The following is a 67,586-nucleotide window of genomic DNA, read 5'->3' on the forward strand; positions in this document are numbered from 1 at the left end:
GCGCCTGGGTGGCTCAGTCGATTAGGCTTTCAACTTCAGCTCAGGTCATGATCTCACGGTTCATGGGTTCGAGCCCCGCATCGGGCTCTGTGCTAACAGCTCAGAGCCTGGAGCCTGCTTCGGATTCTGTCTCTCTCTCTCTCTCTGAACCTTCCCTGCTCGCGCTGTGTCTCTCTCAGAAATAAATAAAAAACATTTTTAAAAATTTCAAAAGCATATTTGAAGTATCTGAAGGGGTGCCTGGGTACCTCAGTCTGTTAAGCTGGTTAATAAATAAACATTAGAAAAATAATAAGACCTTATAAAGTATCTAAAATAGATATAAAACACAAAATATAAATACATTTTGATAATGAGCATATGTGACTCTTTTAATGTTTTTTATTTACTTCTGAGAGACAGACAGCATGCGAGCAGGGGAGAGGCAGAGAGGGAGAGAGAGAGAATCCCAAGCAGGCTCCCTGCTAACAGCACAGAGCCCAACTTGGGGCTTGAACTCACAAACCATGAGATCATGACCTGACCCAAAATCCAGAGTGGGATACTTGCCCGACTGAGCCCCCCGGCGCCCCAAGCACATATGACTTTTAGGTATACGGACAACACGATGTGTAAGGAGCCTAGTTGACCAGCCTCTTGAAGGAGTTCATCCCCTGCCCCCCCCACGCACAAGGGGGTCCCCTCGTGGGGCCGTCCCCAGCCCACCGTGCCCCTCAGTCTCGCCTCCCCTTCCTGGCACTTGGCCACCCCAGCGTCAGGGCCAGAGGCATTTCTAGATGCTCGCACTCCGGAAACTGTGAGATCGGAGGAATTTTGGCCTGTGGTTCCAGAGGGCGTCATGTCCAGGGGCCGGGGCCTCCCGCCCAGTGTTGCCAATGACCAAGGGAAGGGGCTCCGGGGCCGCGTCCAGCACGTCGGAGGAGGTTTCCTGCCATTGGGCGCAGGTGGAAGGCAGGAGACCCCAGATGAACCCAGGCCAGGCCCCCGCCGTCTGAAGTCAAGCATGACGTACCCGTGACCGCTGCAAGGCCGGCCCCTCGGGGGTCGAGGCGAAGGAGGCGCCCATCGCTGTGCCCCGGGGTGAACGCCGCAGCGCCCACCCCCGAGCACCTCTATCCACAACCAGGGAAACGGGGTGTAGCAGGCGGTGGGAACTGTGTTCTTTCACGTCATCTCACCGGCTCCGCAGTCAGTGGGTCTGCTGCTCTGGTCCAGGAGGAAACAGGGAAGCAGGTGTCTTCCCAGGAGGGGGCTTCCGGGCTCCTGCCCCCCACCCGCATGTGGGCGATTTCCTAAGTGAAACCACGAGTTCTCCCGGCTCAGGCAGACGCAGTGGGAAGGTGAGGACCACTTGGCATTTGCTGGATCATCTCTTCCCAAAGGAGGGGCAGCTGGGAGGTGGCGGCCTTGCTCACCACTGCCCCCCAAAGACACACAGGGCTGCTGAGAAGGCCCAGGCACCCCCCGCCCCTTCCTCCGCCCGACATCAGCGGCCAGTCTGGGCAGAAAGGCCCACGCGCTCTACGAAGCTGACCCCAGAGAGGCCGGCAGGGGAGGAACAGTGACCTAGAAATGTACCCATCGTGACCCACAAGAAGCTCCAAATCCGTCTGAGCCAGAGAGAGCTCACGCGCTCTGACTCCAGTGCAAAAAAGAGTAGAGATGGCAAACGCCGATCTGACCGGCCGTCCTGCTGTTAGCAGGAAAACGCCGTGTGCGCCTTCGTTCCCTACGCGAAGACCGCGATTCGGGGGCTCAAAACCACAGGAAAGTGTTCTGCCCCAGTTCTGGGGCCTGAGGTCTGAAAGTAAGCTGTTGGCGGGGTTGGGTCTTTCTGGGGACCCTGAGGGAGACCCTTCTTTGCCTCTTTCAGCCTCTGGTGGCTTTCCCGCAGCTCCTGGCTGGCAGCCCTTGACCTGGAGACACAGGCCAGCTTCTGTCTCGATCCGAACGGCCCTTCTCCCGGGTTCTGGGTCCAGCCTTTCTCAGGGGCGCCTGGGGGCTCAGTCGGTTAAGCGTCCAACTTTGGCTCAGGTCGTGATCTTACGGTTCATGGGTTCGAGCCCCGCGTCAGGCTCTGTGTTGACAGCTTCGGATTCTGGGTCTCCCTCTCTCTCTGCCCCTCCCCCCTCTCACTCTCTGTCTCTATCAAAATAAAATAAAGACATAAAAAATTTTTTAAATAAACCTTTCTCAGATAAGGACAGGGGTCCTTGGGTTTAGGGCGGCCCTAAGTCTGGGGCACCTCCACCTCGAGATCCTCGCCATCGTTACACCTGCGAAGACCCTTTCTCCAAATAAGATTGAATTCATCCGTCCCAAGGGTTAGGACTTGGAAACGTGGGGCGCCCAAATGGGAAGGAAAGTCAGGCCAGAACCAGTCCCAGACATGGCCACCTCTACTATTCGCGCTGCCCTTGCACACCCAGCCCAGGCCTTCTGCAGGAGGCGAGGTCACCCCTGTGCTCCCCGCAGGGAGTGGGCACCTCACCGCCATCGCCGGGCAGGGACCACGCGGCCATTTCCTGGGCAGAAGACCCCTTCCCTGGGGTGGGGAGAGAGAGAAGCAGCCTCCTTATCGGCCTGTGAGCCTCTGGCAGCCGCTCTGTTGGGGTGCACGGCCTGCGCCCCGTATCTGTGGCCTCTCCTCTGGCTCCACCCTGCTCTCCATCCTGCTCGCATTCACCACACGCTGCTCTGTGACTCAAGCTACCTTTGGAGCAGGCACGTGATGACAATGACGTCTAATGCCTGCCGGTCCCGGGTCGGGAGCAGCACCGCAGCAAGCAGCACCCTCCCTCCTGGGGCCGGCCATCTGGAGGCCGGAGCTGGGAAGGCCCCTAAATCCCAAATGGCAGACAGGAGCTAGAGAGAGAAAGCAGGCGCACGCAGGAGTCCCACGGTCATCGGACACGGGTAATGTTTTTCAAGAGGTGGCAAAAATCTGATTTTTAGAAACATCCCATCTTTTGGGGGGTTTTTTTGCATTTTTTAAAAAACGCCTTATTTCTGAGAGAGAGAGAGAGAGAGAGGGAGAGAGAGCATGAGCAGGGGAGGGTCAGAGAGAGAGGGAGACACAGAATCTGAAGCAGCTCCAGGCTCCAAGCTGTCAGCACAGAGCCCAACGCAGGGCCCGAACCCACGAACCATGAGATCATGGCCTGAGCCGAAGCCGGACGCTTAACTGACTGAGCCACCCAGGCACCCAAATAGCCCACCTTTTAAACTTCAGCCCTGGTTAAAAAGAACATGGGGGGCACCTGGGTGGCTCAGTCAGGTGAGCATCTGATTCTTGATTTGGGCTCAGGTCATGATCTCGTGGTTTGTGAGTTCAGGCCCCACATTGGGCCCACAACTGTCAGACTGTCAGTGCACAGCCCGCTTTGGATCCTCTGTCCCCCTCCCTGTGCCGCTCACCTGCTCATGCTCTCCTAAAAATAAGTATTTTTTTAATCAAGAAATAAACATTTTATGGGAGCCTGAGTGATGTAGTCGGTTAAGCATCCTACTCTTGACTTCAGCTCAGGTCATGATCTTGCGGTTCGTGGGTTTGCGCCCCATGTCGGGCTCTGTGCTGACAGCTCAGAGCCTGAAGCTGCTTCAGATTCTGTGTCTCCCTCTCTCTCTGACCTTCCCCTGCTCATGCTCTGTCTCTCTGTCTCAAAAATAAATAAACTATTAAAAAAAAATTTTAATGAAAAAATAAACAGTTCTATCAATTTTGGTAAATGTATACTCAACCACCACTATGATTAAGTTTTAGGACATAGACAACGAGGAGGCAACCAGACTGCAGGGTCCCCAGTCTCTTCATATGCTTCCATTACATAGGCAATGCACCTTCATTGAGCGAGAGACTATTTTTTAAAAATAAGCAAAAATTAGACAAATATATTTCCAGACTTTTGTCTGGAAATGGTTAACAAATATGGAATCATTTCATGTATATGGTTGTTTTTCTTTAATGTGTATTTATTTTTTAGAGACAGAGAGAGACTGAGCACAAGCAGGGGAGGGTCAGAGAGAGGGAGACACAGAATCTGAAACAGGCTCCAGGCTCTGAACTAGCTGTCAACACAGAGCCCGACGCGGGGCTCGAACCCATGAATAGTGAGATCATGACCTGAGCTGAAGTCGGACGCTCAACCACTGAGCCCCCCAAGTGCCCCTAGTTTTCTTCTTTAAGTAGGCTTCACCCGGGGCGCCTGGAGGGCTCAGTCGGTTAAGCATCTGACTTCGGCTCAGGTCATGATCTTATAGTCCGTAGGTTCGAGCCCCGCATCAGGCTCTGGGCTGACAGCTCAGAGCCTGAAGCCTGTTTCAGATTCTGTGTCTCCCTCTCTCTCTCTCTCTCTCTCTCTGACCCTCCCCTGCTCCTTCTGTCTCTCTCTCTCTCTCTCTCAGAAATAAAAACATTACAAAAAATTAAAAAAAAAAAAAAGTAGGCTTCACCGGAGCGTAGAATGCAACACAAGGCTTGCACTCCTGACCCTGAGATCGAGACCTGTCCGAGCCACCCAAGCGCCCCTCGGTGACAATTTTTTTGGGGGGAGGCACTAAGAGATTCTATTCCAAGGCTGTCCAACGAGAGAGGCGAAAGAAGCCCCCGGGGCCGGGGAAGCAGGACACCAGTCAGGAGTCCATCCCCAGTCCAGATTGGGGAGCGTCGGGCCGAAAAGCCCCCTTGCCCCCCCCCCCCAGCTCAGGCCACCACGGATCTGCTCCCTGTGGCTGCAGGTTGTGCCTGTTCTAGATTCCGTAGGAATGTCAGCACACCGGAGGCACCCCCGTGCCTGGCCTCTCGCACTGAGCACAGCACTTTGAGGCCCATCTACCTCTTTGCTTCCAATGTCACCTCTTCCGTCGCGCTGCCGAGCCGCCGTCCCACCACCGCTGCGCCGAAACTTCATCATCCAGGTGCGGGCCAGGCTGCGGGCGGTTCCCGCTTCTTGGCTGCGGGCAGCCGCTCCGTGCATTCAAGTACAAGGTGTGTGTGGACGCGTGTTTTCAGCTCTCTCGGACGGATACTTGCGGGTCCTACGGTAAATGTGTGTGTAGCTTTCAAGCAACTGCCGCCCTGATTCCCAAAGGGGCTGAACCATTTTGTAACTACCACCAGCACCGGCCCGCAGCGCACGCGGGTCCCAGGTTCGCCACATCCTCGCTCAACAGCCCCCACCTCCCCACCCCTGGCCACTCTCATGGACCTGCTGTTTTCACTCAGTCGCCTGAGGAGCAGTGACCTGGCACACCTTTTGCGGGGTCACCATAAGACATAACAGTTTTCTTACTTATTCATTTTGAGACAGAGAGCGAGAATCTGAGCTGGGGGAGGGGCGGAGAGAGGCAGGAGAGAGAATCCTGAGCTGGCCCCTAACCGTCAGCGCCGAGCCTGATTCTGGGCTCAAACTCACGAGCCATGAGCCGAAATCAAGAGCCCGAAGCCTAACGGACTGAGCCACTCAGGCGCCCACGACAGAACATTCTGATGTCTGCTTTTGTGATGTGAGGTCTGTTTAGATTCTCTCTCTCGGCACCTCGCCTGCTTTTTTTTTTTTAATTAGTCTCCTGTTTTATTACGTCGTGATCAGAGGAGGAGGCCGTGTGGCTTCCACTTTGGGAATTTGGTGTCTCTGGCCTAGAACGCCAGCGAGCTGTACCAATGTTTGACGGCGGCGCGCAGAGACTCAACCCGCACCAGCTGAGCCACCAGGGGGCATCCCAACCAGGAAGGCCCCCAGTGTACCCCTCCACCTCCCCCCCCCACTCCGGGTCTGTCCCAGGTCTCTCCATGTCTCTGTTTCTCTGGTGCTATCGCAGAGCACAGAGTAGGCGCACTGACCCTGGGGCGGGGAAGGCATGGTGGACATCCCGCCCATTTAGCGGCCTCAGAGGAAGCACCATCCCCGGGCAAATGCCCCCTGGAGGGCTGTCACCCACCCAGCTTAAGTCACGGGGGTCCCCGGGCCGGGAGCCACGTAAACTTCCAGGAGGACACTCACCCTCCCCCCCCAACACACACACACACACACACACACACACAAACCAGAGAGGGTGAGAGACGCACCCCAGGGGAGGTGGGTGCTTTGCCCAGAACGGGGGAGACGCAGCCACACATGCAAGCACCTCCTGTGTCGGGAAACAAGACACACAGCGAAATATCAAGAGTGTGAGGCCCTGGACCTCGGAGACCTGATTCCTCCGTTCCCTCCAGGTCTGTGGCTTCTCAGGAAGGTGTGCTCACGTCTCCAAAACTCATGAGCAGGAAAACCAGGTGCGTTGTACCTTTTATTGAGATGAACTAGCTCCTTTATCCTGTTTCATGATTAAAAAAAAAAAAAACTAATGTTTATATATTTTTGAGAGAGAGACAGAGTGATAGCAGGGGAGGGGCAGAAAGGGAGGGAGACACGGGGAGAAGCCCGTTTGAGGCTCTGAGCCATCAGAGACCCTCCTGTTTCATGATTTTTGTTGAGAATGCGTTTTAATTAAACCATCACCTCTTCACCTTTCTTCCTTCTTATTGTCCCTGCTTCTCGGAGTCAAAAATCTGTTGGTCACAAACCTGCTCAAAAACACTGACTGTGGGGGCGCCTGGGTGGCTTAGTCGGTTAAGCGTCCGACTTTCGCTTAGGTCATGATCTCGTGGTTCGTGGGTTCGAGCCCCGCGTCGGGCTCTGTGCTGACTGCCAGCTCGGAGCCTGGAGCCTATTTCAGAGTCTGTGTCTCCCTCTCTCTCTGACCCTCCCCTGCTCACGCTGTCTCTCTCTCTCTCTCTCCTAGAAATAAATAAAAATATTTAAAAAAAAAACACTGACTATGGGGGCACCTGGGGGGCTCAGTTTGTTAAGCGTCAGACTTTGGCTCAGGTCATGATCTCGTGTTCATGAGTTCCAGCCCCGCGTGCTGACAGCTCAGAGCCTGGAGCCTGCTTCCGATTCTGTGTCTCCCTCTCTCTCTGTTCCTCCTCAGCTCACGCTCTCTCTTAAAAATAAATAAAAATTTTAAAAATTTAAGAGAAAAATATCATTTTTATCATCGTTTTTATTCTTTCTTTCCACTCTCTCGTCGATCCACGCACATATACATACATGGGTGTTTTCCCCAAACTGAGACCGCACTGCGGATTTATCTAGTCCACTTTTTCATGGAACATTGTACATGGTTGCCACGTAGTCATTGCAAGGAGCTTCCAAAACTTGAATTTTAAGGAGTGGAGCAGAGTGAAATTCCTTGCATGAATACACCACAGTCTAGTAAAGTCAACTGCCCACGGGTGGACACTGAGCTATTTCCGATATATTTATAAGCTCTGCTGTGGTGAACAAGTTGGTACACAAATAAATTTTTCTGTGCATTCCTGACTACTTTTTATTTCCTTCGGATATTCCTTAGGTGTGGAATTACCTAATAAAAGGGCATGAGTGGTTTTAAGGATCCACAACTGCACTGGCAAATTGCTTTCCAGAAACATCGGAGCTGTTTATATTCCCACCCACAGTGCCTGACTGCCAAGTCCTTCACATGCTCACCCAACTTTTACCAGTGCCTTTTAAACTGATTTTTAATTTAATTGAGGACTTGAGGGTTTAAAATCACAAATATGCCCTGTCCGGGGACGAATGTGCCCTATGCCTATCTTCAAACTGCTTGTTTTCATGGGTACGGCTGGGGGCCCAGTTATGTGCCAGCTCTGTGGTGAGCACTGCATTCCCGCTGTCGGGGATTTATACCCTGATGGGGATGGATTTAAACCAAGACACAGTTAAAGAACAACACGCAAATTAAATAAGCCAAGAAACCCACATTTCCTTGCAGGAGGTCATGAAGCGGAAAAGGCCTGATGAGCCTGCTGAGGAGGGGAGGGGAGCTGTGTGCGCCTGGGGGGGAGCTGTGTGTACCTGGGGGGGAGCTGTGTGAGCCTGGGGGGAAGCTGTGTGTACATGGGGGGGAGCTGTGTGGGCCTGGGGGGGAGCTGTGTGCGCCTGGGGGGGAGCTGTGTGTACCTGGGGAGGAGCTGTGTGCACCTGGGGAGGGAGCTGTGTGGGCCTTGGGGGGAGCTGTGTGGGCCTGGGGGGGAGCTGTGTGGGCCTGGGGGGGAAGCTATATGCTCCTGGAGGGAGGAAGCTGTGGGGGGGGAGGGGTAAGCTGTATGCTTCTGGAAGCAGGAAGCTGTGGGTCGGGGAGCTGTATGCACCTGGGGGAGGGAAGCTGTGTGCACCTGGGGGAGGGGAGCTGAGTGTGCCTGGCGGGGGGAGCTGCGTGTGCCTGAGGGGCTGTAGGACTGAGCAATTCGTTCCACGGGGCATTTTGTCCTGTCAGAGCCATAAACATGTTTGAATGTTTTAATGAGATTTTCAACCAAAAAGAGTGATAAACTTTGATCAGAAGAAATCATGCTGATGAAGCTACAAGAGAGGCATGCAAGCTGGTGCCTACTGTCCCCTGGTGTGACTGTCCCTTGCTGTGAACTGTCCCCTGGTATGTCCTGACCCCTGATGTGTCCTGTCCTTTGGTTTTTAAGTCCCCTCTAGTGTCCTGTCCCCCAGTGCATACTGCCCTCTGGTGCCTACTCTCCCCGACTGCATTCTGTCCCCTATTGTATACGGTCTTCTGGTCTACACTGTCCCCTGATGTGACTGTCCCCTACGGCCTACTGTCCCCTGATGTGACTGTCCCCTGGTACGTCCTGTGCCCTCTGTGTACTATCCCCTGGAGCATACTGTCCCTGCTGCATACTGGCCCCTGGTGTATACTGGTACTGGCCCCTGGTGCACACTGGCCCCTGGTGCACACCGTCCCCAGTGCACACCAGCCCCTGGTGCACACCGGCCCCTGGTGCACACTGTCCCCGGTGCACACCGGCCCCTGGTGCACACTGTCCCTGGTCATACTGCCCCTGTCATCCTTATGCAGGACCAGTGGCAGCACAGAGCGCCCTGCACCACTGGTTCCGCGGTGCAGCCCGGGACCGGGCACTCATCTCCTCCACGTGAGGCTGGCGCCTGCCCCTGTGCATTGGAAACTTCCGAGGTCACCAGCCATCTGCCGCCGCCTCTCCTCCAGGTGGGGAAGCTGGGCTCAGTCCCAACACAAACCCAATGGCTTCCAAGTCTCCCCTGTCTCAGCCCCGCCATAACCCAGTCCTCCCTGGCTGTCTTCACATTTGAGCGATAGGAAGAACCTTCTGCATTCATTCAACAAGGTCCCCTGCGCCCGAGCCCTGTCTGCAGCGGCGCCGCAGCTACACCGCACTCCCTGGCCTCTCGGACTCGGACTCAACAAGACCGAACCACACTCCCCCGGCTACCGACTGATGGTAAGTCTCGGTCAGGGAGTGAGTTCTCCGACCCCGTCCTATTTTGAGAATGTACTGATGACCAATTCCTTGGTGTTTCCCCACAAATTTTAAAATTAGCTTATCAATTCCTTTGGTTTGTTTTTAAATAATTTTTTTTTTGTTTTTAAATTTATTTTGAGAGATAGAGACCAGGCAGGGGAGGGGCATTGTAAGTATGCGGAGATTTTTAATGGGATTGTGTTAAATCATTAGATCTATTTGAAGGGAATCAGCTTCTTTAAAACAGCAAATCTTCCAATCCATAAACAGTCTTCTTTATTTAAATCTTTAATTTCTCTCAGCAATAAAGAAATCAGAGGGGCACCCAGGTGGCTCAGTCAGTTATGTGTCTGACTCTCCATTTCGGCGCAGGACATGATCTCACAGCTCGGGAGATCAAGCCCCGCGTGGGGCTCTGCACTGACAGCGTGGAGCCTGCTTAGGATTCTCTCTCCCCACCTTCTCTCTGCCCCTTCCCTGCTCACAGGTGCACTCTCTCTCTTCCTCTCAAAATAAATAAATAAACTTTAAAAAATCAGAATATACTGAGGGGAGACCAGGACCTGAATATTTTTTACAGAAAATTCTTATAAAATTTCAGTTTTAAAACCTAGATTAAACTTGTTTTAATGTTTTTGTTTTTGTTTCTGTTTTGAAGGAGAGAGAGACAGAACCTGAGGGGGGAAGGGCCAGGGAGAGAGAGAGGGAGACACAGATTCTGAAGCAGACTCCAGGCTCTGAGCTGTCAGCACAGAGCCCAATGCAGGGCTCAAACTCCCGAACCATGAGATCATGACCTGAGCCAAAGTCAGACTCTTAACCGACTGAGCCCCCCAGGTGCCCCAAAAGCTAGATTGAACTTTAACAAAGTTCAAAGTAATTCATGAGCTTAAACGCTAGGTAACTGAGGAAACGGTACCTTCTATAAGCGAATACGGGCACGAGGTAAAACATTACAGATCGTTCACAGGGCCGCAAATTGACCATTTAACCGCTCTTTACTGCCGGCAAAAGATAGGCCTGCTATCCATCAGCGTCTTGGGGTCCTCGCAGAAAGTGTGTGCACATCTCCTAACACAGATTCTTTCTGGTCGTACAGCAGAAGTAATGGCACATATTATTTGCGGAGGGTTGAATGGTGACCCCTAAAAAGAGGCATCCAAGCTCTAGCCACAGGGACCTGTGGCTGTGACCTTATTTGGAAATAGGGTCCTCGCAGACGTGATTGAGTTAAGGATCTCAAGATGATGTCATCCTGGAATTAGAGTGGGCCCTCACCCTAGCGACTGGTGTCTTTACGAGGGTGAGGGGAGGGAGGTCTGAGACACCAGGACAGAGAGGAGGGGACCCAGGGAAGGAGGGGACCCGGGGAAGGGGGTGCTGTGAGGATGGAGGCAGAGATGGGAAGGTCCCTGTGTCAAAGGATGTCAGGAATCAGAGGCACCTCCTGCAGAAGCCGGAAGAGACTGGATGGATTCTCTCCTTGAGCTTTTGGAAGGAGTGTGGCTCTAAGGACACCTCAATTTCAAACCTGTGGCCCCCAGCACAGTAAGAAAAATAATTTCTGTTGTTTTACGTCACCAAGTCTGTGATAATTTGTGATTCTGGCCCTAGGAAATGCAAACAATATCATTCCACAGTTAGGTTGTTTTTTTTTCCCCAGATAAAAACACACTACTTTGGAGGGGCTTCCTAGTGGCTCAGATGGTTAAGCGTCCGACTTCGGCTCAGGTCATGATCTCATGGTTCGTGGGTTCGAGCCCCACATCAGGCTCTGTGCTGACAGGTAGCTCAGAGCCTGGAGCCTGTTTCGGATTCTGTGTCTCCCTCTCCCTCTGACTCTCCCCTGCTCACGCTGCCTCTCTCATTCTCAAAAACAAATAAACACTTTAAAAACTTAAAAATAAATAAATAAATAGCACACTGCGTTGGAGATCTATGTGTCTACTTGACTAGACAATTGTCCCTAGTTGCTCAAACAGGAAGTGAGGGGTTTCTGTGAAGGTATTTTTGTAGATGTGACTAAGCCACAGTCAGTTGACTTGAGGTCAAGGAGACTGGCCCTGGAAAATCAGGGTGGGTCTGACCCAATCAGCTGAAAGACCGAGGTTTTGGAGGAAGAGGATATTCTGCCCGTGGACAGAGCCTTCACCGCTGGAGCCGCAGCCCGCCCTTCCCGACAGCCTGCCCTGTGACCTCCAAGCTGCCCAGGCAGCCCCCACGCAGCGCCAGCCGACAGCTTGCAAGAAATCTCTTTAAAGGGGCGCCTGGGGGGCTCAGTCGGTTCAGGGTCTGACTCTTGATTTCTGCTCAGGGTCATGATCCCAGGGTCGTGGAATTGAGCCCCGCGTCAGGCTCTGCACTGAGCATGGAGCCTGATTAAAATTCTCTCTGCCTCTCTCTCTCTGCCCCTCTCCCCTGCTCACGCTCTCTCTTCCTAAAATAAAATTTAAAACGATTGTTAATGTTAAAAAAAAAAGAATCACTTTATGAATTGTCGTTTCTGGTGCTGGCTCTGTTCCCCGGGGGGTGCGCCCCGTCCTTAGACGCAGCTGAGGGCCCTCGTCTGTGCCCCCACATCTCCCTTGATGGCTCGGGTCACTGCTGGCCCTGCTCCTGGCTCCTACCCGGTGGCCATCGCTCTGTCCTCCTGTGGCAGCCTCCTCGGCACTGGCCTGGCAAAGGGCAGTCACTCGATAAATATTTGCTGTGTGAGTCATTTCAACGCAAAAGTCACCTTGCAAATTCCCATCGGGTGGCATCTCGCTGCGTGGTACGTCCCAACCCACCTGCTGAGGTCGTGGGGACACTGCGTGCCACTCCGGGGCGCGCAGCCTCCGGTCGGCAGCAGTCACACCAGCCCGGAGCCTCGGAAGGGCAGGGACCCCAGGACGCAGCGCGTGCTAAACCCAAACAGACGTGAACGGGTGACGCGGACAGCATCCCTGTCACGTCTGTAGCCACAACGTGTGAAACTCGGGTGTCAGCCCCAAAGAGGAAAACCCCATCGAAACACCTCGGAAAGACAGCGAGCACCGCTGTGGGCGCGGGGGGTCATTCCTGGGTGCTCACGGGACCCAGCCGGGACGTGCAGGGCCGGAGGAGCCGGGGCTGGGGCCCACCTGTGCTGTGGGGGCTCGATGAACAGCATCTCAGCAGGCATTTGCGCGCCTCCTGGCCCCTGCGCAGCGGGCCTGCACCTCTCAAGTCCACTACGCAGGGGAACTGGGTTTTCTGAGTGCTGCTCACTGCCCCAAGGGCTAAACATCAGGACAACTCCCCACATAGCCGTCGGGGGCTCGTTAAGCCACGACACATCCAGGTATGGAACATTCTGGAGAAATCCAAAGGAACAAGGCAGGTCCACCCACCTGATGGGCACAGCCTTCAGGCCACGTGGCTAAGAGGAAAAAGCAGCAAACAGAACACGTGCGCTGCACGGCCGTGCGTGTGATCGAGAGGTAACCGTGGGCGGGCACACTCAGAGCGTCCTTGCCAGCGGGGACCAAATGTCCCCAGAAGGAAGCCTAGGAAGCGGGCATGTGTGATGCTTCCAGGATGGGGCACCAGGCTGCTGGGCAGCGGAGAGGGGAGGCTTCCCAGCGCGCATCTGCTGAACCCTCTGCACTTGGCACCCCCGGGCCTATGTCCCACTCTTCCCACTGGGTTGACAGCCGCGAAGGCCGGTGGCGGAGAAGCAGAGCTCAGAGGTGGCGGTGTGGCCGAGTGGCTGGCAAGATGCTGCCCCACACAGGCAGGAGCCCAGGCTCAGGCACAGTGAGCCCTGGGCCCTCCTTTGGTCCCCGAGGCCACCCTGTGCTCACCTGCAAAGTGCCATTTCCACAGTCCCTTCTGGTTTTTGTTTTTCTCTTTTGAGGCGGAGGGGAGGGGGGTGGCGAGAAAATCTCAAGCAGGCTCCACGCTCAGCACGAGGCCCGACGGGGAGCTCGATCCCACAGCCCTGGGGTCGTGACCTGAGTTAGACGTTCAACCGACTGAGCCACCCAGGTGCCTCCCCCCCACCCTCTGGCTCAACCTCCTCTGACTCCAAATGCAATTCCTCCGGTTATCACTGAGATTTCTGCCAAAAGGAAGAAAGAAAAGGGCTTTAAAAAAAAGTGTCCTTTGGACTTAATTTCAAATTCTCTCATCAACACGCAGCAGGATTTAAAAAGGACAATGCAAATTTTCGTGTGACCGAAATGACATTTCTTTGTTTGGGTTCTTGTAGACAAAAAGTAATCCCGCTGATGACGGGGGTAGAAGCGTACGTGCCCTTGACTCTGAGGAGCATTTGTAAGCAGGGTCTCAGATCCACCATTCCCGAAGCCCGTGGGTCCATCGGTGGTACTCAAAGGAGTTATGGAGGACGCCCGAGATCACCTCCAGCAGCCAGAAAGAACAATGAGCAAACTCATAAATGCGCATTCCTTTACCGCTTTGAATCCCCAAACTAATTATTGGGTTTTAAGTAAGGGCTTCATCCTAGATTTCAGAGCTTTGTTAAATGGACGTTATTTTTAAATTTGTGAAAATACTGCATTTCACACTGGCAAAGTGCGCTCACGAAATCGTTTTACACTTGAACAATCCTGCACCAGGCAAAGGTCTTGAACCAAAGCAGACGCGGGGCGTGTAACAGGCGTGATTGATTTGTGTTAGAACACCAGCGACACCAGCGACGTGTCAGGCACATCCAGAGACGCGCTGGACAGACTTATGACTCCCAGGGCCGCCGAGAACGCGGGGGCAGAGTCAGCCCCGTCTGTTTGGGGCAGGCATGTAAATCAGCGCGGACCCTCGGAGACAGCCTGGCATCTCGAACAAAAACAGGATAACCACGTGCCCTTTAATAAAAAAAAAAAATCGAGGCACACGTTTCCAGATGTGCGAGCACCTTGCAGGTGCAAAGATGAAGAGGCCCGTCGCTGCATCGTTTCCCACTGGAATGGGGGGCTGATGTGATTGCAAAATTAAGAACAAAAGCATAAAATATGCAATGGAAGGTCTCCCGCAAGGGGCTGTGGGCTGGTCTCCAAAACATCACAACGGGGTAGGTTAACTGCCCATCGCTCACCACCTGTAATGGTGCTCCTTACCCTTCCGGCCCCGAGAATTCAAGGCCGCCACAGTCCCCGTCAATCCTGGAGGGCCTCCTGTGTGCAGGCCGCTGAACCCCTCCCACCCCGGGCCCGCCCACCCCCACCAGGCACCTCTGCAGCGAGGCCTGAAGCAACTGAGGATTCCTTTTCTGCGTCTGTAAAAAATTGAGGGCTGGGACACGCCGCCCTTTGTGGGAAGTGTTCTAAACAATGAGGCTGCAGGTAGCATGGAAGTTCCCCGGGTCAGGATCTCTGGGGTGGGGCCCAGGGAATTCTTAGGCAACAGAAAGGTTGAGAGCTTCTGCAAGCACCTATCTGTGCTTGTTCTTACGTGAGCTCTGGTACCGAACCACCGTGCGTCAGGTATGCGTGGTAAGTACCCATCACGTATACAGAACCTGCATCACATAACAAGGCTAGCCTGTAAGTCCCATCTCAGCCTTACAAATGTGAGGGCAATCATCACGTTAAATATTAAAGATTGTTCAGGGGCGCCGGGGCGGCTCAGTGGGTTAAGCATCCAACTTCGGCTCAGGTCATGATCTCCCGGTTTGTGGGTTCGAACCCCGCGTCGGGCTCTGTGCTGACAGCTCGGAGCCTGGAGCTGCTTCAGATTCCGTGTCTCCCTCTCTCTCTGCTCCTCCCCTGCTCATGCTCTGTCTCTCAAAAATAAAAATAAACATTAAAAACTTTTTTTAATATAAAAGATTGTGCAGTGCATTATTCCATATCCTGATCTCACCCTGGGATCAGGGATCGTGTCTGGTGTGCGTGGTGGTAGGTCGTCTTTTCAGAGCCAACCCTGATTATAGTTATGAGATGGTATTTGCAGGAAAACTAAGCGCTGTCCTGAAGCGGCTCTGTAGGACATAAGTAATGTTACTTGGTTTTAGCTGCCAGAGGTGGCCCAGCAAACGGTGCTGGCTTAATGTCAGTCCCTGACTTCTATTCACTGGAAAGTGACACCATCATCCCTTGCCTGGTGTCTCAGCTTTTCAAGTCACAGGAGCAGCATGAAAACGTTTATCCTTTCTCAGTGATACCTTAGACCTCGATGAGTTAACATTTGTCACACGCATTGTACTTGCATGGAAAGAACGTGGGATTAAATGAAGTATTTAGTCTGAATGTTCTCCTGTGTGCCTGTGTTTTAAACATCTTTCTGTATGTGTTACAAACATTCTCGAATGTAAGAATAGGGGTACTAGTAAATCATGCACGTTCCAGGATTAATTCAACGAAGTGCGTGACTCTTGCTTGAAATGTGTTTAGAGTCTATCCCTATGGACCTGTGTTGTCCAGGTACATGACCGCTAGCTACATGTGGCTATTTAAATTTCAGTTACCTAAACTTAACTAAAATAAAAAAATTCCAGTCCTCGGTAGCACTGGCCACATTTCAGGTGCCCACTAGCTATCGACAGCTAATGGCAAAAGTACCGAAGAGTGTAGGTACAAGGAGCTTGCAGATACAAGAACATTTCTGAAAGTTCCTGAAACGACAGCACTTGGGGCCTCTGGAGGGCTCAGTCGGTTGAGCATCTGACTTCGGCTCAGGTCATGATCTCGCGGTTTGTGAGTTCGAGCCCCGCTTCGGGCTCTGTGCTGACAGCTCAGTCTGGAGCCTGCTTTAGATTCTGTGTCTCCCTCTTTCTCTGCCCACCCCTTGCTTGCTCGCTCTCTCTCTCTCTCTCTCAAAAATAAATAAACATTAAAAAAAAAAAAAAGACTTCAGAGACAGCACTGCTCTGCACTCTCCATGCTGTATCTGGTCTGGCCGGGATGATAGCAAATGCTGAGTGACTCTTGGTGTAATGAGCAAGAAAATAATCACATCTGACTTGTCTTAATAATTCTTAAACGTGACAGTCTGTGACAGTCAAGGCGGAAGACAGAATCTGCTTTAGCCCAAATCCATATTTTGACAGAATTGGATTAGCTGGAATTATTCCTTGCTTCTGCCTGCTTCTAGTTTTGTTTTTATGAACACTTCACAAATTTTGGATCAACCCTCACCCTATTTCTCTGCTAATTTAATTCTAGTCAAATCTGTCATATCTGTTTCTCCAAATAAATTATCTAAGCATTATTTTACCCAAACTGGGGGCTCTCAGTGGAATCGACGATATACACGTTAAACCTTTCAGGAAATTGATTTTTTTCTTAACAGGTTGGGATCAAATTCTAGACGAACTTATTACTTAGGGCAAGAAAGAATTATCCTCTTTAAGCTTCCTTTGCTTAAAAAAAAAAAAAAAATTTAAGCAAGTATCCCGGGGAACCATATATCACCAAGAGGAAACTGGAGACTTCCAGGGCAAAAACCTCACACCCAAGACAAATTCCGCAAGGAAACCTGAGTTGAAACTGATCCAGCTATTTTTAGGACCACAATAAATACACCTTTGGCTTCAGCCCCACAATTTACTGCCGATTTCCACAAGCTGGGGACACAGACACTGCTGCACTTTGTGAGGGGCTCTCTGCACCCCAGGAGGGTAGGTTTCAGTCCAAAGCAGGGTTTCTGGGCTGCAGCCCCTCCCGAACGAGCCATCATTTCCACCCAAACCCAAGCGCGCCCTCCTCCTTCCCGCCCTCTTTGCAAGCCATATCTAAGTTTGCAAATGTTATCCAAGATCTCTCCAGGATATCAAATGAATATAACATTACTTAACCAAATACACTGGAAAACATGCCAGAAATTGAATGATGGGGCCCCTACGGTTCCCAATTTTTACAGCAGGCGTTTCCGTTAAAACAACAACAAAAAATACATTTCTCCTGCAGAATTTAAACATGGCTTTAATGATCAAAAATTACTTTTAGACATTCTCCTGCGACAAGAAACGACTTTCTGATCTGCTCAGCAGAGAGAGCACTTTGCAGCTGCGTTCAAGGGAGAAGCAAAACCAGAAAATGGATTTTCATTGAGTTGAACTGTATTGATGTGGAGAAAGTTAAGGCTGATGCACGTCGCCTTTACTCCGCGTTTGACTTTGATTCGAGATCTAAATGGTTTAATGGAGAGTTGCTCACGGGAATACGGATCTCAGCAGAAGAAACTAAAGGGGCAGGCTGTCCACGGTGACCCCAGAGAGGCCTCCAGGCCACCAGCCCACCCCCCCCCCGCCCCCGCACGCGCGCGTCTGCCCGGTCTCCTTTCGGTCACGTGCAATTGATGCAAAGGACACATCCCAAATATCCCAAATCCCAAATCCCGGCGGGCCCATTAGAGACCTAGTCCTAGGTTGGAACCATCTCCTCAACATCGTTCCCACCCCCACGTCCATTTCTTCAGAACCGTGAACCAAAGTAAGAAAAGGTGCAGCTGCGTTCCTCCCAGCGCGTGCCCTAAATCCTGGGGGCTGGGTCCCCCTCTTCACGGCTAGAAGAAAGGACACGGGGCAGTACGCGACTTCGTTTGGTGCATTTTCCCCTCTCGCCTTTGGGGGGGAAAGAATAGGCGGCTCCGCTGCCCCAGGACTTCGCGTCCCGTCCCTTCCCCGTTCGGCCCCGTTAGGCTGGCGCGCAAAACGGGAGACTTCTGCCCCGAGCCGAAGGGGCCCCAGGGCGGAAGGGCAGAGGGTGGGTGGGGCCCCGCAGCAGCGCCCCTCGGAGGCCGGGGCAGGAAGCGGCCGACTTCCCCCCGTTCGGGCCCGAACAATGGCTTTTTGCCCGGAAAGCGAAGTTCGGAGGAGGCCAGGCGCGCCCCGGGGCGCAAGCGGGGCACGGCGGGCGGCTCCCGGGCCCCAAGCCTCGAGGTGCCCCTTCCTCCCCGCGAGGGGACCCGGCCGCTCCCCCGCCGACCCCCCGGCCCGGCCCCGCCCCCCCGCGCGCGCGCGGGACCCCGGCCCAGGGCGCGAGGCCGAGCCCGCCGCGAACAATGCGCGCCCCGCCCCGCGCCCGCCCCCGCGCGCCCATTGGCCGGCGCCGGACGGGGGCGGCCCGCGGAGGCGGGCGCGGGCCGGGCGCGGCGCGGGGAAGGGACGGCGGTGCGCGTGCGCGGGGCGGGCCCTGCGCGGGGCGGGGGCGGTGCTTTGTGTGCGGCCGGCGGCGGCGGCGGCGGCGGCGCGGGGAGCGGGGAGCGGGCGGCGGCGGGCGCCGCGGTCGGGGCGGGCGCGCGCGGCAGCATGGAGGAGCTGAGCAGCGTGGGCGAGCAGGTCTTCGCCGCCGAGTGCATCCTGAGCAAGCGGCTCCGCAAGGTGCGTGCGGCCCGGCCCGCGCCCGCCCCGCGCCCTCCGCCCCGGCTCACGCGCCTCTTCTCTCCCTGCAGGGCAAGCTCGAGTACCTGGTCAAGTGGCGCGGCTGGTCCTCCAAGTGAGTCCCCGACACGGCGGCTCCCGCCTTCCCGCCCGCGCCACCTCGGCCCCGGGGGGCGGGGGCGTCCGCGCGCTGGGCGGGAAGTTCGCGGGGTCCCCGCGGGCTCGGCGGGAAGGGGGCGCGCAGCCTGAGCGGGGCCGCCCTTTGTTTACGGGCCCGCGGGGCGCGGGGCCGGGCGGCCTCCCCCGGAAGCCCCTCCGGCCGCGGCCCAGACCCCGCGCCCCCGGGCCGCTTCCCTCCCGCGCCCATTTGTTGCCTGCGCCCCCGGCCCGCCTCGGCCCTGCGCGCGGGACGCGAGCCCCCCTCCTCCCGTCCACATTTTCCCCGCTGTAACCTGAGCTTTCTATTGATGGACGTAGGGTTCCTTTTTTTTTTTTTTTCTTCTTTACCTCTTTTAAAGTAAGGAAGGGTATTTGGCATCCCCGGAAGGAGCTCTGTTTACAACCCCTTGGGCGCACCCGTTTCTTCCCGGACCCCACTTTGCTTTGCTTTCCCCTCCCAGTGCCCCGGCCCGCGCTCGCGTGGGCGCCAGCACATTGTTCTTAATCTTTGGGCCGCACTGCTGTGCCCCTCGGCCTTCCCCTCCCTGCATCCCGGAGCGGCCTTCCCTTCCCTTCCCCTCCTGGATCCGGGCCAGGGTTTGGGGGCTTCCCTCCCTGCTACTTCCCATTTTACTGGGATTCGGTTTCCTCCCGGGGAGGGGGAGACCGGGGAGTTTCCCTGATGTGAATTGGGGTTGAGGTGGTGGCCTCCCTTTAAGTTTGAGCCTAAGGTGTTGGCTTCAAGACTCACCGTCTCCAGTCATTCATCCTGGACGTGGGTGGGATTTGGGGGGCTCCGCAGGGATTGGAGGGCGATAGGCAGTTTTCTGAAGTAGCTGGTTAGTCACTGCCTGTTGTTTCTTGATACCTTGTTTTTTCCTTTTCCAGACACAACAGCTGGGAGCCAGAGGAGAATATCCTGGACCCGAGGCTGCTCCTGGCCTTCCAGAAGAAGTGAGAAAGTTAACAGCTCGCGTGGGCAGGGGGACAGGTTGGGGGGACAGGCTGGGGGGACAGTGGCCTGTCACGGGCCGTGCTGGCCTTCCAGGGGGCCTGGGCCGCGCTGAGTCCCAGTAGCAGTGGTCACCAGGGCCCCGTGTTTCGTGGCTGTCCGCGAAGACGGGAGCAAGCTTCGAGGTCCCAGATGAGAGCTTCCGCAGCCGGCCAGCAGCGCAGCGTGACTTAGCGCTGCCTTTGGCCTTCCTGACAGCCACACGTGCAAAAGCGAACCTTGTCGGTTCCTCCGCTTGGCCTTTTTTGTTGAGTAATTTGCTAACAGCGCTAATAAAAACCAGGGTGACAGGTTTGCCGTTAGATTAGTGACCTGGCCGCCCTGGGTGGCCTGAGGGGGCCATTGAGCAAGAAGAGAAGGCTCAGAGAGGGAGCTGAGATGGCACAGCCAGAAGTCCGGCCAGCTGGGGTGTTCTGTGCCGGAAACAGCACCTCTAAGCAGTAAAACAGGCGGTACCGAGTGAGCACCCCTGCGGGTCTCAGGGGATGAATTTCCACTTGTAATTATAGACGAGGTATCTTTTTTTAGATAGGAGACTGGGTTGAGAGGGACCTCCTTTGACCTCAGGCAAAAGGGTGGTGAGTTGCAGGCAATGGATGCCTCCCATCCCGGCCTACGGGCCCAGGGAATGCAATTCTGAAGCGGGCGGGTGGAGGCAAGGTGCAGGTGCTTCTCTGGGGCTCACCCTGTTCGTAGAGGCAGAGGAATTAGTTGCCCAAAGGCCTTCCCGTCTAGGGGCAGTCTGGCCAGCTTGTTCTCTGGTCCGCTTCCCCTCCCCGAACAGAAGCACAGTATTTTTGGTCTTCTCAAAGAGGCCATGGTCGCAGAAGGAAATAAAGAAATAAAGATAGGCTTTTGGCAGAGTATGCAAACAGGTGAGCCTAAACTTGCTTGAGTACCTCTGGAAAAGTTTATCCCTAAGCTGATCTCTGATCATCTGCTATTTAATTCCTACTTTGGTCTTGTAAGTGGGGGGTTGGAGGATCTGGTCCATTTCTCTGCAGGACAGCGTCCTGTTGAGAGGGGGTGTGTCCTTAACTTTATTTTTGGTGACTGCACGTCAGAGAAGAACTAGGTTTAGCCAGCGTCCCAAGAGCATAAAGGTTGAAGCATGGGGTGGTCTGGTTTTATGCCATGGGGGGAGAGAAATCGGGAGGTGGGTGTCTCCCTTCCCCTGTGCGCCCCGAAGAACCCCCACCCCCGGAAACGAGCTAGCAGCCACATGCTTGGGGTGGGGTAACCTGGTGTTTTTAAGGGCAAGTCTGAGGTTCAGAATGTGCAGGTGCAGTTTAAGTATCAGCAGACCCATGAGGTAGTCCTGCCCTTCTAGAAGACCAGTTAGGGGCTGCTTTGGACTCTGAGCTCTGTCTGGTTGTACTAATTGGATTCTTTAAGAGATGGCCTTCCGGACCCCAATGAGATGACGTTTGCCGGTTTTAATTACTGGGAGGCTTCTCTGGATTGAGTTTCTTCCCCGGGGGTAACCTGAAGGCTTCCTCTTGGGGGTGAGGCTGGGGGTGGCTTCCTTGGCTTCATGACCCTGAGTCCCAGGGGTCCCAGGAGCTGCCTAGAGATGTGCTCCTAGGAACACAGCCTCTTCGGGACCGGGTCCCTCCAGCGCATCAATCTAGAACACCATCTAGGAACAGTGAAGTCCTGGAAAAGGAAACCGGGAGGGAACCGTGAACCAGGGCACCGCCCTGTGCTCCGGGAACCTGTGAGTGACGTGCAGCCGCGGAGACGCAGAGGCGCGCCCCCCCCCCCATCCTTGTCTCCCTGCCTGGGACTCTTGTTTGGAAAGGTGGGGTCGCACCAGCTGGGACTTCTGGCTCCTCCTTAGTGGGCTGCCTTCTAGAAGTTCCATGAAACGTTTTACCTGCACAAAGTGACCCCGGTCAGCGTGGGCCTGTCTGAAGCGGAATCTGAGAAAACCGCAGAAGAGTTCCTTTCCCAGCTTTGCCAGAATTTCTTTCACTTGCTTGTATCCGAATGCAAATGAATCGTATGGGTGCAAGATAATAAGCTTATTGCACAGAGGAGGGTGCAGACGTCTGTTGTGAATACGCTAACTAACGGGCCACGTTTTTGCAGCAAAGGTGGTGATAAGCTATCCTAGGCCCCAAGTGCCAGGGGCTGTTGGGAGCCCTGGGTTCCCATGTGGGGGGAGCGGGTTGCCCACGGGCCTTCTCCCACCCTGATTGGGGACTGTCTTCAGGGAACACGAGAAGGAAGTACAGAACCGGAAGCGAGGCAAGCGGCCCAGGGGCAGGCCCCGGAAGCACACGGTCATGTCCTGCAGCCGGCACTCCAAGCTCAAGGTGGGTTGCTGCTGGCCCGACGTGGCTCCTTCCCTCCGAGCGCGCACTCTGGGCAGAGCAGAAGGCGCTGTGGGATGGCTGGGGCTTCGGGAAATGGGATTGGGCAGCGTGTCCACAGGTGGTTCCCTTGCCCAGAAGACCGTGGCCTCAGGCTTTCTTCCTCACTTGTTAGGGTTAGAGTTTAGAGGTTAGGGGTTGGGTTTAGGATTTAGGGGTTGGGGTTAGGGTTTAGGGGCTGGGGTTGGGATTAGGATTTAGGGGTTAGAGTTAGGGGTTAGGGATTGAGGTTTAGGGGTTGGGGTTAGGCCTGAGCCAGAGCCAGCAGGGGCAACAGCAGGCCCCAGCTCCCCCTCCCACCCCGCCCTGCCACCTGCAGCGGCCACCCCCCTCTAGAGCTGGTTTCCGGTTCGTTCCGTATCCCTCGTGGACAGCAGGGTCCGACTGAGCTGCTGACCACTGTCTCATTGCTGGTGGCTCACAGGAGAGGAAGGGAACAGGAAGTGCACATACAGTAGGTGCTCGCAGATTCACAACGATCCAGGGCAACACATGAGCACACGCGCACCTGGCAATGCCTTCCTTGAGCAGTTCAGAGGCAGGGTGCAGGGAGATGGTTGTGAGTGTGTCTTAGGTTCCCTTCCCAGGGGCCCTGCCCTAGGATCTCGAAGCCACACATTGTGGCCCGGAGCTCAGTCACATACACAAACTGCTCTCGTGGGAGGCTCTGGAAACCTTCTGTGTCAGGGGCTGAGGGGAGTCCTGCGCGGGAGAATACGGGGTGTCGATGGAGAGGGGCGACGCAGGCCAGCCCTCTGGCTCAGGCCCCTGCCAGCTGCGGAGACCAGCTGGGGACCACGGAAGTGGCTTCGAGGCGGAGGGCCCGGCTGGACAAGGAGGCCCTGAGGCCCCGGGTGGGGTTCGACCGTCCCAGCAGAAGGCGGACAAGCTTTGCAGCAGGGACCCCGCGCTGGCTTGGCCTCCCTGCAGCGCGCCTCTTCAGGCACCAAGTCAGTGGGACACAGTGTGCACTTACTGCACTTGGGGAGACGCCCAGGAGACGGGAAGGCGGCACTTTATTTTCCTGGCCACCGGAATGTCCATTCAGGGGTCCTGAATGCATTTGGAAGTGGGACATCCTCTTCTGTTAGAGCGCAGAGCCCGTACCACACGCCTCCGCCCCCTGACCTGAGGCCCAGGAATCGTCTTCCTCCACGCTTCCCTCCCTGAGCTGTGTGTGGGAGCGTCTGGGGCCAGACCGTCCCCGTCACGGCCATGGTGTCAGGGATGTGACTGCACGCGGTCTTGGCTGTGTTCTGATTTCCTGAACCCCCTGTTTCTTTGTTCTGTTCGTTCTGCTTTTAACTGCATTCTGTGGACTCAGGAGGACTTTCTGGATCTTTTCTGGAACACGGTAGTGAGAAACCGCTCCCTCTCGGCTCCTTGTCTCCCGTGGAAGCTACCAGAGGTTTTGGCTTGGAGCCGTCTGGTGCCTTCTGGACCCTGAGGGCCTGGTGACATCTTCTGCTCTGTCTTTGCAGGAACCAGACGCGCCTTCCAAGTCCAGCAGCTCCTCATCTTCCTCCACATCTTCCTCCACTTCCTCGGACGAAGAGGAGGACAGCGACTTAGACGCCAAGAGGGGTTCCCGGGGCCGCGAGACCCACCCAGTGCCTCAGAAGAAGGCCCAGATCTTGGTGGCCAAGCCTGAGTTGAAGGACCCCATCCGGAAGAAACGAGGCCGCAAGCCCCTGCCGCCGGAGCAGAAGGCGGCCCGGAGGCCCGTGAACCTGGCCAAGGTGCTGAAAACCGCCCGAAAGGACCTGGGCACGGCGGCCGGCAAGCTGCCCCCTCCGCTCAGCGCACCCGTGGCGGGCCTCGCAGCCCTGAAGGCCCATGCCAAGGAGGCGTGCGGCGGCCCCGGCACCATGGCCAGCCCGGAGAACCTGGCCAGCCTGATGAAGGGCATGGCCGGCAGCCCCAGCCGCGGTGGCCTCAGCTGGCAGAGCTCCATCGTGCACTACATGAATCGAATGAGCCAGAGCCAGGCCCAGGCCGCCAGCAGATTGGCACTCAAAGCCCAGGCCGCCAGCAAGTGTGGCCTCGGGCTGGACCTCAAGGTGCGGACGCAGAAGGGGGAGCTGGGGATGAGCCCCCCCGGAAGCAAAGCCCCAAAAGCCCCCAGCAGCGGGACTGCAGAGCCGAAAGGGGGCAGTGCAGGGGGCCCCCCCTACGTCCACGGCACCGGCAAGGCTGCCGCCGGGTGCCTGGGCCCCCAGCCCACGGCCGCGCAGGAGCTGAGCCTCCAGGCCTTGGACTTACAGAGTGTCAAAAATGGCACACCAGGGGCAGGCGCGACCGCCCGCCATGCCGCGGCCGCCAAGGGCATCACTGCCGCCAACCCAGCCACTGGGAAGGGCGCCGGGAGCGTCCCCACCGCGGGGAGCGGGACCGGTGTGTTCTCCGACCCCAGCAAGAGCGAGAAGCTGGCTTCTAGGGGAGCCACGCTGACTGCCCCCACAGGCAAGAGGGACTGCGTCAAGGGCAGCGCGGCCCCTGGGGGGCAGGAGGGCAGCGCAGCCCCCGGGGACGTGCGCAGGACGGCCTTGCCGTCGGAGGTGAGCACTGAGGAGGAAAACAGCAGCTCCGACCCCGACCCCGACCCCGCCTCCCCGCCCAGCGCCGGACAAAACCTGTCTGTGTCTGTGCAGACCAGCCAGGACTGGAAGCCCCCCCGCAGCCTCATCGAGCACGTCTTCGTCACTGACGTCACCGCCAACCTCGTCACGGTCACGGTGAAGGAGTCCCCCACCAGCGTGGGCTTCTTCAACCTGAGACATTACTGACGCCCGCGGCCGCCTGGCTGCCCGCGCTTGGCCTCTGGTTTCGCGCTGGTAACTGCCCTGCGCCCTGGGCCCGCTCCGGGTTTGCGGCAGCCCCCTGCAGGGGCGGGCTCGGAGGGGATGCCCCCAGGCCCCGCCTGGGCTCCAGGCAGGGTCGTACCTTGATGCCTTGCCAAGGTGGCCTTGCCCTCGTTCCTACCTCTGGGCCTTTGCTTCGCTTCCCACGCACCTCAGGAAGTCTGCCTCTCCCGCCTCCGGCTCACTGTTTCTCACGCGTCCCCTGCTGGATGTTTGAACTGCCCTCCCTCCCGGGCGCGTGATGACGGAATGTGGTCCACTCTCTTCTGGGTTTCCCAGGGACACAGCTGTTGGAGGGAACGCGTCTGGGGGAGGCGGGGGGGTGGGGAGGTCAGGCCTTGACGGACAGCGTGCGGGCTCAGCTAGGTTTTTAGGAGATGGGCCAGGTAAGGGACCTCACAGTCAGGCCCCCCCCTCAGTGCCTGAGCTGCCAAGGACTAGGGGTCTGTACGCCTCCCCATCCCCACCCCCACACCGACAGCTGAGGGCTGTGGCCTGAATGTAGGACAGGCGCTGGCTGTAGCCATGCTCGGGACCCTCGCAGACCTCTGTTGGTGCCCTGTAACCCTGGTTCAGGTTAACAACTGCAGCGCCAGAATGTCCTAGAAGCCAGCATGAACCGGGAGAGGCTGGGCCCACAGCTGCTTCATCTAAAGCCTCCATGTTTGGGGGAAGCAGAAGCAGAAGGGTGTCCCCGTGGCCGCCCTCCTTCCTGCCGTGGCGTGCCAGGACAGGGGATCCCGCGGACGGCCCCCGAGGAGCCCCAGGAAGGTGGGAGCGTCCCCAGGTGCTCAGCCCAGCTCCCACCCTTGGCCACCTCTCCCTGACAATCCCTCCCGCCTTTGGGGGTTCCGTGCGCTCCCTCTCAGCTGCAAGGCTGTGTCCTCTGACCATTTGGAAGTGGGGCACAATCTGGAAGGGCCCCCAGGAAAGGGCAGATCTGCCCGCCCCCAGACAGCTGAGGCTGGGAGCTGCCTTGTGTGGCTTTGGCGGAAAGGCAGGTCAAGGAGTGGGGACATTGTGATGCCAAAAGTGGGGGAGGTGTGGGTCCCCTGCCTCGGCGACCACCAGCTAGCAGGTGTGGGCACTCCCTCTGTCCTGTTGCCTTGATCACAGGGGAGCCCGACACAGTGGGCTCTGCTCTCTGAGGGGTGGGCCCACCAGACCTCTGACCCCTTAGTCCCCTGCCCTGCGCGCCAAATAGAAAGATGGCTTTTTGTGTATCTGAATCAATTTCAACAGTGTGCCTTTGGGGACAGACACACGTCCAGGACCTCGTCAAGGGACGTCCAGATGTGGCTCCCGGGTTTCCCTGCGCGGTAACCATGCGGGCGGTGGCAGGGGGCGGCGCCCATCTTGGCAGACCCGAGGGCTGGGGGTCCCAGACAACCAGGCTGGAAAGTGGGAGGCAGGCATCACAGCTCACACTGCACGGTCTGGAAGAACGGGGTCCTGGTGCCCAGGGCCGCTGGCTCCAGTCCCCCCTCCAGTCCTCAGACACCCACATGCTCCCTGGGTGTATCAAGCGGGCTTCTCTGGGCCGCCCGCCTCCCCCTTGGGATCTGACCACCTCCAGGTTTCTCAGCCCCTTTCCTGCCGGGCACCACGCTGCCTTCGAGGCCACAGAGCCAGGCCCGCAGCCGCTCCCTGAGCCTTGGGGACAGCCCAGGCCCCCAGGAGCTGTCGGATAGATGTGTGTCTGCACCAAACCCCGACGTGGTGCCTTTCTGTTTACCAGCTACTTCAATCCCAAAGTTGAATCTGCAAACACCTTAACTCCCAGCCACTTTGCCTTCTTGCTGTGTTGTGTGGTTTTATTCTGGTGCTGATAACTTCGTGTGGTCGTGTTTAAAAGAGTGTGTGCGTGCGTGCGTGCGTGTGTGCACACGTGCAGGCATGAATGCCTTCGCTGAAGACACGATTGCCATGTTTACCAATAAAAGTAGTACTTTTTTTTATTTGCTGCTATGTGTGCATGTGTGTGTGCTGTGCGTGCAGTGGGTGGGTGTGTGTGTGGCCGGGCATTAGTCGCATCTGTTTTGAGACCCCTTGTTTCTTTAATCCGCAGGGTCTCCTACATGGACCGATTTGCAGTGTATACTGAGTGGGTGTTTTGCTAACTGTTGTGTCTTTGTTTGCTTGTAATGGATCAGAAGGAGGAAGTGGCCAGTCTGTCCTCCTCTTAAGAGGGGTTGACCTATTTTTATATATATTTTTTGGTACCAAAAAGAGTGTTCCTTGTTTTGGTTACACTCAGAATTCTGACCTGGGCCTAGAGGTTTCATTGGGGGGAACTGGGGAGGACCAGAGCTTTGGACCAGTGCCAATCGCTGGCTTGATTTGTGTTTTTTAATTAAAAAAAAATTCGTGTATGCCACTTCTAATTGCTTTAAACTATGGCTGTTTGCTTTTTTAAGAGAGAGAACAAAAGTGACTACATTACGGCCCTGGGAAGCGTAAGATCTTTGTTTAAACAGGACAGCAGCCCAGCCCCCATATTCGGTCAGGACCTACCAGTTAGAGAAGATGGTTCCCCCAGGAAGCCCTCAGTGGTTTGGGGGGAGGGGGTGGGAGGCGGGGCGAGGTAGTGCCTAGATGACCAGATTTTTGCTCAAGTTCATCTAAAGATTCTGTGCTTTTCTAGTATTTTTGGAGAACTAACACTAGGCATGCGTTGCAGTTTTTTTTTTTTTTTTTTACTGATGTTAATTTATTTTGCAGGGGAAAGACATTAGCGAATGGTGTCAGGTTTTTGTCTTACTTTCTGTTAATTTTTAGCCTATCAATAAATACGGTTTTTCACTTGTCAGCCTCGTGTACGTGGTGAGTGATGCCTGGAAACAAGTCTCTTCATTTTCCCTTTCTTGAGGCAAAATCCATCCCTGGGCATGGACTGAATCATGGGACCAAAAAAAAAAAAGCCACAAAGCTTTGGGAGAGGGTGAGCCCCTCCCCCAGAGCGCAGGAAAAGGGGTTTTTTCTCAGCAGAAGGATGGGACTGAGTCTAACGGTGAACCGCTCCATTGGCAGTTCACACACCGTGATTTGGCGACAACGTCTGGAGAGATTCTGGTTGTCACAACTTGGGGGCAGGGGTCCATGTCGCGGCGCCTGGTGGGTGGAGGCCAAGAGATGCTGCCGTACATAGTAAGCTCACGTTGAGACCTTTCCCAGAAAGTGATACTTTAAGTACAAACAAACATCCTGTGTTGGAAAACTACACAGCACAGAGGTAACGGCGATAAACTTTCATGGGAGGCACTGCGGAGCTCGAGGCTTCCAGTGCCTGCTGCTCTGCTACTCTTCGCTCCGTAGGTCGTCATTAAGAGGTGATGGCTTAGTCCAGAACCTTCCCTGGGTCTGTAAGGTTTGCATCACCCAATGCATGAATTTGTTCATAAATGTCAGCCTCCAGGGAGAACCGGGCTTCCTCTGAAGTGAAGACAGAAGTGTGACGTGGGTGCTGGCCACCGCTAGTTGAAAGGCTAGTTGGGGCAAAGGCCTGAATGTTTTCCTTCCGGAAGAGCCTCCCACTACAAAGAGCAATGCAGCCCACTCGCCAGAAGAGGCCTGGGAATTTGAAGTGAGCTTCCTGTAGGCAGGGCTCTGGGCCGGAGCGGTTTTGTTTGGGGGAAGGTGGGCGAGGACGACCCTAGGCGCCCTGTCCTGTCTCTGGGTTTCGGGAGCTGCAGAAAGGGGCGGGGATGGCCAGGAAGGAGCGGGAAAGCGGAGGGGGAGCCCACGCTGCGCCGGGTGGGGAGCCCAGTTGTCCCGGGCCTCTGCCAGACGGGAGCGCGGCCCTGACCCACGACCGCCTTTGTTCGTTTCTGCGCCGCCGATCTGATGGCCTGGTCCACCGCCTTCCCAGAAGAGTGGGCTGGGCTGCCAAGGGGCCCGGCCCGGCCTCGGCCTCAGCCGGACCCTGTCCTCCGCTGGCTCGGCCAGTCCAAGGGCGCCCGGCGCGATGGGTCAGCAAGGTCCCGAGGACGCGATTCTGCCAGCTAACACCCCCTTCCTCTCCGCAAGGGAGGGCATAGAGGGGGCGCCCACCGTGGCCCCCTGTGGCCCGCTTTTGGGTAGGGGAGACGAGCCTTTCCCGGCTCCTTTGGAGACCCAGAAAGGCACCGGCCCAGAGCACTTCGCGAATCGAAAGGCCGGGAGGGGCGGGCGCCGGGGGAGGGACGGAGGCCGTGGCCTCTAGAGGGCGCGCGCAACCCGCGGAGTTCGAGCCTCGGGCTCCTGGGACGCGCGGGACCGTCCCCGCCTCGGGCTCCGAGCTGCCCCCGGGAACCAGATCGGGCGACCCCCACGCCGACTGCTCCCAGATGCCCCTGGCTGCCTCCAGTTCCGAAGTCTCGGGAAGAAAGCCCCGGCCCCAACCCACAGCCCCTTCCCCCGTGTCCAGGCCCCCGTGGCTGGACGCCGTGGAGCGCCGCCAAAGCACTGAGCAGCTCTGCTTCCAGACTCCAGCTGGGTCCGAGGCCCCCTCTGGGCCTGGAGGACTTCTCGGCGAGAGGAGGAAATCAGAGCCTGAGCCCCCAGATCGCTGGGTGCCGGCCTTCTCGCCGTCGGGCCTCCCGCGCACGGCACAGGGCCTCGACCCGGATCGGTGCGCTGTAAGCATCAAGGTGACAGAAAACTGGATTCCTTCCCACGCGCTCCGAAGAGCCACAGATTCCAGTCCCGCCAGCGGCGGCCACGGGAGCCGGCCAGGCCCTAGGGAAGCGGGGGAGCCGGCCCGGGACGCAGGCGGCACCCCGGGCCAGGCCTCCGCACCTGGCCCCTTTCTTTCCCGGAGAACTGCCCAGGGAACGGACACCGCGGAAGGAGTGAGGGTGCTGGGGGCCAGCTACCCGGGGAAAGGAGGCACACGGGGAGCCCTCGAATCTCCCTAAACATGAGCCCACCCCGCTGTCCAGGCGCGCAGGAGAGGTCTCTGGAGGGAGTCGGCCGGGCAGCCGGGCCACAGCTCAGGGGCTGGCGGTCCACAGCGCCCCTCGCCCGGCCTCCGCACTCCACCCCGCCCCGAGTCGCCTGCAGGGCGCGGGCCGTCAAGCCGGAAGGGCACTCAACGCCCCCTGACCCGCTGCCCCGAGCCCGGGCGCAGGTCGCTCCCTCCCTCCCGGATCCTCCTCCGGCTCCCCAAAACTGAAGGAGGAGGTGCGGAGAGCACCGCCAAGGGCGGGGTCCCCAACGGGCTGGCTGAAGACAGAAGACGCGCCGGCGACCGCGTCCCCACGCCCCTCCCTTCGCGCCCTGTCGGGGCGCCTAGGTCGGTGCTTCCCTGCGCGACGGGGCCGCGGGGGCCACGGGGCTGGTACTGGGACTACGCGGTGGCCGCCTTGGGGTCCGGAAGGCCGCTCTACTCGACCGCCCCACGTCCGCCCCAGCAAAGTCTTCTTGGGTCGGGAAGGGCCTAGAATCCCCCCATCCCCGCCCTGAGCTCCGCTCTCCCCCGGCCACGCCTCGCCCAGCGTTGGAGCTTCCACACCCGAAGAAGCCCGGGGACAGGGCGGCTGGCGGGGGGCGGGGGGCGCGGGGCTGCGCCGCGGCAGCGCCAGGTTCACTAATCACATCAGCCCGCTCTGCGCCGGCTCCGAGCAGCCAGTTGCCTAGCAATACCCGCGAATTCAATTCCTCAATCAATAGGCGCGAGGCGCTGCATTTCGGGGAGCTCTGGCGAGACTGGGTGGGTCTGGGGGGCGGGTCCCACGACAGCCCCGGGAAGCAGGCCGGAATGGCCCGGGGCACGCGACTTTGGGGCTCCCGGGCCTCGGGGACCAGCGCCGTCGGGCCTAGGGGTGGGGCGCGCCAGGGGGAGCCCCGTCAGAAGAAAGGGGGACCGAAAGGTCGCGGCCGTCCTCTTGAGGTCCCTGAGTTCTACTTGGGCCGCAGGAAACGCAGCCAGTGGCTGAGGAAAGGCAAGACCTCCCCCAGGAGGCGAAGGAGAGTCAGACCCCACTCCCTCCGGAGCGCGCCTCTCTCCCTCCCCTAGTTGGGGTTCCCCCAGTTGGGGAAGGGCCTTTGCTGGGGGGGAATCCTCCCGAGCTGATTGGGCCGAGAGTGGGGGTAGATGGGTTGGGTAATGAGACGGGAAGAAAGGGCTCTCGCTGGGGGGGGGGGGCTCCTCTTCCCTCTGCTGAGTGGGGGGAGAAAGGAATAAAAGCGAGACACGTCTCTATTTACAAAGTATATATTTAAACACGTAGAAAGCGGCATTGGATACAGACATTCACGACCGCAGAAGATAAGTACCGAAGCTCCACTCTTGAGCTGAGGCGGGATCGATTCGAGATTTGTACAAATCTTAGAATTAAATAAACCCAACACGCGCCCCTCCCGCGCGTTGCAGACCCCCAGCCCCGGCCCCCGCCCGCCCACCCCCCAGGTCAGCGGCGCGGAGCCAGCGGAGAGGACACACACTCCACGGCCACGGACACACGGCGGACAGCGGGGCTGGGGGGCAGCGTCCGGCCGGCCCAGGACCGCGGAGGGAAGGGGCCAAGCCTGCCCCGGGGAGGGACGCGAGGCCAAGGGAGCGAGGGGAGAAGGACGGCGGCAGCCAGGTAAAGACACGCGTCCCCGAGTCACCGTCCACTGGGTAACAGCCATGTCCCTTCCATGAAGCTTCATCTGAAAATAGCGTCCACATTTAAATAGATACACTTGGTCAGCGGCGCTTCTTTATACAAAGTCTAAAATACCAGTTTTACAAATGTGAGCAGATAAAAATCCCCATTCAAGGGGCTTCTCTTTATAGGCGCCATTTGATATTCAAAAACAAATAAAATCATGTAGCACACCGTTTTCCTCTTTTTTTTTCTTTTTTTTTTTTAACCCCCTCTCTTTAAAGGCAAGAAAGTCTGGGGGAGAGAGGGAGGTGGGGAGATGGGGAGTGCGGAGGAGGACGAGGCTGGTGTTCCCACTCTGTACCCCCATCCAGAAGCTCTCCCCCCAGCTCCCCCCCCCCGCCTCTCTCGCCCCGAGTCTGTGCTTCGTCCCGCGCGCAGGGCCCCCCTGCCCTCCCTCGACAAGCAGTGGGGCGCTCAGATCTCCCTGGCCCTTTAATTGCGGGGGAGGCCAGGGAGGCCGCAGGATCAGCCCTCGAAGGGACGAAGGTGTGCGGGGAGGTGGGGGACAGATTTGTGCTTTCGAGTCAAAAGAGGGGCGCGCGTCCTGCGTCCCTGGAGCGCACGGGGGCGCCCCGGGCCCCGCCGCCGCGCACGGCCTCCCCCGCCGCGGCCCGGCCCTTTTCAGCTCCCGCTCCTCCCGCCCCCTTCGGCGGAGTCTGAATGTCGAGTTCAAATAGAGAACACTCCGCGCATCGAAAAGGCCTATAAATTATAGCTTTTGCTTTTAAGAAGTGGGGGGGAGGAAAAAGCAAAAGTTCTGATGCGCATTCTTGGATGAATACCTCGCTCGCCCCTCCTTCCCCGAGCCGCCCGCCCGAGCCGCCGGAGGGAGTCCCGCTCCGAGGGCCGAGCCCAGACCCCGCGCCGCACCCCGGCCGGGCCGCCGCCCCCCGCGGGTGCGCAGGGTGGGCCTGCCCGCCGCGGCCGGGCCTCCCCGAGGGCGCGGCGCCGGCCCGACTCCTCCCGGGAGGCGGGGGCCGCCTGTCTTCTCCCCGCGAAGCCAGAGTGCGCGAAAGGGAAAAGTCCGCCCCCGAACACTTTTCCTGTAAAACAACAACTGTCTCGAACTCTGGGCACCGACTGACATGCAATCCTCCCAATTTATCCTGGCATTTCGGGAATGTAAACAGATTCGCTGGGTTTCTTCTCTTTCTGTGGAGTAAGGAGAGGAATCGAGGGAACCGGGAGATTTTAGCCACATCACATACACACGATCTGATCTGCGTGCGTAACACACACAACTCCCGTAAAGTGCATTTCCTGGTGTGGTCCCCGGGGGGGGGGGTCTGCTGCACCCCAACCACCTGCAGGTCTTTAACTTTCTACCTTCAACATCACACACAAAAGTTATCCGAGTTAATACCTTTTCCCCCCCAACAGACTTCTTAATCTTAAAAAAAAAAAAAAAAAAAAAGGCAAAACAGACTGACCCCACCCCCTTTTTTTCTGATTGGGGAGCTAAGCTTCTGTTGGCCTGGTGGGCCAATGGGAAGAGAGAAAAAATCCGGGTCCGGCCTCGGCTCCAGGGGTCTGCCTTGGGGCTGTGGGAAAAGGGAGGAGGGGCGAGGTGGGGAGGCCCAGTCCCTCCAGACGCCATCAGAGAGTCCAGTACCCAGGTCCCCAAACTCCTCAGTGCTCTGGGTGGCTGAGGGGCTGCGACTCGGCCCGTCTGCCCCAACTAAGCCACGCTGAGTCGCTCTCTCTCTCCTCGTTTAAATAAAACAACTTCAAGAGTTGAAATATATATATTTAGATATTTTTTCTTAAATAACATATTTACATCTAATAGAAAATATAACTCTAGAGATAATCTTTCCAACCAAAACTGAGGGGAAGGAGGAGGGATGGGAAGGGCCAGGGTATGTGAAGTCAGGGACAGGACCAGCCGCAAGGCGGCCTCCTGCCCAGAAACAAAAAGCGTTAGGCCAACTTTTGCGCTCCCCTCTCTCTCCTGCTCCCTTGTCCCGGGATCACCCACCCAGCGATTCATCTTTTCTCTTTAAAAAAGCCTTGGTCCGTGTTACTTTCCTTAATGGTGACGGTCAAAAAGTTTGAGGTCACGTCGGTGACCACCACCTTCTCCAAGTTGGTCAGAGAGGGACTCCAGGACTCCTCCTCGGGGTCCCCCAGGATTCTGGCCACTGGGATCCTGGCGATGAGGGAGGGCCTTCCCCCCTGGGCCCCCATGTCCCGATATAAGCCCCCCACAGAGCCAGGGGTGCCCGAGCCATGCCGGACCCGAGGGCCACCAGGGTCCAGGGCACCCTGGCCTCTGGCCTCCAGGAAGGTGGCCCTGTGCTTTATGACCCTGGCCGGAAAGGTGTCCACTGCCAGCTTGCCTGCGGCCTCGGCTGGGCTGGGGCTGGCCACACCGCACTGGGCCAGGTCCGAGTCCTGCCTCCGGGCCAGCTGGATTACGCTGTGGCCAGCTGGGAACTTTCCTGCCCCGGAAGGCGCCTCGTCCAGCTTCCTGCCCTTGAGGTAATCTCCGAGGCCGTCACTGGGTTCTCCCAAGGGCCTGTGCGAGGGGTCCAGGAGCTCCTTCCGGGGCTTGGGGCCTCGCTTCTTGGAGCTGTCTCCCGGCGAGCTGGGCTTGTCCTCCGTGCGGCTGGAACCCCGCTCGCGCTCCCTCTCTCGCTCCCGCTCGCGCTCCCTCTCCCTCTCCCGCTCTCGGTCCCGGTCCCGAGGGGGCTCCACTCGGCAGGTGCTGCTGGTGCTGCTGCTGCTTCCCGGCGGGGACAGGCCCATGTTCCGAAGACCCTCGCGCGCCCGGGATGTAGAGGCCAGGTCCTGGGGCGAACGTCCAGGGTAGGGGATCCGGATGCCCCGCGCCGAGTCACTTCGGAACTCATAAGTTTTGGCCTTGGCCTTGGCCTGGGCCTGCAGGAGAGAAGGCGTGTCAAAAGCAGAGCAGGGCCCTGCCCACTCCCCCAGCACCCTTCTTCCAGCTGGGGCCTCCCTGCTTCACCCTCTGATGCCTGGGAATTTCTATATGGGTGGGGGTGGGGCTTAGGGGCAGCAGCCTGGGGGAAGTGGTAGAGAATTTGTCTGGAAGCAGCCATTTGCAGCAAGCCCACTTCTTGCTTGTATTTGATTATATGTCCATTTAGGATGGCTGTGGGCCGAATCCTAGTGTGGCCAAACCCCTTCCCCCAAGACACCCTGGCACTGCCACTGACCTGGTGACAGCCTGTCTGGGGACTCCTTCCTAGATTACAAATAGCCAACATCAATAGATACCCCCAAAGGTCCATAAGCCCTCAGGGCCCCCTTCCCCCCCCACACACACAAAGACATTGTAACATTGCTGCCCACCACCAGACACCAGCATCCCACCTTGAGAAGGAAGGTTTTGGGTTTGGGTCCTCGCTTTTTGGGGCCATAGAGCTCCATCTCCCGTTCCCTAAAGAAAGGAAGGAAAGAGAAAGTGGTGTGTGAGTAAAGAATAGTGGGACTCCAGTCCAGGCTGGACCCGTGTTCCTAAGTGAGAATCTGAGGCTTGAATGGGCCTGTACCTTTCCTCAAAGGCTGCGAGCAGGCGAGCATCCAAGATGTTTTCTTCGGGTTCCCATGTGCTGTACCTAGAGGAAATCAGGAAGAAGTGGGCGTCAGTCCCGGGAACAGGGAAAGAGCCGCGGGTGTGTGTATGTCTGTAACTTTTCTTGTTGCATTGTATTGTATTTCAATGTAAAGGGAAAAAGAGGAAGAAAGAAACCTCGCAAACAACAGTCTGGGGGTGAGAAATGCATATAACCTACTTACTTCTGCGACCATCCCTTCCATTTCACAAGGTATTCCATGCGTCCCTGCGGATGCAAAGGGGAAAATGTGTGTGTGCAAGGGGAGAAATGCATGTCGAGGGCACAAGAAATACATGCACAAAATGCATGCACCAAATGAATGCGCGGAATCCCATCGCGAAAGGCACGCGCTCGCTGCATCAGCCCCTGCACGAAACGCTGCACAAAGTGCATGCACCGGCATTCATCCCCCCACCCCGCCCCCCACCCATGCAATCTGTGCATCGCTGCAAGTCTAAGGAAAGCGCTTGGGCTCAGAGCCGCCGCCGCCGCCGCCACGGCCGCGGCCGCTGCTGGGACCTGGGGGAAGGGAAGCTGGGCTGCAGCAGAGGGAGGGAACCCAGGCCGGGAGGGGAGGGCTCGGCCAGCCTCGGTCCAAGGCCCGGGGGGTACCTACTTTCCGTATGCGCCGCTTCAGGAGGGCTTCGGCCGCGAACACCCGCTCCCCCACCGCTGAAAGCTCCATGTTGACTCGCCGCTTCCCCCCTTGGCCGCTTCCAGGAGCAGAAAAGCAGCAGCCAGCGCACGACAGACCATAATACTCTCCCGCTGACGTCAGTTCTCCTCCCCCTCCCGCGCGCCCGCTCCCTCCCCGCCCCCCTCCCGCGCGCCCGCTCCCCCTCCCCTCCCGCCCCGCGCTTCCTCCGGCCCCACGTGTTGCTAACGACGTTGCTAAAGCGGAGCGGCTGGGGCCTGCGCCCCTGCACGCTGATTGGGCGAGCTCCGGGCCACGCCCCTCTCCCTTTCTCCCCCGCGTTGCTACGTGACCCGCGTTCCAATCGCCAGGGGGCGGAGTCCGAGGCTACTCCAGAGACAGAACGCGAGGGGGTGGGGGCCGCCGCCGGAAGTGACATAGCCGGGAGGGCGGACCCGGCCGCTGTCAGTCTGCGGGGCTGGAGAGGGGGCCGTCCACCCTCTGTCCTCGCCGGGGCCCCCTCCCCCGCCACCAAGTTGTCCCTCCGGTGCTCCGCGTCCCCCAAGGCTCTCGCTGGGACCCCCGCGGTGGTGTCAGCCAGGCCCCGCCCCCTCGGCAGACCCCGGCCGCCCCACCCCCACCTCCGGACTCGCGCCCTCCCCTCCCCCCCAGCCGCCGCCCGCGCCGCACAATGCACAATGCACAGGTGCTGGGGCTCTGCGGGCCGCGCCGGCACCCCGAGAGCCGGCCGCGCGCTCCGGACCCGCTCCCCTCCTGGCCCCCTCACCGCCCCCCCCCGCACACCCGACCCTCGGTCTCCATGACAACGGCCTCCCCCGCCGCCGCCAGCCCCATCCCGCTAACAAATCAATGTGCCTGTGTCTCTGTCTCCTGTCGCGCAGCCCTGCCCTCGGCCACTCTCCGGGCCCTGCGAGTCGCGCTGGGCTCGAGCGCGCACTCCCCGCTCGGGGGCCGGACGCCAGCCCTAGTGGGTCCCCGCTGTCTGCGCCCCCCCAGCCTCCCGCGTCCCAGGACCCCGCGGGGGACGTCGCGCGCCTTGTTTCAGCCTCCTGACTCGTCCCCGACGCCCACAGCCACCTGCCCTGCGTCCAGCCCGTGCTGCTCGTCCCCGCCAGGCCCCGGCCCCGCGCGTCGCCGGCCCCGACCCAGCCGCCCCTGGCCCCCGGCCTGGGCGTGTTAGGGGAGGGCGTGCACGACCACCAAGGCAGAGCCCGGCGCTTGGCTGGGGTTGGATCGAGTGGCTGCGGGCGCGTCCGGCTCCCCGAGGACCCGGGCGACCTGCGGGGCCTGCGCCGTGCACTTCCTGTCCCCGGCTCTTCCCGACGTGCGCGACAGACGCTCGGCCGCAGGACCCCAAGCTGGCAGCGGCGGGGGCGTGGCGGGGGCCAGTGCTGCCTGAGCGGCCCTGGCTCAAGAGCGAAGATAGCAGGTCCCGGAAAGGGGGCAGAGTCGGACCCTGGAGGCCTCGCCCGCGCGCACACACGCCGTCGCTCAGCTCGCCGCGACCGTGGCTGCGGCGGCGACGGTGACCGCAGCCCGAGTCCGGGCCCAGCTCTCCCCGACCTTTTCTCTTACCGCCCAAGCTGCAAGTCACAACACCCACTCTTTGGAACCCATGATTTAGTTAAAACATCGGCGATGAACTTGACTGGAAGCGATTTCCCTTGGCGAGGGAAGGAGTGGAAGAAAGGGGGGGGGGGAGAGAGAGAGAACGAGAAAGAGAGAGAGAGAGAAAGCGAGCCAAGGACTCTGCCTCGAAAGGGCAGGGAGCCCAGAGCGGAAAACTGGCCTCCTGTCCAAAGTTAGGTGCGTGGCGGGCGGCGGGCGCGGCGGGCGCGGCGGGGTCAGGGGCGCACGGGACCCGCGCGGCGTCGGGCCCACCCTGCCTCCCACGCCCCGCCCCCGCCCCCTGGAAACGCGGGGGTCCGGCATTTGGCCTTGCTCCAAACTTTACAAGGTGGACGCTGGGTGACCAGCCCTTCTCTCTGGCCATTCTGTCTTAACGAACAGCGGCTTAACGACGGCCAGATCGCCCCGCCGACCCGCGCGGGCCGCCCGCGAGAGGCCGCGTCCTTAATCATAAAAAGTCATTCCCGGTAACAAATAGTTTCGTTGGCCGGTGCCAGCGATACAGCTGTTTCTGTTTAAGCTTAAATACTTTCCAACAGTTTGGGCAGTAAAAATAAAGTCGGCCTCAGCCGCCTATAAGTGTCTGGTTTCCCCGCCCAGAGAAAGCCCACCCTCCGCCCTGGGCCCGGGTCGCTCTGCACGCCCCGCCTGCCCCCTCTTGGAATCTGCCGCCCGCCGTGGGCGACGCTGCGGGTCTGCCCCGCACCAGCCTCCGGAGGAGGATCGAGGGCCACCTTGGAGGCCGGAGAGAGGGAGCCTCCCGGGAGCAGCTGGAGGAGCAGACCCGGTTCGCCTCCCCCCTGCCCCCACCCCTCGCCGGCTGCCTGCACCCGCGATGAGCGCGGTTCCCCTGCAGATACGGTTTCTGGAGCCCTGTCCCGAGAGCTCTGTTTGCGTTGGGTGCCTTCGGTCGATGGTTTCAGTTTCACACTGAAAAAGTTAGCTCTCCACTTCCCTCCCAGTGCTTCTCTTTTTTTTCCTTTCCTTTTTCTTTTCCTTCCTCCCTCCCTTCCCTTCTTTCCTTCCTTCCCCCCTCCCTCCTTCTCTCTCTCTCCTTTCCTCCCTCTCTCTTTCTCCCTTTTCCTAAACGCCTCCTCCGAAGCTTCCAGGGGGGAAATGGAAAAAAGCCTGGCGCCGCTATGCAGGGCCCCCTCCTCTGGAGGGGTATTGAGTATTTCCCCCAAGCTTCCTCCTGCATCTTCCCGCCGTTCTCTGCCTGGTGGTGAAAGCCCTTGTTCTGAACAAAATTATTCCTTGTGAGGCGTCTACGTTTGCAAACATCGGGAATCATTCCTGCAGAGCCCACAGCAAGGAGAGAACTCGGTCCAGAAGGACAAAAGAGGTATAGAATAAGCTGAGATCAGACTGAACCCCATTCTTTCCAGCAGCAACCCCCCCGGGGGGGGTGTCATCCCTGCTTGGTACTGGCCACCAGACGTCCCTCGTTCTCTATCAAGAGCAAGGTTACAGGGAGTGGGAGAACGGTCACTGAGCGACCTCAGCTCCGGGGAAGTTTGGAGACTGAGAGGTAGCATCTGCGCAATGGGCTTGTGGTGGGGCAGGACTCAAGAGCTGGGGACTCTCTGGTGGGCACTGAGGATGCCTGTATGTGCCAGGAGAGGGCGCCAGCCGGGGAGTGGTAGGGGCATCATTCCCGCCAAGTGGGCAGGGTTCTTTCAAAACGGTCAGCCAGTGCCACTCACTGTCTTAGAAACCGAGAGAACATGGAACCCCCTCCCCACTCTCTTATTGAATGTCCCTTCCCGGATCACTCAGCTCTAGACACCTCCCTTCTCTCCTCCACACAACCTCTTTTCTCTTTCAAAGTCTGATAATTGCTTTTCCCGCGTGCACCCCTGGGAGTAAACAAAACAAAGTTTCAAAGAACCCTCTGCTTTTCATCCCACCGCTCCGCTGCCCCAGGCTCTGGCGGTCAGGTTGGAGTGCGCAGCCTCTGCAGTAAATAAGGTAACTGCTTCCTATTACTTTAGCCCCATATGGCTGCAATTTGAGTGTCTTTGGAGACGGTGCTTGTGTTGGGGCGGGGGCGGGGGGCAGGGGGGAGTGAAAGTGGAAATCAAATGCTCTCAGATCGCATTTTTATGAAGGAAATTGCCGGCGATTCTCTCAGCAGCCTTCTCTCCACCCCTAGTTCCTGAGATGAGCTGCCCTGTTTCTTTGTTTACGGAAACACAGGCGCCCGCCCACCTCGGGACACCTGCTTCCCCAACCCCTGGGTCTCTGGCCCAGTTCTGCACTGGTGTTGCTGACCCGGGCACACGGCTCCGATGTCCCTTCCCACCAAAGACCTCCAACCCGCTCCCCACACCTGAGAGCCAGCCGAGCCCTCCGCCCCAGTTTCTGGAAGGTGCCCCCACCCTGTGCCCCATGCCATGGCCTCATTTGAGCCTGGAGGCCACCCGACGGCCGGGGGACCTCTCAGGCCTCCCTGTGCCCACTGCCATCAGACTCAGCGCCCAAGAAGAGAGGCCCAAGGCCAGAGGGGTCTGGGGGAAGGAAGGGGAGGGGCAGGCCGGGCAAGGCGCTTGGCTCCTGGGTCGCCGGCCAGACCAGCAAGCCCGAGCGCGTCCTCTAGCTGGAGGGTGAGGCCGGGCCTCAGCTCGTTCCCTGGGAGCGTTTCAACTCTGAGGCTCCGCGGGCGTCGGACCTGCCTGGTCTTGGCCACGACGCGGGCGGATTTGGAACCTGATCGTTCCTTGGGAGCGACGGTGGGGCCGGCTGCGAAGTGAGCACGGGTGGCTCCGAGGCATGGCCGAGTGGGATGTGGCCTTTTGTGCGGCAGCAGTGACCCATAGCTTACTTTCGGTGGCCCCAGAACCCAAAAGGCGTCCCCAGCCGCTGCCTCCCTCACACCCAAGCCCCAAGCCAGGACCCACACCCACAGGGTATAGTCGTCTGTTTCCTGACTAGGAGCTGACCCAACACCCTGCAGAGAGGACCCGACCTGGACGCGACCCTCTGGCCAGTGACTGGAGGTGAGGCGGCCCGGGGTTTCAGGCCGGGGCTCCAGCCCCCAGCTGTCCGGGAGTGAGAAGCTTCACCTCCTTTCTCCTCTCTGGTAGACCTTCAGCACATCCCGGTAAGAGAACCACTAGAACATGCTGCAAAGGATAAGAGGGGCTGACCATTTCCCACAAGCCTGCACCTACCCCAGGAGCCACGTGAGCTGTGACTCTGGCCCCCCGACAACGCTGTCAACTGTCGCGAAGCCCCCTCATTTCCCCTCCACAGGAGGGATAGCGACCCCTCAGAGGCAAGCAACATGTTCTGAACGCTTGTCTGACAGCTGCACATCCCGCCTGAGTTGGGTAACAACCAGGTGAGATCAAGTCTATTGTTCCCATCTCATGATTGAGGAAGCTTAAGGCACAGTGAGATCAAGTAACCTGCCCAGGGACACACAGCAGGTGTTCTGGCAAGTCCTAAGCCTAAGTCTCCCTAGTACTCCACGTCGGGGGCTTTGGACCCTCTGGGCAGTTCAGCTCCTCTGGGGCTCGAGGCAAGAATCCAAGGTGAGAAAGGGCCCAGGGAGCCTCCTGAAATGGCCATAGATGAAGCCAGGGGTCTCATTACCAGAATCAGCAGCCTGGTCCCGCTAAGCAGGGGTACTGCTCGGGGGCCTTAGCAAAAATGATGAGACTCAAACAACAGAGGTGAGAGAGGGTCAGAGCAGCCCGGCCCACCGGGCCAGAGGCTAGATGTTGGTGGAAGTCTTTGTTTTCCCTTCATCATGGAGCACAGTGCCTAAAACTGGGGGCTCTAGGGCCAGCCTGCCTGGATTCAAATCCACTTACTAGGTGTGTGCCCTGTGCAAGTTACTTAACCACTGGCTTCAGTACAGTAACTATAAAAAAACAAGAGAGTATTAACAAACAGGAGAGTATTAACGTGCTCACCCCACAGGGTGGAGAGGAGGGTTCAGCGAGGGAGGGTTCATTGCCAGGTACAGGTAAGTGTCATAGTTGTTGCTATTATTGGTGCTCTGGGACCAGGTCAAGCTAACAGGACCCAGTGGGTGGGTCTGGTTTGCGTGACTGTCCCCCTGCCTGAACCGTCCCTACTTCCCTTGAGGGGCACCCACGGTGCTGGGAGCTGGGTGCTCACCAACCCTTTCGGGGAAACCGTGTACTCCTCAGTCTAGACTCGCCTCTTGGGGCATCTGCTCCAGGTCGCATCGGCGGGCTGTGTCCCCGCAAAACGCACCGGCGCCCGTCCCAGCGCGGAGGCCGGGCACGCTGCCGGTGCCTGGAGGCAGGAGCACGCGCACAGCGCCAGCGTCGGCACGCATGCGCTCACGCGCGCCGCAGGGTGGGCCCCCCAAATCCTCCCCGGGAAGACCGCCTGGTCCTGCCTGCGAAATCCGGCTTCGGGAGCCAGGAGGCACCCTCGGCCGGCGGGGTGCACGGGGGAGACGGCTCAGAGGCCGGCGGGAAACCCGAGCGGTTGCACCCCCTATGCCGGTCCCGAGGGGTGGAAGCGGTGCAGGGGCGAGTGGGTCCCGGCGCTGTGTTCCCTCGGCTCCTGGAGAAGGGGCTCAGAGCAGACGGTGTAGGGGCGGCGGGGTGTGGGGGCAGAGCAGCCTGAGACTAGTCAGTGGCCTAGGGGTCAAGGTCTTGGAGCCCTATCCAAGACGAGGCCAGTATCAGAAGCCTCTTGGCCTGGGGTGCCCGGGGCGTGCGGACTCTGCTGGCACCGACGGCTGGGCCCACTGACCGCAGCCTGAATCCCGGCCTGTAACCCGGGCTGCCCCCGGTGGAGAGTTTGACCCCGGATTCTACCCGTAAGGAGAGAGCACCGGCCTCGCGCTTACGCTACTCGGTCCCTGTGCGCCCCCTCCCCTCTCGTGACCCTACCTGTCCGGAAGGCAGGGAGCACGTCCCACCCCCCCCACCCCCCCAGGAAAGACGCCAGGCGAGGCTGGCCAAGGGTTGCCGGCACCACTGCCCGCGCTCAGCGAGGTCTCCGGGCTCCCTTGGACCCGAATTCCTCCAGGGCCGGCGCTGGGGTGGCCAGCTTGCTAGTCCGCTGGCGCGCCTCCGCCGCTCCATCCTCCCCACCCCCGCCGGGACTCTCTCCACCCCAGGGAGGATGCAGGGGCGCCTCGGACTCCGTCTAGAGCTCCAGGTTCCTTCCCGCTTCCTACCCCGCCCCCAAGCGGAAGGAATTGAAGTGACTTTTTGCTGGAACCCGGGGGCCTTCAACTCGTCCCAAACTGGAGGTCCCCTGGCCAGTGCCCTTCCTTATTCGGTTGTTCGCGCTGAGAAAAGCCCAAGTCCGGCCTCGCCTTTTTGAGGTGAACCAGGTGGCGCAACCTGCCGGGTCGTCCGAGGACGCACGCGGTGGGGGCCTCCGGAACGACCCGGGGCGGCAGAGGGGTCCGTCGGGCGTTCGCCCTGCGCGGCAGCACCGAGCGGGGACCGAGCCCAGGGGGCGGACGCGTGGGACTCGACGGGGAACACGCGCCGTGCCCGCGAGGGGCGGGGTCCCTCTCTCCGCGGGGCCTCGGCGAGACCCGGCGTCCCCGGGCTTCGCCCCGGGAGGGGACGCTGTCGGGGGACCCGACGCGGCCGGCGGGCGTCGAGGGGGCGCCGGCTCCGCGTACGCCCAGAAGCCGCGTCGCCGGTTCCGGGGCGGCCGGAAAGCGCCTCACTGCCCGGGCGGCACCCGGGTCTCCGCGGCCGCCTTCGGTCGCGGGGTGGCTCGGCCCCCGGGGCGGGGGGCGGGGGGAGCGCAGACGGGCCACTCGGGCAGGGACACCCTGGCCGGGGAGCCCGGACGCCTTTTCTCTCGGCAGATGAAAGCCCCAGACCCGCTTCCCCGCCCTTCGCTAGAAAATCAAATTCAAGGAACGTGGTACCGTATTTACCCGCACAACTTCCTCCCTTGACATTTTGCACTCTTGAAGTTGGGGCACAAGCGATTATGCAAACATCTGGGGCTGCCCTGCTCCGCTACCCGGAACCGTTCTTATTCATCTTGAAAGCCGCACTCCCTCATTTGCATAATAATGGCTTATCTAGAATAACAGCAATCACAGGCAAAATTAATTTTCTTTTCTTCAGCTAGTCCTTGAGATCCAGCAGACTGAGGCTTAAGGCAAGAAAAACTGATTTTGCAGAGAGGGTGGGATTCTTGACCAGGGCCGGGGAGAGATGAAGTTTAAAGGAGTAGAAATTCAAAGCTGAGCTCCTATTATTTTCTTAGTTTCAGCCTTGGAGTTTAGCTACTTTTTGGCCAAACGGGTGAAGGGCCGATCCGCTGTGAGAGCCCCCAAGGACACTGTATCTACCCCCCATCCGTCTGGGGAAGTGGAGTGGCCCCAGGAGCACTGTCAGCCAGACTGTGGATGGGGGTGTTGGAGGCCGACTTTGAAGGTGAGGCAGAGGAGAGGGTAGAGCCAGGCCAATATGCATTAAGGAGGTGCGTGACCGACCCGCACTCTGGGCGTCTCGTCTGGCTCCACCAGGACTCAGTTTCCCACCCTTTGGACGGATCAGAGGAAGCCCTTCCTTGCTCGGAGATTGTCGCCCTGCTGACTGGGGCAGAAGTCTTTGAATTCAAAGCAGAAAAGAGAGGAAAAAAAAGTTGTGTGGGTGGTGGTGAGGGCATTATGTGGAGGAAACATCTTTTATACATTAAAAAATCTTTTTGATCTTTTTTAATATGAAGAGGAGTGGGAGGGAGAAAATCCACAAATAAATATGGTAAATGAATTTGTACCAGAATGGTAATCGCGGGGCCACTTCCCGGGCGATTCTGGGCTCCAGAAGAGCCCTCTGAGGCCACCGCCTCCCTCCCCCAGTAGAGAGTGCAGAGAAAGAACCCAGCCCTGAAGGGCGGGAGACCCCCCCAGCCTCCCACCTCCTGCAGCGGACCAGAACCCGGCACCTCTTCCCCAAAGATTCAAGTTTTATGTTTATTAAGGAGGTGGCGGCGGCTCAGGCTTGCCACCAAGAAGCCGCCATCGCAGTCACCTCTTCTTAAGATAATTATTAAGTTCCTTTTAAAATCAGGGTTGCGGGAGGAAGGTGGATTAGGAATTGCAGCCAGGTAGGGGGTCTGCAGAAGCCGGCGGGCAGGAGGGGGCTGGGGCGGAGAATTAGTCCCCCGTGGAAGGGCCGGCGGTTCAGCGGCAAGAGAGGGGGTGCCAAGGGGCTGTCTCTGGAGGCGGGGGGGGGGGCGGCGGGGTTGGGACAGGGGGTCCTGGCTCCATCCCCTTGCGCGCTCATTCATGCCGCCTCTGGGAGCCGTTTCTATCCCGACGTCTATCCCGACTTCTCTAAGCCACCCCGGGGAGCTCACACCGACCTCAGAGGTATTAACTTCTTGCCTGCTGTGTGTGAGTTACTGCAGCCGCTACCCTGGGGGGGCACCCCTAGAATGCCTGAGCAAAGATTCTGGCCACCCTCCCCCCGGGAGACTTTTCCCAGCTGGGAAACGGAGGCGACCTGGGGTTACAAGGCCTCCCTATCAGAGTCCCGGGATCCAGCCTCAGTTTCTCCTTTTCGGAGACCAGAGTGGGACACGGAATGAATGGAGAAAAGGTGCGGGGCGTGGTCGGTTTTCCGCTTCGGAAACCTCTTTAAGTTTGCCGAAGGTCCCCCGACCACCTGGTTCTCACGCCCGCTCCGGTGTTCTAGCAGCCCCCCACCCCACCCCGGGAGGAGGATTCCAGAAGTCGGCCGCCCATTCCCCCTCCGCCCCCAAGCTCAGCCGAGAGGCTGGACTCCTCGGGGCCCGCGAGCAGCCCCGGCTCCTGAGGGGGGCGCCATCCGTCCTTCAAGGACCGGAGTGTCGGCTTCGTTTGCCCCAGGGCCGAGCCCCCAGGGCCCCAGCCCGCTGGGGACCGAGACCCGCCCGCGCAGAAGGGGGCGCCGCGGGCCTGGGTGGAAGGGCGCCGGCGGGCTGGGGGCTGCGGGCGCCAGGGCTTGGGTCCCCGAGTTGCCGTCTCAGGCCCCACTGAGGCGCGGCCCCAGGGCGGGGCGGCGGGGCGGGAAGCTTTCCCGTCGGAGTTGGGAATTTCTAAGAGCAAGTCGGGGAGTCCGGCCAGGCGAAAAGCCCGCGGGAGCCTGCAGGTGAGATGCACCGGGTGGTGAGCGCAGTGCGTGCGGTGGATCGCGGGTCCAGCCGGGCTTTCAGGACCCCGCACCACTCAGAAGCGCCTGGGGTGCGGAGTGAGGTAGCAGCCACCGTGGGGGGGGGGGTGCGAGTCTGAAAGAGAGAGGGTGTGCCAGGGGCACGTGGGGGGGGAAGGAAGAAGGGCACAGACATGGGGGGGGAGGGAGATAGCTCAGAGCCTCAAACTGAGCTCCTTCCTTCCTCTCGCCGTCCACCATCCATCGGGAACTGAAAGCCTGTGGGCTAACGCGGTGCCCCCTCCAGCGGGGGCTCTCAATGCTGCCCAGCCCCTGTCCTTCCCGAGCTTGCATCTTGCAAGATGAGACTGCCCTCTGCAAAATCAGTATTCCCACTTGCCAAATGGGCAGGTTCTTTCCATTTTGTTTGTTTGACAGGCACCTGTAATGGAGCCACATGGAGAGTATTTTGAGTTCCAGAAAAGCAGGACTCCATACTACACACACACACACACGCACACGCACACGCACACGCACATACACGCTGCTGTTTTTCCAAGAGAGGAAAGGGTCCCTGCCTTAAAGTAACACAGTACTTCCAGCCCCTGTGAGCGCAGGCACTGACCTTCCCTGGAGGAAAAGATCCACACTGAATACTCAGGGAAGCTGGGTCCTGGGTGGCAGCAAGGGGGCGGGGCAGGGCTGAAGGTGGAGCCAGGCAGAAGGGGGAGAGGGGAATTTAGGCAAAGGTAGGGAGAAGCCTGGAGCTGACACCCCTCCAGCCAACGGCCCAGCGGAGCCTGCTGGGGGGTGTTTTCCAGTACCTGTTTCTACATGGGATCAAATGTACATGATCTTTTATGATCATTTGTATCCAAGGGCCTGGCACCCAGGCTGGCAGAGGATATGCCGGAATGCTGGCAGTGGGCAGATGGAGCCACATCCACGGGGCAAGGGCTGCTCCAAGCCAAGTTCTGTACTTGATGCTTCCCGAAATCTTGACTTCCATTCCTCATCAGAGGCTTTAGAGGGAGGCTTTATTAACTACATCTGAAGGCGGAGAAACAAGCCCAGAAGACTTAAGTAACTTGCCAGTGACCAAGTGAAGCCACAGGACAGAGCTCGACCTAGGTCTGTCACCCAAGAGTTGAGGGCCTAAGGGGAGACTTCGGGGGAGCTCTCCCTGGTGCAGAACCAGGCTCTGCAGGGAGGCAAGTATGGTCTGGCTGCTGCTCTGAACTCTGGGGTTTGGCGTCACAGCTGGGATGGGGGGGGGGGTGAGTGTCGCTGGATCTTGCGCTTTCTGGTTTCTGGCAAGACGAGGAACCCAGGAGCCTGGAGCCAAACCCTGACAGTTTCCCTGCCTCTGGTCCCCATCTTCCCTAGCCCCACTCAGGACAGAGCCACTGGCTGCCATCAATGGTGATCACTTCCAAGCGCGGGAACAGCTGGGCAGGCAGCCACCACCGGTCTCCCTTCATGCACCATCTCCAGGGCATTGGTACAGAAGCCTGTGCCCGAGCCACCTCTGAGACGTGTCCACATAATCCAAAGACCGGTTGATTGGGACTGAAGATAAAAAGCTCAGGGTCCAGCCCTGAGCTTGCTCTGTTCCCAGCTAGCCTGAGTCACCTTGGACAAGTCGGTTTCTTTCTCTGGCTTCAGCTTCTCCCTGTAAAACCATGACTTGGAGCCAGGTAGCCTTCGAACGGCCTGTCTGGTCTCCACATTCCATGCATGTGGGGTCGTTCAGGCAGGTTTATTGGGATTCCAGAACCTTTAGGAAATACTTGTTAACCACGGATGGCTGACCCCGAGTCCATTGCCCCAGCCAGCACACTAAACCCTGGAGTCTGCGACTGTCTGGAAAGCACGGCGGCTCCTGCCGAGAGAGCAGTGAATTCCTGTCTCAGCTGTGCTAGGTGCCAGGTTCTGTTTCCCCAGCGATGCCAGGCACGGAGCTACAGGACACCTAGCCTGGGGACCCGGGGAGGCAAGAGAGAGTCCTGGAGGAAGCGCTGGGTGACCGTCTTTCCACCTTTCCCTTCTCCTCCCCCACCCCAGTCAAGGACAACAGAGGGCATTCTCTCCCCTCCAGCTCCCTCGCCGGCGCCACACTGCTGGAGGCATTGCTGCCGCTCGCTCGGACTAATTCCAGGTACATTCTATAGGTGGCATCATGCTACTGGAAATGGACTCTTCAGAAGGCAGAGGTTCTCTCCGTGGTATCTCCAGGCGCGGGGGAAGCCAAGGCCAGTCGCTAGAGCCCCACTGCGGACGGGCTGGACAGGGGCACCTGAGCACCTGTGGATCATGTGCTCGGGCAAGGGCTCGCTCAGACTCCAGAGGCCACGGATCCAGGCGCATATGCTTCTGCAGGACTGTCAGCCTGCTGGGGAGCCAGGGATCTGGGAGTCACTCACACCCACTACAAATGGTGGGAGAGAAAGGCCTGGACCCCAAATCTGCCGCAGCTGTGTGCAGACATGCTGGTGGGCCATTCGGGGTTTCCTACAACATTCGCCCACAGTGTGAGGTTGTGCCACCCAGGCGGGGGGTGAGTCACCGCATCAGCGCAGGACAAGTCCCAGACTGAGGCTCCCTCCCTCCTCTCCAGGCATCCCGACCAGGGGCCACACCCGGGATCAGACCTTCCCCCGCCCCCATCCCAGGAGGTTAAAACCCCTCTCCTGGTGGGTGAGGGGACTGGCCAGAAGTGGGGAGGGAGAACGCAAGCAATCGGCTGGAGACAGGACTCTGGGGTCTCCCCCGGATGGCCGTGGCTGCTGGGCTGTCCAGGGGCTCCACCCTGCGCCAGCCTCTCCGCTCAGAGAGCCCTCCTGGAGCCCCCTCCCGCCCTCAGCGGTCTGATTCCGCCTGACGGCCCGGGTCCCGCGGCTGGTCGCGGCTGGCAGCACTGGCCCTGACGTCAGGGAGCGGGGCCGGTGCAGAGACAGCGAGAGGGGTGACAGCGACGCTTCTCACCTCTCCCTCCCGCCGCCGGGCCGGCTCCAGGCGGCCGCTCGGCCCGCTCCCGTGGGTCCTGGCCGCCAGCGCCCCGGCCTCCCCGCTGCCCCCAGCCCGCGAGCTCCAGACCGGGACCCTGGCCGGGCCTGGGCGCTCAGGGGACCGCAGAAGCGGGGCGCGGGTGGCCAGCCCCCAGGAGACAGCTGGAGGACCCCAAGCCCCCCGACACAGCCCAGGTCTCTTTCCTCCCCAGCCCCCGCCCACCAGGCGTTCGGCTCGGTTTCTTGGGAACCTGGTCCTTTGCTCCACACTCAACACAGACTCGCTCACGTTATTATTATTATTTTTTTTTTTTTAACAAAAGCAATTAGATTTCAATCCCAGTTCATTTGCATTTGCACCTCGGAAACAGTGCGGGGAGGAGGGGGGAGCGGGAGGAAGGGAGGGGAGCCTGGCGGCGGCGGCGGCGGGTGCCTCCTTCCCCGCGGCACAGCTGGCGCGAGCTGCCATGACGCCGACACATCTGGCGCGGCCGCGCGGCCCGCGCCCGCCCGCGCCCGGAGCCCGCGCGCCGCGGCCCGCTCGGCGGCGCGCTCATCGATCGGCGGGGCCGCGGCCGGGCGAGCGGAGAACAAGGTATAGCCTGTATTTAGGTTCCTGCCCTTATATGGCGATGTGCGCGAGCGCCCGCCGAGCGGCCTCACCATATAAGGGCACGCGGCGGGCGCCGGGCTGAGCTGGTGCGCGCTCATTGGCCCGCGCGTCTCTCGGCAACCGGCTCTCACGAGTGGAAACGAGCCAGCCGCCCCCGCCCGCTCCCCGCCCGCTCCCCGCCCCCTCCCTTTCTTTCTCCCCCGGCATCCCCGCCTCTCGCCGCGGCACCCCCCCTCGCCCACCCCCGATTTCGCCTGCACCCTCTCCCCAAGTTTTCTTCGCGCCGTTGCCCCCCTCCCCCTCCGCCTCGCTGTCATCTCTGCCCCCCGTTCGGCCTGTCCTCGCCCCCTCCGCGCAAGCGTCCACATCACACCCCACGCACCCCCTCCCCAAACCCAGCGGACGGCGGCTGAGGAGCCGGAAGGCCCGGATGCGGGAGGGGCGCTGGAGGCGGGGGGGGGGGGGCGCGCGTCGCTGCTGCAGTAGCAGCCGCAGCATCAGGTCCACCGCGTGCACGCACCGGGCTCGGAACAGCCCGGGTCTCCTCCCCCCACCCCGGGCACTCACTCACCTCCCCCGCCCCAAAGGTAACCGGAGCAATTAGCTGCCAAAGAAATGTGCTCGCGGGGCTCGGGATGTGCTAAGCCACAAACAGCCCTAGGTACCACCAGATGACCATTTCCCTGGGTTTCCCTTCGGGCTGGATCTCTGGATGCAATCATAATAATGATAAATCGATGTCTCATTTAAAGGTTACTTTAAAAACCTGCAAATTGTTGAGGGGAAATGGGAAAAGGAAAAAAAAAAAAAATCCCTGCGTGCGGGAGGGAAAATGCTCCCAAGGAGCCATCCTTAGGTTTCCAGGCAGCATGCAGCTGAGCGGCAGTTGCGGGATGCAGGTCAGGTGCCCAGCTCTGGGCCCACCCGTGGGGTGGGAGCCCGCGGAGGCAGAAGACGTCACTGTTCCTCTGGGCATGAGGCTCCCGTTCGCCTCAAATTCAGGCCGCGAAGGCACAGCGGTTCCAGGGGGCGCCCCTCGCCCCCTCCCGCACGCTCAGGGGCGCGCGCGCGCGCACGCACACACAGGTGTCCGGCTGACCCCTCCTGGGCGGTCGCCAGTGCCGCAGCGCCGATCCTCACCCCCTGGGGGCTTCTCCCCTGTCCCCAGGGGACCCAAAGAGGAGAGCTAAGACAATGGGTACCCTAGCGCCCTAGGGACGTCGCCTGTGACCGAGCTCGCCTCTAGGGCAGCCGCCTCGAGGAGGCGCGGAGCGATGCCCCCTACTGGGGAGCCTGCGCCTGGAACGCGGCGCAGGTGGGGGTCGCACGGGAGGCCGGCTCGGGTGGGGGATGGGGCACGGGGCGCGACGACACGACCCGCCCGACCTCCGCTCCGTCTCGGGCATCCTCCTCTGCCCTCACTCTCCTCTCCTTCCAAATCTCAAATTCCCCACGCCGGCCCCTCCTGGGGAAAGGTGTCGGAAACGGGCACTGCCAGGGAATGCGGGTGCGAGACGAGGGGGGCGCTGCCTGCTGGATCGAGTTAGCTTCGGCCGCCGCCTCCTCGCTGCTTCTGCGGAAGGAAGCTCTGCGGCCGCAGCAGCCCCTGGTGCCAGCACGTATCCCTCCCTGACCTTGGCTGAGATCTGCTGCCGCGGGGTTCTGCCAAACAGAAAGCGCAGTTCCCCTTCCGCGCGGGGACTGAGGATGCCCTCGGGGCAGAGAGTTGGCCTAGGTCTGCTCCCCTTGCCCGACCTGTGTGCCGCGGAGACCTGTCTGAGCTCTGGAAAATGCGTGGATGCCGGGGCGCAGCCCATCCCCGCCCCGCGTCTGCTCGCGCCCATTTTAGCCAGGTCGTTTTTATTAAATGCCCATTCCCAGGTTTCTCTGTGCTTACGTCCATGGGCACCTTCGTCCCGCGGGGGGCTGGGGGGTGCAGGTGCCCAGGTGTCCGCCGAGTTCTCCCGGCACAGGGACGTGCCTCCTGAAGTGTGCCTCTTCTTCTCAACTCTTAACCCCCAGCAGCAGGAGCCCCTCTCAAATCCGGGAACACCTTTACCTGACCTGTGGGCTCCCGGTCTCTGCCCTCTTAGGTACCGAATTTGACTTTTCCAGCCAGTGGTAGTGAACTCGCTGGAGCCGAGAACGCGGCTGGCGGGAGGGGTGAGAGAGAAACTTGCAGAAGGGGAAGAATTAAAAACCCAAACTTAGAGACACACCTCGCCCCTGAGGGCCTGGCCGCTTTGGGCCTGGGTCCCCACGGGTTGGGGGAGGGGGGGCTACGGACCCGCTCTGCCTCACCAAGGGGTCCCGATTCCGGAGTCCGACCTCACCCACGGGCCCTCTATTTGCACTTTTCGTTTATTTCTCAGGAACCCTGAGCCTGGGGTTCCGGGGGGGGGGTAATTTCCTCCCCGCTCTGGGGCGCTCCTCGGCCCTGTCCTGAGTTGGCGCTGGGGTCTCCCCTTCGCCCTGGGCGCCCTTCTCCACAGCCCCGGGCTCCCCTTGGCGCCCAAAGAAGCGTGCTTGGGCCCGGGTGCCAGGGAGCGGCAGGGTGGCCCGCGGGCGCCTCCGCTGCGCGAGCTGCTCCCGGCTGGGCGGAGGCGGGGGTCGGGGGGCGGCTCCCCGCGGAGGGGAGGGTGGGCGCGCGGCACCTGCTGAGCTACCGCCGCCGCCGCTGCAGTTCATGGCGCCTGAGGATCCACCCGGATCTTCTCCGCGGAGTTCCGGGCTTGGGTCGTTCTGTAGTCGGCACGCACACAGCTTTTAATTTAATTTTCATTTTTCTGCCGGGGGGCGTCAGGGAGGGCCAGTCCGGCCGCAACGCCCCGGTGGGGGGTGGGGGTGGGGGGTGAGGACAGCGATGTCTACATGGGTGGGGGCCGCACGCGGTCACGGAGGTCAACAGCCCATTAGCATTTCCCCACCCGGGAGCCGAGACCTCGGGAGGGCTCGGGGCTCGCGGGGAGGGGCACGGGCCGAGAGCGCCCTCCCTGCCGGGTCCTCCGGGCCACCCCCCCACCCCGCGCCCCCTCCGCCCGCAGGTAACCGCCCTTCCCCCTCCCCGCACGCCCCCCCAGCCCCCCTCCCCGCTCCGGCCCCTGCTCCCCCGGTGCCCGCCGGGGTCCTGGCGCCCGAGCCGAGAGTCCCCGGGCGAGGGAAAGGGAGCGGGGCTGCGGGTGGGCTGCGGCGCGCGCCCCCCGCCCGTGGCAGCGTGGCGACTGGCGCCGCTTTGGCAGCCATTTTCTGCAGCTGCCGCGGCCGGGGCTCGGCGGAGTGAGGCGCAGGCTGCCGCCGCCACACAGAGGCGGCGGGGCCGGAGGGGCGCGGGGCGGCCGGCGGGGGTGGAGGCCGGCGGCCCGGGCGGGGGCGGGGGCGCGCGGGGGGCGCCGTTGCCGCGCGCCCCTCCCCCCGCTGCAGTGCAGGCAGAGCGGGGCCGCTCCGCGTGGCGAGCGCCCGCGATCCCACCCTTTCCCCGCCATCTTGTACCCGGGCTGGCGCCTTCCCAAAGCCGAGCCGCCGCAGACAAAGCCCGGCCCGGGTCCACCGGGGGCCCCTGCAGCCCACCGGGCGGGGCGGCCTGGGGGCCCCGGGGTACCCACCCCCCACACCCGCTTTCGCCCCACCCCGCTCGGCGGGGGGGGGGGCGGCGGGCTCCCCACCCCAAGGGGGCTCCGCGTGCGACGGCCACTCGCCCGGCCCCCGGCGGCTCGGCCCGGGACCCCCCTTCACGCCGGTCGCAGGGCTGGACCCAAGCCCACGCCGAAGCCCACCCCGGTTGCGGGAAGCGGGGGATTCCCCGCGGGCGCGGCAGTGACGAGGTCTGGGCGCCCTTCTAGCTTCCAGTTCCTTCTCCCTTCTCATGGGGCTGGTTGGGGGGGTCACTAAGTCAGGAGCCCCCACGGTCCCCGCGTAGTGGCAACCTCATGCCCCCATCTTTCCACCGAGGAACCTCAGTGAAGACCGCGGCACGGGCGGCTCTCGAGACCCCCCTAGCTGCCCAGCAGCTGCTGCAGACGGGAAATTTGGCACTCCATTTTCTGGGATGGCAGCGCTGTCTCGCTCCAATCCCCCCAGCTCGCTCAGCCCCGTCCCTCCATGCCCCTGCACTGCATATCCAGACCCAGGGGTCTGGGGGGGTGAGGGAGCAGGAAGCACCCCTTCTCAGCCCAGGGAGCGCTGCAGAACCTGGCGCCTGCCAGCCTGCGCCATCAGTGCCACGCTTCTGCGTGCAGAGAGTTTGAAGACTCCATTTTCCCATCGCGGTGTCCCCAGCGCCAGGGAGTGGGATGGGGGTGCCTCCGGTCCCCGACAGCTATTTGGGTCTCCCTGAGACTGCTCAGCCCTTTGGGAGCACATGGCCACGGGCTCTGGCACCCTCCTTTCCCCTTGCACCGACCCTGGAGGGAGTCCCCATCTCGCCGTCCACCTAGACTCCTGAGCGAGATTGGAAGGGACACCGGCGATGAGGAAACTGAGGCTGGGACAGGGAGTGACTGGCGCAGGGCCATTCAGGTTGGTGGCAGAGCTGGACACTTCTTCACACTCTTTCCCGTCCGCTTATTTCTTCCCAACACCACGATCGAAGGCTCGCTGGGGACGGGCGCTCACTCCTCCACACGCTCTTGGCCAGCTCCGGGCTGCGGCCGGGAGGGGGTGGGGTGCCAGCGGGGTGAGGAGCGGCCAGTGTGCTGGTTCATCCCGGAAAACCGGGTTTCCCCAACTGGATGCCTGCTGTTCCCCTGCCCCCACCCCGCGGGGTCGCTTTCGAGGGTGGAAAACAAAGCGACCCGGGGTGGCCTCTCTGACGCCGCTGGCGGGGTTCAGTCCTCCCCCACCAACGCCTGCCAGCCTGCGTGGATTCCGAGCCCGGCTCCGGAAACCAGTCTGACCACTTCGCCCATTTCCCAAACCTCCCCAGGCGTTGGGCGGCCGCCTCCCAGGGTGGGGTGAGCGCGGCTCTCGGCCGCAGCCTCGGCTGCCCTGGCGATGAATGGTTTGCCCAGAAGGTGGGAGGCAAAGGGACACTCCCGCGCGGGCGCTGCGGGCCTTATGGCCGCTCCCCATTCGGTCTCCCCATCGCAAAACCCGGTGGTTGGAAGGAAGCCCCACTCCCCGGTCACATCGCCTCTCACCCGCAGCGGCCCCGATGACCCCTGGAAGAGCCATCTCGTGACCTCGCCCTGTGCCAGTGGTCCGAGATGCTGGCTGCCCTGGGCGCGCTGACAGTCTGGTTTGGACACTGAGCTGGGACCCAGCATCAAGTGTCGGGCCATTAGAAGGCTGGCTGCTGCGTGGAGGCAGAGTGTTGCACATGGGACCCAGGCCGCAGAGGAGGGTCGGGCCTCGAGAGGACCGCGGGAGGGAGAGCCCGGAGCAGCCTGGTGGCCCGGTGGGCATGTGGCGCCTCCACCCACCTTGCGCCTGTGTTTCAAAGGCTCCTCGAGCAGTTCACCAGGTCTACCCAGGAAAGCGACTGCGCCCCCACGTCCAGCCCGCGGCTCCTGTCGATGAGAAGCCCCTAAAGGGCAGGGTCGAGCTGCTCCGGTCCCACGGGCCACGTGGCGCCCGCTATCGGTGCGCTCTAGCTGACCTTGGCCCCGGGGCGGTGGTGGCGGGTGGCCAGGCAGGCTGCGGTCTCCGCCAGGTGCACACCTGCGCTGCAGGGGCCGAGGGGGCGAGGAGGGAAAGTGGCTGGCCGCCCGCGTCGCTGAGTAGGGGGCTGCAGAAGGGCCCGCAGTCGCACAGGGTGGGGGGGGCGCCGCGACTCCTCGCGCGGGGCTGGTGGAGCCAGCTTTGCAGAGTCAGCAGGGCCAGTGTGAGGCTGGTGCGCCCCTTCTCCGAGCCCCGCCTCCTTCCCATCCCTACCTCGCTTTTGGGGGGGATAAGGCAGGGCGGGCAGCATCCACAGGCGAAGCTGAAGCTGGCTCGGGATCCTCCCAGATCAGCCCTCCCCTCCCTGCGTGGTACAGTTCCCTTCCCCCAAAGCAGTTAACCTGGGGAGGGGGCGGAGGAGAGTTGTCGGCCCTTAGAGAACCTTCCCCTCCTCACTACCCTCCTACTAGCTTCGTTATTACCTCTAGGCCAGGTTGAAAGTTTTTTTTTTTAAAGCAGGTGGGAGTGGGATGGGGTAGTAGGAAGAGTAAGAAAAAAGTACTATTACTCTTGCTGTCCGTGCTAAGCAGAGGCTTGTCTTCCTCATGAAAGGGGGGAGTGGAGTAGTTTTAGAGGAGCCAAGGTGGGGAGGGTGCACAGGCGCAGTTAACAGACGTGGCAGAGTGGGGGCTGGGGGTCAGCCTGGGGAACCCTCCTGCCCCGGCTGTCCCCCAGAGTTCCCAGCGCTCGCTGGGAGCCCTGCCCCATGGGCTGAGCCCGGATGGAAATGGAGGCAGTTGCAGGGAAACTAGGTTTAAAGGTGGTTAAGGAGGAGCAGACAACAATTAGCACCACCCCAGACCTCCCTGGGGTGCCTGGGCCACCTAGGATCTCGGGGAAATTGTCAGTTGAATTCCTGCTTAGGTCAGAGGTGACCTGAATGACATCTAGGGCCTCCACCCCCGAGATTCCAGGGAACGGAGGAAACAGAAGCATGGCCCACAGCTGGGGTTGACCCTCAGCTCTGCTAGTGCTGACTCTGCAGGCCTCACGGTATGTTCCGTGTCTGTGCAATGGGCGTGGCAGGACTCTGGGAAACAGGAATCCTAGAAGCCCAAAGTAGAGCGGTAGTGGGGAGGGGCGCCTTGACTTTCTCTTATAGCGTCCCTGTCCTTACCGTGTCCATGGCCATCATGATTATGGAGAAGCTTCTGTGAACACCCTCTCCGTTCCTCACGCTGTTCAAGACCCTGCACAGAGGGCTCGAAGAAGGTGCCTACAAAGTCCCGGGGGTCACCAGTGCGGACGTGGCAGAAGTAGGAAGCCGTGTCTCAGAATGGACTGTCCTCTCTCGCCTCTCCTTGGGGGAACCACAAGATAAACCATCGACCCCAGACCGTGCTCCTTCTGGGAAGTACCTGAAGGCCATCCACACCAGTCTGCGCATCTGCTGGGGCTCCAGTTACTCGGATGCCCCATAAAACCTTCCTTGGGGCAGCAGGCAAAGGAAAGATGGGCAAAATCCAAATGGGGAGGAGAGAGAACGTAGTATCATTCACCCACCGCCTGAGGTTGCCATTAACCCAAGGGGCTGCTGGTTACAAAGCAGGGCATTCTGGGGCGTGGTTAGCAGGAGGCCTCCGGAGCAGCAGTGGGAGAGCCTGAAGATGGGGAAGGAGAGGGGCGGAGGGGGGAGAAGGAAGGCACCCATAGCAGCCCCTCTCAGCTCCACCTTTCTGCACAGAGGGATGCCATTCAGTTCCTATGCCGTTGTGGGGATCTCGCCCCCGAGAAAATTTTCCCTTCGCTCTCTCAGTATCCATCCATCCACCCGCCCTCCTACTGCTTCAGGAGTTTTAGGGTCGGCAGCTCAGTGCACTGAGACGAAACCAAAGCTTGAGCGTTAACGGAGCAGCCATGGAAATGAGACTACCAGGAGCAGAGATGCAGAATTGCGACCTTCCCACCGGCTGGCAGCTGCGGGACAGCGGAGGCTGCAGAGAACCCCAGGTGTGAAAAGGGGGAGTTAATTGCCGGGTCCAAAGGGCAGATGTGGTAACCGGCAGCCTCTCCTGCTGGAGGCTGTCCTACAGCCATGCTCACCCTGGGGGGGCCTCCAGGGGGCTGAGCCCATCCTGGGAGAAGCCAGGGCATTTGGGTCTCAACCAGAACTCCACCAGGTCCCGTCCCATGTCGAGCTCACTCCTCTTGCCCCGTCTGCTTGGAGACCCAACTGCAAAGTGGGGGGCGCAGGCAGAAGGGGTGTTCCCTCATGGTCACGGTCACGGTCATGGATGCTTCACCAGCTAGTGTGGGGCCCTGGCGGCCTTGTAATTCACCTGTAAAAAGGAGAGGGCGGTGTCCTGGAGTCTTTCCGTGGCTCCTTCCAGCTCCAGCCTTGTGGTGATCTGTGGCCCCAAGAGCTGATTGCTTTGTGGCGTTCGTGTCGGTTCACAGCTGGTGCCTCTGGTGTATGGGTGGCTGCATTGTGCCGCCTCTCCTCTGGGGGGACATCCTGGCCAGACCACTCTTTGTGTCCAGAGAGCACTGACGGCAGCAGCATGACTCCGTGGTTCGGAGCCCAGGCTACCTGGATCCAAGCCTCAACTACCCCCCCCTCCGCCCCCCACTAGCTCTGTGATCCCAGACCAGGTACTTGACCTCTCATAGCATCCATTTCCTCATGGGGGTGATAATAGTTTGTACTCCATCCGGTTATTGGGAGTATTAAAAGAGACAAGTCATCCATCGAAAGGCTTTTCCATAGAGCCTGGCTCAGCGAACATTCTAGAACTGTGAGTTACTGTCGTTATCAAGTCACAGGGGCACCAGGCAGCGGTGTTTATCCAGGGGCTGGGGCCACTTTGGGCATCTCTTCTGAATCCAAGCTGATGATGAAAATTATCAGAGAGAGAGAGAACAAAACACCATAAGCTCTGACTAAAAAGATCGTGTTGGGAGTTGAGGGAAGAGTTGGGACAAAGACCGAGTCCAGTAACTGCAGACCGGGATGCCCCCCTGCGCCCTGGCCCCGGCCTTCCGCTCCTTGAGCAGGTGGGAGATCGCACAGGGTTACCTGCAGGGCAACGCGGAGCCCATGGCCACGGCCTAGAATTCCGGACGGGTTCTCAGTCAGCCTGGTGGAGAACCTGCACCCTAACTGGGGGCGAACTGGGGATCAGAGGCCTCAGGGAGGGCTCTTCTGCACCAAAGCTGCATGGCCGCGTTCGGCTCAGCGCAAGGTGGAGAAAGGCCAGAAGGGCTCCTGCCTCTGGGCTTCCAAAGGTCGAGGGAGCCCAGCCGGCCAGCTCTGCGCTGGGGAGGAGAGAAGTGAGAGGCCCTCGCCTGCCAAGTCCATGAGGTGCTTCAGGAAGCATTATTTATAGATCTGACTGTTGGCCCATTCTTATCTTAAGGATGGGAATTTGGGACACTCAGTCACAAGTTGGTTTCTTCCCTTGTCAGCAGTCATTCAAAATGGCAACTTCCCATACGTGCCACGCAAGGCAAGGAGGAGACAAAGGTGTGGCTTATCTGCAGGGGACCCAGCTGGCGCGGAGTCAGAGGCGGCTGGAGCAGACAGGGACATCGCCTCCAATGTGTTCAGTGTTGGCATGGCCCCCGCTTGCTGACTTGCCGAGATCTGATCAGCTAAACCGGCCCGCTCAGTGTGCTCCCCGCAACGCGCGGGGTGGACTTAGATCTTCCAACAGTCTCACGGGGGAAGCTACGAAGTGGTCCACAGCAGTAAACACGTTTCAGCGGCTGTGGTTCTGAAGCCTTTCTTCAACACCTTCGGAGCTGCGCCCTGTCTCTTTGGGACTTGAATTTCAATGGAGTTTGCGGTCTCCTTGGGCCCTAATTAGGTTGGGGAAGGGACCAGCTCCATTTGGGTTGCCAAGGTCGCCTCTGATGAGCTTTTCAGCGTGCTGTGATCCCACACAATGCCAGCTTTGAGGGAGGGGACAAAGTTCAGGACTCATTGGGGTCTGCCCAGTGTTTTGAGTGTCATATGTACCAGGGAAGAAACCCAGTTAGGAGCTAAACTCACCTAAACTATGAGCTTTCACTCACTCACTCACTCACTCACTCACTCACTTTTCCACTCAAAACCTGGCAGACAGGGCAACATTTCTTACCTGTTTTCTGTTGACCTTGCATCCCTCGCATTTCTGGGCGGCAAGGGAGAAAACAGAGAGGTGTGATTCTTTTCTAGAATGTTCTGTGATTGGGGTAGGAATACCCAGGTCAGCATGAGGAGGGCCATCTGGGGGCCTAGGGATGCTTTACTCCTGGAGTCTCTTCCCGAGATGGATGAGCAAGTATTTCTGGGGCCATGTGGTCTTGGAACTGGCCTCACGTGGCCCATCAGCCTGCCCAAGTTCACGGAATTCCTGAGTTGTCAGGTCCGCGGGGTAGAGGCTGGGAGACCTCAGCTCTAGCATGGTGGCCTGCTCAGAGTACTGAATGAAGCCAGATCTCTCTCTCTCTGTCTCTCTCTCTCTCTCTCTCTCTCACACACACACACACACACACACACACACACACCCAAGGCAGACATGTCAACAAATCAATAAGAAGGAAAAACGGGGTAATAGGATGGAGCCTTCTCTCAGGAGGGGATATTTAGGAAACCCAAATGCTAAGAGCAGGCCAGCCCTGGGGAACCCCAGGGGCCAGAGCCACCAGCCCAGGACACAGCACTGCTGAGCACAGAGCAGCCAGCACGCGGAGCCTCATCTGCCTGATGACCTAATCCTTTCTGCTGCACCCTTGCTCTGCACGTGCCCAAGGAGCAAGGGTGGGCTTTGCAGTGTGTTGTGAGTGATCAGCTGGAGGTAACTGGGACCTCCTGGTGTGGGGCGAGGGGTGGATACAGGCCCACCCTCCCTCCCGCGCCCCCACTCATTCGAGTTGAGGTCACGGGGTGAAGAGTTGGAAAAACAGGCCTTCAAGCAGGCAGCAAGGGACGGGTCAAGTCGCCCAGACGTTCTCAGCGGCTGGAGGGCTGCTCCCAGGCTGCTTCTTGGCCTGGCGCCGGCCAGCACCTGCCCCCACCTCGACCAGGAGACTCCAATCACCTCTTCTGATTATTTTGTAGCCTTTTAAATTTTTTATTATTTAAAAAAAAATTTAAATGTTTTTATTTATTTTTGAGAGAGAGAGAGAGAGAGAGAGAGACAGCATGAGCAGGGGAGGGTCAGAGAGAGAGGGAGACACAGAATTTGAAACAGGCTCCAGGCTCTGAGCTGTCAGCACAGAGCCCGACGCGGGGCTCGAACCCAAGAACCGTGAGATCATGACCTGAGCCGAAGTCTACTGCTTAACCGACTGAGCCACCCGGGCGCCCCATATTTTTTATTATTTTAAAAAAGTTTTTATGTATTTAGCTAATCTCGACACCCAACGTAGGTCTTGAACTTGCCCATACCAAGACCAAGATTTGCATATTCTTCTGGCTGGACTGAGCCACCCAGGCGCTGCCCAAAGCACCTCTTTTAAAATGTCAATTCACGGGTGCCTGAGTGGCTCAGTCGGTTAAGCGTCTGACTTCGGCTCAGGTCATAATCTCATGGTGTGTAGGTTTGAGCCCTGCATCGGGCTCTGTGCTGACAGCTCAGAGCCTGGAGTTGCTTCGGGTTCTGTGTCTCCCTCTCTCTGCCCCTCCCCGCTGATGCTCTGTCTCTGTCTTTAGAAAATAAACATTAAAAAAATTTTTTAAAAATATCAACTCAGTATTTTTTGCCAGGTTACAGAAAAGCTGCAAGTGTATTAAAAGAATTTCCCTCTATTTTTATCTAGATTCACCAGTTATTTGCATTTCACTCATTTGCTTTATCATTCTCTCTCTATATGTACATATATTTCCCCCCATATTTTTTCTGAACTATTTGAGAGTAAGCTGGAGGCCTAGTGGCCTTTTATGCCTAAATACTTTAGTGTGTCTTTCCTAAGAGCAAGGACAGTCTCTTACCTAACCACTGTGCCGTTACCAACATCAGGATGTTTACCATTGATCCCATACTATTGTCTGACCTCCAGTCCATATGCAAGTTTTGTCAATTTTCTCTTTTCTCTTTTTTTAAATGTTTTATTTATTTTTGAGAGAGAGACAGAGACAACATGAGCAGGGGAGGGTCAGAGAGAGAGGGAGACACAGAATCTGAAGACAGGCTCCAGGCTCTGAGTGGTCAGCACAGAGCCGGACATGGGGCTCGAACCCACAAACCATGAGATCATGACCTGAGCAGAAGTCGGATGCTTAACTGACTGAGCTACCCAGGCACCCCATGTTTTCTCAATTTTCTCAATAATGCTCTTCCTAAGTAGTTTTTCCCCCTTCCAAGAACAAAACCAGGATGGTGAGTTACATCCAATTCCCCGTCTTTTTACTATCCTTTGAGCTGGGATGGGGAGCCTGCCTTTCTCTGGGTACCTTAAGCTTGGTGATTTGAAGAGGGCACATTGGATATTTCTGTATGGTCAGATTCAGGCTCTGCATTTGGGGCAAGAATGCCACCAGAGTGATGTTATGTCCTTCCCGGTGCATCCCGGTACATAACATGAGCACCTGTCGGTTTGTCCCGATATTGGTGCTGTGAACTTTGATCCCTCCCAACCTGGTGTTTTTGAACCCCTGGGTTTCTCCTCATCTGCTTCCCTATCTCTCTGTTCCTGTTATGATCGTTTTCCATGCCTTCATCCCTGTCCTTTTGATTTCCTTAGGTCTGTGTCTGTCTCTCTCTTTATCTCTGTGGTCCTGTCTGGCTTCCTTTTCTCTCTGCCGCTGCCTCCGCCCTTGACTCTGGCCCTGGCTCTCTCTCTCTCCAGATTACTGAAGTGTACACAGGTGCCACTTATACCTGCTACTGGGTTAACCCACAGCTGAAGACTTGGTGCAGCTTCTCGTTGGTGCTTCTCTGGAGAGGTTTCAAATGGAACTGATGGGAGCTTGCTCGGGGAGGCCAGACCTATGGGGCATCCGAATCTACCCAGGCAGGATGTTATGCTCTGGGGAGCCCACCTCTGGGCCCAGGAGACCGGATAGCTTTCAGGATTAGAGACATTCTGCAGGACAGTCCCTCTCCCCACTATCCAGCCGCCTTCTGCCTGCCATGGGCCCTCTTCCATGAAAGAGTGCAGAGACCCCCCAAGTATAGACCCAAGGCCGAGCCAATGTCACCTTTCTGCCGAGGCAGAGCTAACTCAAAGCTCTGAGGTCAGCACATTTCTTGCCGTGTTGGAGAACTGGACCCTTAGCAGCCTTCATGTCCACTTGGTGGTCACTGGCTTGGAGGAAGCCCAGATCCTCCTGTCTTGTCTCTAGGTTAAGCCCCAAACCTACTGTCGAGAGAATAGAAGCCGGACCATGGCACTCGGCACACGGCCCATCGTTTGCGACTGTGGCATTGGCCTTTGAATTGTGATATCATTATTCTTATTAATAAATCCAGTTTTGTCGTAGGTGAGATGGGTGAGCACTGATCGTGGGAACACACTGGTGGGCAGAGAATGATCGATGCTTCACCTTGTTGTTGGCTTTGGCCTTTGCGGGCCTCAGATTCTCCATCTGTAGAGTGAAGGACTGAGAATAAAAAAAATAAAAACTCCATGGTCCCTCTCTGCTCTAAGCTTCCAGGAGCCAGGGTCCCATGGTCGAGGGGCCAATCTGTTCCTCTCCACCTGCCATGGAGCTGACCTCGCTCTGGCTGTGCTCACGACTAGGATGGTTATTGGGGTGTTTGTGTGTGTTTCTCTCTTGGATCAGCCCCAGGGACTTTCCGAGAGAGGTCCCCTGCAGAATGTGTTTTCAACCTGGTCTCTGGAATAAGGGCTGGGGAGGGATGAGCACGAAGAAAACACGAAGGGAGAAGGCTTCCTGGCCACCCCGCGCCCTGTCCTCTCCCTGCCTGGCTAGGGCTGGGCAGCCACATCTGCACCCCCTGGCGCTCAGCAGCGGTGGGTTTGCCAGGCCCAGGTGCTGGCATAGCGAAGAGGCTGGTGTTAACCTCATCGGAGCCCCTTTGGGGTCCCAGGCCAGGGGACACCACAGCCACGAGCCACGAGGGCCTGGAGAGCTCACACCCACCCTCTCATTTGCAGCTGAGACCCCGCAGGCTCGGGGAAGGGGGTGTGGAGACACAGCAGTGGTAGAGCGGGGACCAGACCCCAGGGCTCGTGAGTTCACATCTGTGCTCCCTCCACCACCGCCCCTGATTTCTCAGCTCGCCGGCTCGAGAACTCTCCCGTCCCCAGACCTGTTGGCAGGCAAGAGGAATAAGTCATGTGAGTCAAAAGCAATTTGCAAACATAAATAATTTTCAATGCCTGGAGAGGAGACGAGGGGAAGACACACCGAAGGCTGAGAGGGACCTGGCCAGCCCGGCGGCTCCCTGGCCCTGCCTGGCGCTTCCTCTTCCCTCTGCACTGGCAGAGGGTCCAGGAGCATGAGCAAGAAAGCAGGAAATGGCTACTAGGAGGCTTGCTTCCGCTGTTCATAGGAGGGATTCTGTTTGCCAGAATCTTCTCCCTCCACCCCCTAACATCCACATGATTTTGTAACCCCACCTTCTCTAGAGAGTCAGGGGAAAATAGATGGTCCCCTGCTTGCACGGGGAACAACGGCCTAGGCCTCCTCCCCTGGCCTGGGTTATGCCTTGTCCTCAGCCCTAAATAGGGTGACCTCAACGAAGAATGGGTGACATGCCATTATTCTGTTGCATCCGTATAATCTCAGCATACTATCGTGAAAAAGCTGAACACGACTGTCCTGTTCTGTTCTCGATTTGCATACTGCTTTCCTTCCGGGAGTGAAGTGACCCCCCCCCCCCCCAAGGCCATCCTCCATCCTTGGATTTGGTGATAGGCATTGGCTCTTCCCCCTGGGCCCCTTTTGAGAGGCTTTGGAGGGCCGGAGGTGGTAGTGAGAGCGGAGCTGCCTGGTGTCCCTTCGGACAGCGGAGCGCGCTAAGCACACCTTTGCAAAGCCCACCCCAAGGGGCTGTCTGAAGCAGAGAGAAACAATGAGAAACCAGATACCACGGAATTAGTGAAGAATTTCTCAGATGAAACAGGAAAGGGAGGAAATCCAGGGGGGTTTACATTACACCTGGCGCAGGTTGAAAGGACTCAGGGCCAGTAGTTGGCAATATTAAACTCCAGGGTGCGTTCGAAAGGAGCCGTCACTCAGGCAGCAAAACCAGAAGTATTCTCGCCAGTCCAGGCGGCGAGGCTGTGACCCTCCTCCAGCCCTAAATGCTCACACACGTGCACACTTGTGCACGCACATGCATGCATCCACACTCAGCACATGCACCTTGGACACCCTTGGGGCCGGCGGGGGCCGGGGGAGGACAGCTCTCTGACCCTACCTAGAGTTAAGAACCTGCAGAGAATTGGTTAAGCGAAATGGTAATCGCTGGCGGCACTGGGCGAGCTCTCCTCCACACAGCTTGCATGGACGCCACACATGACAATACCAGAGGGCTGTGTGCTGTGTCTTCTGCTTGTGGTCACAGAGTGCGTATGTGTGTGCTCAGAGTGGCATGCCTGTCTCTCTACCGTTCTGAACCGCGTGTTAAAAGGAAATCCGTGACGATGCGGCAGGTGCTGTGCCGTCAGGAACTCTGGCACACGTACCACCAGCGAAATTCGGAAATGAAGCCCCGATTCTTCCTGGAACTGACTCCAGGATCACCCTCAGCGTTGTTTCCCTAAATTAAATTACCACATAATTACCTAGAGTCTCCTGAAACTCTCACAAATGGATCGGGTGAGGGGTGAGGGGGCGCAGGACCCCAGAGCCGCTCAGCATGGGGGTGTGTCTGCCCTTGCCTGTGGGGGCAGGGGAGGGGGAGAAAGGGAACGGCCTGGCAGCCTCTGCTTTGCAGACTGAGCACTGAGGCCCCTGGGGACCGCTCGGGGCCCTTCCTTGGTCTGTGGACCCCCGTTAACAACTTGCAGTGCAAGAATAAGCTTCAGTGTCCAATCACACACGCATGCGCGCATGCGCGCGCACACACACACACACATACACACACACAGAAGACTCCATGCACGTACACACAAGACATCTGATTCCAAGGTATTTATCTAAGAATGGGAACGGTGCACAAGCTTTGGGAATGCATAAAACACCCAAGACACGCCCCTCACCTCCCAAGGTGCTCTGGCTATGTCTACTGGGAGAATGGAGGCCCATACGAATGTGTATGTTGCAGGATGCAATTGATTGGCAATGATCTGGGGGGAGGCAGTAAATAATGCAGGATTTCAGGGCACGGCCAGCCTTGGTAAAGGCTGGAATAATCTAGAACAACCCTAGGGAGGGGATGGGGTCTGAGTTGGTCCTCTGAAAGACCCACAGCATCCCGGAAGGTGGGAGTAGAGCCTCTGGGGACAGACAAGTCTATCTCTGAGCCCCTGTCTGTTTCCCCGCTTACTGGACGTTTGACCTCGGAAGGTTCCTGGAGCCTCTAAGCCTTCATTTTACCATCTGTGAGACAGGGACAATGGTAGGACCTACCTCATGAAGATGTGTGAGCAAGCATCGAATGAGATTATCCCTCTAAATAAAGGTCCTCATTCATAATGAGCACTCAGTCAATGTCAGCTGTTACCAGTAATTGCAAAGGGAAAAGAGGGGGAGTGGACGGGCTTGGGGGGTGGGCAGTGATTTCTGCACTGTGGCTGCAGGAAACGAATACTAGTTCAGGCATAACTCTTTCCTCTTCTGGGTTCTTACCTTCTCACACGAGTGGTAAACATAACATGCAGCCACAGGAGAAATTTGTTTCAAAGAGTATGAGGGGCTGGTCGGCACAAGTGCAAGTTCAGCTCGTAGGGGCTCGTCCTGACTCTCTCGTATCCTAGTGTTATTCTCAGCGACCCAGGATAAAACCGGAGGGGCTGAGGAAGGATGAGGTCCCGGGTCAGCGGGCAATCCACCAAGCAGGTGGTGAGGGCAGCATGCGGGGGGCTGGTGGTGCGCACTAGGCATAGAGAGAGGGAAGGAGGGAGGGAGGGGGCTGGCAGTCAGTTTCGAGGTAAACACCGCTGCGTAGCTGTCCCTCGGTCAAGCTGAGGCCCCAAGCCAGAAGTCGTTAGAAGGCATTTGGATCTGACGAAGGATGTTTAATGTTCCCTGCTAAAAAAATAACCTGTGTGTTTACTTAGGGGGTTTTCCAGAAGCGCTCAAGGCTCAGTCCTGACCCAGTTCATCCTCAAAGCATATCTTTGAAGGCGACAAGGAAACTGAAGGGCTGGGTTTTTGATGAAGGGGCGTGGGTACCGCAACTAGATCTGCCCTGCCCTCTTGTATGTTCTAGAAGTGTGATGTTTGGGATGGGTGGGAGGGAGGAAGAGCCTCTATCCAGGGGTCCTGGGTGGACCAGCCCTGGCCTTCCTTCACTCTTTTGTCCAGTGGCGTCACGTGTGGACCCCACGCCCGCCTTAACTCACAGGTGGGGGGCGCCCCGCCACACGGCGCCCATTCTGTGCCTCGGCGACATCCTGGTGTCCTTATGACCAGGATCCTGGCAGAGCCCGTGCTCTCAGCTCTCTGTACCTTCTCCCCCTGTCGGACTGGACCGTCCCTGTGGTCAGGGACTGACCATGTTGGCTAGTCAACATGGCTAGTCCAAATAGAGTTTCTAGATAAAATCCAGGATGGCCAGTGAAGTCTGAATTCACATACACAATGCATTTTTCTTTTGTAGTATTAGTATAGCTCCAATATTTCACGAAACACACTAAAAAAGTATGCATTGTCCCTATGAAATTCAGATGCAGCTAGGCGGCCTAAGTGGTCATGTGCTCAGTCCGGGAACCCTCACTCCCAAGCACCCCAATGGAGCGATCACGGCGACGTCAGACCCCTGACCACGAATTGGGTGGGTGCCAACGTCCAGGGAGAGCCGAGCTGGGATTCAGCTGGTGAGGGAGGGGCCAGCTTCTGAGGGGAGGAGGGACACACGAGAGACCCTGGTGAGCCAGCCAGGCTCTCCGTGCTCCAGGCTCAGCCCCCTCGGAAAGGTTCATCGGGAGAAGTCTGGGTCTCCTGGTATGTAGCATTAAGGTCCCAGCTCCCGACTTTTGCTTTCTTTCTCCTGAACTCGGACTCAGAGAGAGGGTTTGTGACCCTTTGCTTGGGAAGGACTGGGCCCCCTTAGACATCTAGGCCTGGAGTTAGGAAGAAGCGGTCCACAGCCTGAGGACCTGGGGCTAATGGCCTCCCCACCCCACCCCCATCCTGCCCCAACGCCAGGGCTCCTGACTCTGACTCTGAGTGTTCCCAACCTTCAACACCTCTGTGCCCAAGAGGCCTGGGGGGCAGGTGGCAGTGGGGTGCGCCTCTGCAGGATGGTAGAGCAGGCTGGCTCTAGGGTCATCAAGAACCATGTGGCGGCCACGCACCCTGAGGCGCTGGTCGGCCCACAGAGCCTCGGGCTCTCATCCTGCAAGGAACCTCAAGCCCTGTGGGGTCTGAACGGAACAAGATGCTCACGTGGTGCCTCGTACGTCTGAGGAGCTCAGCACATGGCAGGGTCCTGGGGCCGGCATGGGTGCTGGACACTCGGGTCTGGCGCCATGTTGGGCATCCCTGCAGCTCCCCCCGTCCTATCCGTCAGCCTCTGTGCCAACAGGCTCCAGGCTCTCCCTAGGACCACCCTCCTCAAGGGCCCATCCCAGAAGTTTTGCCGCGTTCCCAGGCTTCAGGCCACCTGC

The 67,586-nt window shown here is 58.9% G+C and overlaps 3 protein-coding genes across 3 annotated transcripts; 2 read left to right on the forward strand and 1 right to left on the reverse strand.

Moving 5' to 3' along the window:
• The first annotated feature begins 18,561 nt into the window (after positions 1 to 18,561).
• Positions 18,562 to 27,025, forward strand: CBX2 (chromobox 2). The gene is made up of 5 exons (XM_039226598.1): positions 18,562 to 18,644; positions 18,716 to 18,759; positions 19,692 to 19,757; positions 22,031 to 22,133; positions 23,672 to 27,025. Exons 1-5 carry the CDS (start codon positions 18,573 to 18,575, stop codon positions 24,974 to 24,976), a joined length of 1,590 nt encoding a protein of 529 aa, XP_039082529.1. The 5' UTR covers positions 18,562 to 18,572; the 3' UTR covers positions 24,977 to 27,025.
• A 6,384-nt stretch (positions 27,026 to 33,409) lies between these two features.
• Positions 33,410 to 36,019, reverse strand: CBX8 (chromobox 8). Its single transcript, XM_039226624.1, has 5 exons — positions 35,881 to 36,019; positions 35,446 to 35,489; positions 35,199 to 35,264; positions 35,020 to 35,086; positions 33,410 to 34,563 (listed from the first exon to the last, which is right to left on the reverse strand). Exons 1-5 carry the CDS (start codon positions 35,947 to 35,949, stop codon positions 33,670 to 33,672), a joined length of 1,140 nt encoding a protein of 379 aa, XP_039082555.1. The 5' UTR covers positions 35,950 to 36,019; the 3' UTR covers positions 33,410 to 33,669.
• A 4,298-nt stretch (positions 36,020 to 40,317) lies between these two features.
• Positions 40,318 to 53,082, forward strand: LOC120228122 (collagen alpha-1(I) chain-like). Its single transcript, XM_039226279.1, has 10 exons — positions 40,318 to 40,342; positions 41,738 to 42,060; positions 42,863 to 43,422; positions 45,383 to 45,644; positions 47,031 to 47,145; positions 49,105 to 49,247; positions 50,512 to 50,874; positions 51,359 to 51,428; positions 52,310 to 52,541; positions 52,686 to 53,082. Exons 1-10 carry the CDS (start codon positions 40,318 to 40,320, stop codon positions 53,080 to 53,082), a joined length of 2,490 nt encoding a protein of 829 aa, XP_039082210.1.
• The last annotated feature ends 14,504 nt before the right edge of the window (positions 53,083 to 67,586 follow it).

Source organism: Hyaena hyaena, unplaced genomic scaffold (assembly GCF_003009895.1).
Source record: "Hyaena hyaena isolate Hyena2069 unplaced genomic scaffold, ASM300989v1 scaffold_21, whole genome shotgun sequence".
In the NCBI taxonomy this organism is placed as follows: Eukaryota; Metazoa; Chordata; class Mammalia; order Carnivora; family Hyaenidae; genus Hyaena; species Hyaena hyaena.

What these genes read in the sequence shown, in the direction of transcription:
- LOC120228122 (XM_039226279.1), top strand. Translation starts at nt 40,318, where the DNA reads ATGGCCGAGTGGGATGTGGCCTTTT. An exon ending in CCGGGCGAGCGGAGAACAAG is followed by an intron (nt 49,248 to 50,511) that starts GTATAGCCTGTA and finishes GCTCGCCTCTAG; the next exon opens with GGCAGCCGCCTCGAGGAGGC. An exon ending in GAACGCGGCTGGCGGGAGGG is followed by an intron (nt 51,429 to 52,309) that starts GTGAGAGAGAAA and finishes CTCCGCCCGCAG; the next exon opens with GTAACCGCCCTTCCCCCTCC.
- CBX8 (XM_039226624.1), bottom strand. Translation starts at nt 35,949, where the DNA reads ATGGAGCTTTCAGCGGTGGGGGAGCGGGTGTTCGCGGCCGAAGCCCTC. An exon ending in TGGAAGGGATGGTCGCAGAA is followed by an intron (nt 35,265 to 35,445) that starts GTAAGTAGGTTA and finishes GATTTCCTCTAG; the next exon opens with GTACAGCACATGGGAACCCG. An exon ending in CTCGCAGCCTTTGAGGAAAG is followed by an intron (nt 35,087 to 35,198) that starts GTACAGGCCCAT and finishes TCCTTTCTTTAG; the next exon opens with GGAACGGGAGATGGAGCTCT.
- CBX2 (XM_039226598.1), top strand. Translation starts at nt 18,573, where the DNA reads ATGGAGGAGCTGAGCAGCGTGGGCGAGCAGGTCTTCGCCGCCGAGTGC. An exon ending in TGGCGCGGCTGGTCCTCCAA is followed by an intron (nt 18,760 to 19,691) that starts GTGAGTCCCCGA and finishes TTCCTTTTCCAG; the next exon opens with ACACAACAGCTGGGAGCCAG. An exon ending in GCCGGCACTCCAAGCTCAAG is followed by an intron (nt 22,134 to 23,671) that starts GTGGGTTGCTGC and finishes CTGTCTTTGCAG; the next exon opens with GAACCAGACGCGCCTTCCAA.